This window comes from Cololabis saira, chromosome 20 (assembly GCF_033807715.1).
Source record: "Cololabis saira isolate AMF1-May2022 chromosome 20, fColSai1.1, whole genome shotgun sequence".
Lineage (NCBI taxonomy): Eukaryota > Metazoa > Chordata > Actinopteri > Beloniformes > Belonidae > Cololabis > Cololabis saira.
The window spans coordinates 19,342,020-19,394,202 of NC_084606.1; the positions used below are offsets into that span (position 1 = coordinate 19,342,020).

Genomic DNA, 52,183 nt, shown 5'->3' on the forward strand with positions numbered 1-52,183 from the left:
CACTCCTCAAATCCGTTGCCAGCTACACTACCGGGGCCAACCGTCGGAGAACTCCTGCTCCCACCTACCAGGTGGGCCAAAGGGTGTGGTTGTCATCCAAGGACCTGCCACTCAGGGTGGAGTCGCGAAAGCTGGCGCCTCGGTTCATCGGCCCGTTTCCCATCGAAAGGGTGATCAGTCCGACTGCTGTCCGGCTCCGGCTGCCTACTTCCATGAGGGTGCACCCCACTTTCCATGTGTCCAAGATTAAGCCCATTCGTGAGAGTCCACTGGTTCCTGCTGCGCCTCCCCCTCCTCCTCCACGGCTCGTCGATGGTGGCCTGGTATACACCGTCCGCCGCCTGCTTCGGTCCAGACGGAGGGGTAGGGGTCTCCAGTACCTAGTCGACTGGGAGGGCTACGGCCCTGAGGAGAGGATCTGGGTGTCGGATTGTGGATCGGACCCTCATCACCGCCTTCCACCAACAGCATCCGGACCAACCTGCAATCCGTAGGGGGCGCCCCAGTGGGGTCCCTAACCATCCTAGCCGCCCGGCTTCCCGTCCTGTGCCTGACCCTGTCCTGCACCCAGTGCTCCGTAGGGGCCGCTCCAGGGGGGTCCCTGGCCGTCCTGCCCGCTCTGCCCCCTGTCCTGTGCCTGACCCTGACCCGGCCTCGGAACCTGTCCCATCTCCCGACCTCAACCCTCCAGCTCCCTCCGAGGATGAGGACCTTCTCTCGGACCGCTCTGAGGAGTTCTAGCCCTCCGCCGGCTCCCCTCCTCCCGCCCGGTGTGGTGTTGCTCTTGGGACTTCTGGGGCCGTCCCTTGAGGGGGGGGTTCTGTCATGAGCCCTATCACTCCACCCGTTGACCCTCTATCCAATTAGCTCCACCTGCCCCCACTCTGCTCTGATTTACCTGCACAGCTGTATTGCATTCTCCACTTAACCTCTCCCAGTATTTAAAGCCCTGTCTTTCAGCTCTCCCTTGTCAGATCGTCTGCAAACCTGCACCGGAACCCTGCCTGTCTGCTTGTCTCTCTGACTCCCATCTGTGACCTGGACTTTGATTCCACCCCAACTCTGATCTCCTGCCCCGGTAATGTTGACCTGCCTTCTGCCCCCGACTACGATTTCTGCTTTGCCCTCGACTGCACTACTGCTCCGTTTTCACCTGTTCTGTTGTGTGTGTGTGTGTGTGTGTGTGTTTCCCCCAGGACTGCCCGGATCCTCCAGCTCCCGTGATCGCTGCCGGGGGAACACACACACACAGACCCCCTGGACCCCCTGAACACCCTGGACCCCCTGAAGCCCTCATTCACTCCCAACTTCCCTTTCCCCTGAAGGATTAATAAACCTTCTTGTGTGACGCAATTGTGGTCCTCTGGTCGTCTGTCTGAATCGTGACAGTTGCAGACACGAGAAACATGGGTTGTTTTTTTTTTTTTTTTTTTTTTTTTTTTTTTTTTTTTTTTTTTTTTATTAACAAACAGTGCAAACGATGACAAAAGACAGCATCAGTATGTGTGTGTGTGTGTGTGTGTGTGCATGCGTGCCGTGTTTGAGTGTAAATAAGGTGATGAAAATAGGTACATAAATTGAGAATATTGATTCGAAAGTGAACAAAGAAACATGGGTTGTTAAGAATTCTGGAGTTCAGAACTGAACTTATGAACGTTTGATCAGCAATAGGTACTTCTAAAGATAAATATAGCCTGATCCACTTTTGTCCCCCATAAACCGCCCACCAGAGTGACATAAGGTTTGCCACCGAACCCCGCCACCACCACAGCAGCTGGTGCCCAGCCCGGCCCCTCCTGCTGTGCCACAGACTGCTCCCAAATACTGTAATAATATCTCTAAAACACTTGGTTTTATTAAATGTTAGGTATTTAGCTGGGAAAACATTTTAAATGAATGATTTTATCACTGAGCACGCCCTGGTTTTTAACTGAAACCTGGTTAGAGCAAAATAACAGTGCTGCTTTACTCATTTAGTCGACCCCTCCTGGTTATACTTTCATCAGTCTGGCCAGAGTGAACAGGAGAGAACGAGGGGTCGCTGTCTTATTGAAAAATGAATTATTTTAGTGTAAGCAGTTAACTCCTGGAAGTTTTCAGTCTCTTGAACACGCGGCTGTGCATCTGAAGGCTTCATCCTGAGTCCTGTTTCTGAATGAACAGGCCCCCAAAATACTGTGCAGACTTTTTTGATGAACTGCTGTCTATGATCTGTGTTGATTTTGACCGTGTAATTATTGATGGTGATTTTAACACCTTCTTAGTAACACTCTGGACAACTTTAGGCTGTGTTTTGTGTCAAACAATCAAACACTTTAAAAAAATACGTTTTTTGCAGTAGAAAAAAAGTTTAATTATTCAAATGTACAAACTAAACATAGCACATAGTGTATATATACTACAATATATAATATATGAATTATAAACTACTAGTACTACTATAAAAAATAAACTACATATTCTGAACAGCAGAAGAATACAACAAAGGACATTTCAGTAATCTTACATGTAATGAGATATACAGTAAACTTTCTAAAACTGAAAATTGACAGAAAATCTAACTTTTGAGCCATTTCATGTCTTTGTATTAAAGCTAAGATGATACAGTACATTACAGTTAAATATTGTCATCCACTATCACTTTATAGTTCTGCAGTTAATTTAGGAGAATTCGACAAGGTAGGATCAGTCACAACAGTTTACTTCTATTTTAAACCAACTTCAAGTATTTATTCTGGTTTTACTTCAGAATATAGCATCTCATCAGCTGCAGGAACTGGCTTCACTGTAGAAGAAGACATGATTGAAAACATTTCAGGGTAACATCACAATCAAAGGTGGAAATTTGTTTCAACAGTTGTAGCTGCAGAATTTACTGACCTCTGTCTTTCTTGTGGACCCGAGCATATAGTTGACTGTCATCTGAAACAAAACACACACGTGTATGTATAGAGGCAGGGCTGTTTCTCACTCGTCATTCAGAGCAGCGGTTGTGTGTGTGTGTGTGTGTGTGTGTGTGTGCGTGTGCATGTGCCCATGTGCCCATATTTTTTGTTGCTAATACTTTGCCAAGTATGTTTACTGGAAGGAGTAAATAAACATCTCTGAGCTGCAGTGGTGGATTCATGTTTCCTCCTTGGAGTCAACGTGTCAGACAGATCTCTGTATTCCCTTCTCAGTGGCTACTTGGGTTGTGTTAGTCACACAACGGTTCACAGAACCTTTCCAAGTGGTGGTCAATGGAAACGCTTGATGGACATTTCTTGGCATAATAGATCCAACCAAATGTTGGAAAAGTCACTCTCAGTTATGGTCTTAAATAAAAGCGGTACGAACATGCTGATTTGATCACAGAAGTAAAACCTGAATATTTCAGTTCAGACCCAAACACTAACATTCACAGTTTGCACCTATGAAGTTGTGAAAGTGTCAGGTTGCACAAAATCTTTTAGTTTTGTTGTTGTTATGGATCTTACCTGTGGATGGTCTCAACTTCAAATCAGAGTAAATCGATTTCTCCTCTGATTCCTTTTTCTTCCCTGTCAGAAAGATCAGATAAAAGTACTTTGTTTAGATAAAAGCATCATAACTATTTTATAACATTAGTATGTGGTTTTTGGCTTCTCACCCTTCTTAGTCTTGATGTTTTTAAAGTCAATTGAAGAATATGTGATGTCTTTGGATTCATCTGAAACCCAGTTAGATTTTATTGTTAGACTTCAGAGACAGTCATTCATTTATATCTGGACCACTATTCTCCCAGCTCAGCCTTCTTAACATTTTTAATTTGGATATTTTTTTCAGATTTGAGGTTATTTTAATCATTTTATAAACACAGAGAATAAGCAGTCGATTATGCCTTTCAATCAGGTAAACAGAGATAAAAATATCTAGAGTGAAGAAAGTGTTAGAAAACAGCCTGGTTCCAGTCTGACCGTGGAGAGGAGAACCGTATTGATCGTGTTGACCTTCATTCACGTCTGTAGCAGAACTCTGATTTGTGCGCTGAGACCTGGTGGATCCAAAACATTTGATAAAATAATTTCCTTAAACACACAAGATGTAATTCTGTAAACTGGAAGAGGAAGCTTTGTACCGACCTGATGAAGCTCATATCTGGAAATGTTGAAATTACATGTGTTTAGTGCAAAATGTTCTAATACTCCAACTAAGTGAATATCAGGAAATGGAATAACTGCATAATTTTTGATTAATTAGAGTGAAATAGATTTAATGTCAAAACAATAAAAGTTCTCACCTTTTGACTTCTTGTAGAGACACAACAGCAGCAGAAGAAAACTCAGTAAAATGACAGGAACCAGCAACCAAACCAGAAAAAGAAATGAAGAACTCTCTGGTCTGGACACCGCTGTAAAAAAAGAAGAAAAAAGAAAAGGTTTTTTATAATCGCTCTGTACCTCCAAACCAAGAACAACTGAACGTTTACTCACATTTTACTGCCATCCAACTCTGTGGTGAAACGTTTCCTGAATGTTCACACTTGTAGAAACCTTCGTGTGACTGTGACACTGCAGAGATATTCAGCTCCCCTCTGCCATCATTCGGGATAAGTTTGTCATTGTGATAGAAAAACACACTGGAAAGTAGATTTTGTCCTCTCAGTCTGCAGCTCAAACTAACAGAAGCTCCTTCAGTCACAGGATGGACGGGGTTCACCAGGATGATACCATAAATACCTGGAAAATATGAACATTCAACTTCTGATTAGGATTTGTTTTACATCATACTTTAAATGATATTTTATATAATACAAAGTTTGTTTATATTTAGCAGTTTTTTTAAACCAGAAATAAGGAAAAATAATTGTTTTACTTTTTAAAACATTAACATTTCTACAGATCTCAAATTTAAAAAGGAAGATTACCTTTACTTTAAAAGTAAGGTACCTTACTTGAAAATGTTGTACTTTGCTATCAGTGAACCTCCAAACAGCCTTAAACATTTGATACTGATGATAAATTTGTCATAAAGTCTCAATGATGAAAAACTGTGATGAGACTCACTCTGTCCAGTGATGTTGACTGCGTTGCTGAATGCTGATCCAGACTCACACCAGAACACTGTATTTCTGTGCTGCAGTCTATTAATGATACATGTTGATCCAGTCATTGTCCCCCAGTAGGAACAGGTAGACGTGTAGTCGTTAAGAGTCAACCCTCTCACTCTCCACTCAGTCGAGTTTCCCTCACAGGTCAGTGAGACAGAGTCAGAGCTGAAGTGTTGAACTCTGTCAGGACTTACTGTGAGAGACGCTGAAGGATGAGGATCTGAAAAACAAACCATCATGAAGGATCAGACCTCATGGTGATGTATCGTTTATACATCTGTAACATTGCAGGACCTTAAACATCCAGAACCAGTAAAAGACAGTTTGTAGTCTTTCAAACAGCAGCAGAAAACATCAGTGTTGACAGAGAGGGAAAACAATAAACAGGTCTAGAAACTGACCTGCAGACCAGACCATCTTAGTCTGACTGTAATTAGTGTAGATCACTGGGTCTCCTCGTCCAGCTCTACATGCATATCCTGCTGTGTGTGTCTGTCCATCAATGATGTAGGAGTCCTGTGCAGTCCCGCTGGTGCTACCAGGTAGCAGCTCATAGATGTAGGACAGATTTGGTAGTTGAGCTTTATACCAGTAGAAGCTCCATCCTGCAGACGGATGTTTGACCTCACAGCTCAAAGTCACTGAGACTCCAGGACTCAGCCATGATGGAGACACAGAGAGGACAGGTTTGGATGCTGTTGGAGACATTTGGTTTTTGTTGAAGATAGTTTATATGAAACTTGTGTCTTCAAAGATAACATCATTCTGTCTCTGTGAAAATCTGTTCTCATTATACCACAACTGGTGGAATAAGATGTCACTCACTTTTTGATATTGTCAAACTGAAGGAATCACTCCAATCTGTTGAAAGATGTTTACTTTTCATTCTGCCTTTACACTTGTAGGTTCCAGTGTTTGATGAAGAAACTGAATGAATAGTGAATTCATTTAGATTTGGTGGTTTGTTTGAGCTGCTGGTTTTCCATTCATACTCCCACTCAGTGTCTCCTCCGTGGATTTCACATCGGAGTGTGATCTTCTCTCCTCTGTATATCTGAGGCCAGTTGGGGTGCAGAGTCACAGCTGCTCTGTTTGGAGCTGTAAACGTTCAAGACACCATCAAACAAGAAAATATAAATCAACATTACTTGAAGTATTAATTTAAAAAAAAAAATTTACAAATATGATCATTATTTTTCAGGTTAAACTATTTCAAGTAAACCTCTTTAAACTCAACACCTGTATCGATGTTGACTGGATCACTGAAGTTTGTGTAGTAAACTGGTTCTCCTCTTCCTCCTCTGCACCAGTAGATTCCTCCCTGTGAGACACTGATTTGTCCATCTGACTGGGAAACAGCATCTGGTGAAGTCAGGGGTTCAGAGGATTCCTCATCTCTGTACCAGTAGTATCTCCAACCAGATGATGACGGGTTCACTGAGCAGCTCAGAGTCACTCTGCCTCCAACTGGGATGAGTCTGACGTCGGCTCTCAGTTGGGTCTTTGGTTCATCTGTCATGGAGATGAGAATAAAGACGATCGAGTCATTTAATTTGTATCATCGATAATAGGATAAAAATACGTAATTCACTCATAAAACTCAGCGGGTAACAAATATGTTATGTTTATCCATCAATCATTTCAGAAATACAGAATTTATTTCTGTTTTCATCATGAGAGATTAAAGACTGCAGCTCCTGAAGATGTTAAAGTTTACTTAATTCAGAAGTTTAGGACCTCTTAATATTTATTTTAGGTTCTTAAAACATAAAAGATAAAATAACATTTCTAATGACAGATTAATGACCCATTGTTAAGCAATGTTTATTACAAGTAAATTTAAAGTTTTCTTGTAGTTTATGCCAAACTAAAGTAGTTTTAAATGTATGTCACAAGAGTAAAATTGATTAACACTTATTAATAAGCAGTTAGTTCTGTCAGACGTAAAATATGTTTGCAACATTTCATTATGACCCTATACAGTAGCCTAGTGATTCAGGAAACATGTCCCCTTAATTGGAGACATTGGAAACATGTCCCCTTTTCTCTTCTCTTCTCCTTCTTCCCTCTCTTTCTCTACCTCATAGATTCCTAGGGGGTTCGTCGTTGCCCGGGCGCTGCGGCGGATTCCCTACCAGCTTCCCCACAACGCATCGACTGATCCATAGATCATCATCATCGCCATTGTCATCGCCATTATCATCACCATCGTCATCATCTTCGTATCAATAAATCATTTAAACGTATCCTGTTGATGGCGTGGTCCTTGCTAGTGAATTATAGGTTTGGTTGAATCAATATATTTGTATCAAAACTCTGCGGATGCAAATTTTACTTTACAAGTTGTGTTGACATATTAGTGCAGATATTTCCCACTGACTAATCACAATGAGCTTAATTTGATGTTACTGTGTTTGGTGATTCACAACAAATTCAAGTTTTATTTACTCAGTAAAATGATTTTTCCACATTGAGTTCGAGTTTCTTTCTCCGTTGCCTCATGTGCCGCACAGTTAGAACTACATGACAGAAAACTTGGAAGTAAACAAATAACAAACCAAAGACGCTTGAAGACAAATGTTATTTCAGTCATAAATGGTATGAGACATCGGGTCACAGCTATGCTTAAATGTAAAATAAGCAAGCGCTGACTTGTGATGTTTAAGAACCAAAACTAGCTGTGTTGGTTGAGGAAAATGTTTTTAGGTTCACTGCTTTATAACATGGATACACTGTCTGTGATTGTGACACTGAGGTGGGGTTTTTTCTGATCAACTGATATGTTGAAATCTGATACAAAATAGTACTTCTAGCATTGAAAACAGAGTCCAGTGTTTCTGATTAGATGAACAAATAGGACACCAGTCCGGTGACATGTATTAAACATGACTTACCTGATAGTGACAATCTGAAGGCTTCACTCGTCTCTGTTGAAGAATACGGGTCGTCTTTGCGTCTGGTCTTACATGTGTAGTCTCCACTGCTGGACTCAGAAGCAGTGAAACTCCACGTTTTCTCATATTTCCATTGTGTATGTGAACCAGATCTTCTCCATTTATACTCCCACTCAGTGGTTTCACCTCCCTGAACCTCACATGTCAGAGTGATCGTCTCACCTCTGAATATCTGAGGCCAGTTGGGTTGTTGCATCACAACAACCTTGTTTGTAACTGTTTCCACCAGATATAAAAACACATGAAATCAGGGAACAAATTTAATATTTTTTACTTTTTGTGAAGCATTTATATATATATATAAAAAAAAACTTAAATAACTTACAGGTTATCTCACAGGTGACTTCATCACTTGTTTCAGTGTAGAAGTTTTGTTCTCCACTTGATCCTCTGCACCTGTAGATGCCTCCTTGTGAGACTCTGATAACTCCATTTACATCATTTGTTCTGACTTGAACTTCATTTGTTTTTGAGGTTCGTCTGAACCAGTCGTATTTCCATCCAGCAGAGTTCTCCACAGAGCAGCTCAGACTCACACTTCCTCCTACTGGTGTGGTTTTTGATATTTGTACCAGTCTGGCTTTGGGTTTATCTGCAGAGGAAAGTTTGAAGATAAACAATTAACTCCAAAATAAATAAATAACATTAACGTATTAAATGAAAATACACCAGATTATATAGCTGAAAACTCACAAAGTAAGATTTCATCTAACTTTGTGAGTTTTCATAATAAACTTGTTCATGCTGATAAAACTGAAAACTTACCTAAAACAGTTAGAGACAATATTAATGTCCTTTGTTACATGATGCATGATGGGGGGGGATCTCATATTAGCTTGTTTCAATTAACTTTAATGCCAATAATTATTAAATAAATCCATGCTGTGTAATATTTCCCTTGTGTATTCATCAACAATATGGAAACAGCCAGGAAGATGAATTGGTGCCATATTTGGCAGACACTTGATAACAGGGATCAGTTGTAAGAGCTTGAAGTTAGGTGGAAGGTTAAGTGTACTTAAATCAACTAAGCATAATCCTTTGAAAGTAATTTGAATGGGACTGCATCACTCTGTTTTATGAGAACATTTTCCACCTACGTTGTTTCATTCATTCATTGAACTCCGCTTGATAACAATAAAGTGTTAGACTTCTGTATTCCCTCAAACACTTTAGCGAAAGAAGCAGAAAAATGTTTTACACTACAGGTCACTGTCCAGAACCAGGTTCACATCCAGCAGAATGCAGATTTATTCACTGGAACAAAGTGAAAGCAGTTCTTTTGGAAGATTGAGGAGAGTGGCAATATCTATGGGACACAGCATTTTCTGTTGGATTTTGTTTTTTTTTGTTTTTTTTTCCTTCTTTGTATCCTCGTAGAACTCCACTGTGCTGGAATGTCAGTGGTCTGATATCCCCAAGAGCTGCAGAAGTGGGCTCATCTTTGTTCATTTTGGATGCATATCACAAGAAATCAAAGTAAAGTGTAACACTTTTCTGTATTTGTGATTAGACTGTTTTTCAGCTGAATATTTCAGTTGTAAAATTTGCATAAAGGAAGTGACGATAGGTTTCACTGCATGTGACTTTGCAAACTATTTTGTTTACAGTAACAATGCCAATGTGAGCCTTCTTTTTAAATTTAACGGAAGCTTTAAAAATGGGAATTTTCCGAGTGAGTGAGTGAGTGAGTGAGTGAGTGAGTGAGTGAGTGAGTGAGTGAGTGAGTGAGTGAGTGAGTGAGTGAGTGAGTGAGTGAGTGAGTGAGTGAGTGAGTGAGTGAGTGAGTGAGTGAGTGAGTGAGTGAGTGAGTGAGACTGTGTTGTTCTGCACTGGAAAGTGCAAACCTAATAAAAGTATTGGGATTCAGCTGCTTCTTACCTGTGATCATTTCCACATGGTACTCGTGATTCACAAGAAATTCAAATGTATTCATTAGATCCAACTTTAATTTCTGAATGGAGATAAATAAGTTGTACTTTCTGCCAAATTTGCTGTCACCTGCTATCAGCTGTAACTTTTTATCTGACTGAAAAAAAAACATGCATGGTGGGATTTAACCCCAACTATACAGGGACATTACATCTTTACACAATTTATACGTTGCACCAAACATTCACAAATATGACTTACCTGATAGCAACAATCTGAAGGCTTCACCCGTCTCTGTTGAAGAATACAGGTCGTCTCTGCGTCTGGTCTTACATGTGTAGTCTCCACTGCTGGACTCAGAAGCAGTGAAAGTCCACGTTTTCTCATATTTCCATGGTGTATCTGAACCAGATCTTCTCCATTCATACCTCCACTCAGTGGTTTCACCTCCCTGAACCTCACATGTCAGAGTGATCGTCTCACCTCTGAATATCTGAGGCCAGTTGGGTTGTTGCATCACAACAACCTTGTTTGTAACTGTTTCCACATAAAGAAACAAGAAATCAAGAAAGTAAAGTTATATTTTCACTTTTTGTGAAAATATAAATATTTAAACAAAATTAATGAACGTACATGTTATCTCACAGATAACTTCATCACTTTCTTTAGTTAAGAAGATTGGTTTTCCTCTGTATCCTCTGCACCTGTAGATGCCTCCTTGGGAGACTCTGATAATTCCATTTGCATTATTTGTTCTGTCTATAAACTCATATGTGTTTGAGGTTCGTCTGAACAAGTCGTATTTCCATCCAGCAGAGTTCTCCACAGAGCAGCTCAGACTCACATTTCCTCCTACTGGTGTGGTTTTTGAGACTTGAACCAGTCTGGCTTTGGGTTTATCTGCAGATAAAATAATTAACCCCAAAATAGATAAATCAACATTAACGTATAAAATGAAAATGAACCAGATGTATAGCTGAAAACTCACAAAGTAAGATTTCCTCTAACTTTGTGAGTTTTCATAATGAATTTATTCATGCTGATAAAACTGAGGACTTACCTGATACGGTTAAAGAGACAATATTACTGTCCTTTGTTACATTTGAGGATCTACGTCGACCACGGCACTGATATTCACCAGTATCAGAAGTATGCAGAGGATATAATGTGTAGGATTGGTGTGTATCGTAAGGAACAAAATCCCGACCATCCCTGATGAATGTGTATTCCCAGTCATCGTTTCTTCCTTCCTTCATGTCACATATGAAGGTAAAAGTCTCTCCAACAAAATAAGTCGACCAACTGGGTTCAATAGTCAGAACAGCATCTAGAACAACACAAACATATAATCTGTAACGTACAACACTTTTATAAAGTCTGATCATCTCTCTGTGTTCAGGTTCGTGCACTGAAACCATCTGGTAGATATAAAACCAAAGAAAGTGACAAAGGATGTGTCTGACAGTGATGCAGCAGGTTGAGATTAATCCAACAATAAAGAATAAACTGTAAAAAGCATCACCTTGAGCTCGTCCGGTGTAGAGGAGAGAACACAGCACTGCAGTGAAGGTGGGAATTACAGAGATGAATACACTTATATAACTCTCAAAATCAATATAAGATTGCAGCTGCTACTGTTTGATGTACAACATAAGAAAGTAAGATGTACAACTGCTGGTTAATAGCTAATATAAAACCATAAACAGTCGTCTAGAATCTGAATGAAGTTTCTACCAAATCCAGTCTAGAAGACAACTACTGCAATGTTGATTAAAACCAAGAGTTTCCTTTTTCCAGCTCTCAACACGTCTACAAATGAGTCTTACACTACTCTCTGTTTACATGTTTCCTCTGTTTGTATGATCTAAGCAGAAAACATCATCATGACATACTCACAGAATAACTCAGAGAACAAAGTGTGTCCCATCTTCTTCATCAGATCTCAGTCACCACTAATTCTTTGTGGAAAGAGAAAACAGTTAAACAGAAACAAATAAAAAGAAAAATGGTTACAAACCAATGCTGCATCATGTGTCCTGTAAATACTGAACGTGACATTTCTTGTAACTTCTATTTCTGTCTTTGCTTACCTTAGAGGATTGGGTTTTTTCTCTCTAATAACACACAATGAATCCTTGCTTTTAAATACAACAATGGGGATGAACAACTTTCATATAAGCAGTGAAAACTGCATTTTCCTATTATTGTCAAGATTTCTCCTGGTTTTGTTTTTTTATTCTTCTTTTTAAATCACAATTACATTTTTGAGTTCACCAAATACATTTATATATACAGTAAGACAAAGCTAATCTAAGTAAATACAAAATTAAGATGATAATTTAATTTATGAAGGGAAAAGAAGTTATCGGAAATAACCTGACCAAAGTCCAGACTTGAATCTGATTGAAACGCTGTAGCACGACCTTACACTGGCTGTTAGTTCACAAAAAGACTCCAATATGGCTGAATTAACCCTTACACACTGTTGATCATTGGGGTGCTAGAAATGTCTTCACACTGACACTGTTCAGTCCTCCTGATGTTAGAGGGTGCCTTGAAACAGACAAGAGATCTGCACCTTGTGACTCCTTGCACACAAAAGCGATGGCACCTTCCCCTCACCACAGGTTGAGCAGCACTGGTAGGGGGACTGCACTTCCCCTACATCACACAAGAGGCCCACAAAGGGGACAGAAGAGACAAAGGTGTGGATTCAATGAAAAAGAAGATCTTAGCGTTGAAGGAGATGGATATCGTGACTGCCAGTACCGCTGAAAATAGTCAGCAGAGGAAGAAGGCAGCTGGATTATCATTCAAACGATTGTTCAGAGGCAAATATGCAGGAAGGGTTTCCATTACACTTTTGTGATTAACCGGATTGTCGACACATCTGAAAAACCACCTTGTAAAATCATAAAAAGCTTTTTCTCACTTTTGGCATTTCTTGCGAAACAGAGGCGTTTCCGTCACAGGTTTTTCTTTGCGATATTTGACTTTTGAGAAAATTTAGAGGTAATGGAAACACGATTAAGGGTTAAAACAAATCTGCAACAAAAAGTGGGCCAAAATTCCTCAACACTCATTGATAGTGAATGGAAATGCTTGATTGCAGTCATTGCTTCCAAGGGGAGCACAGCCAGTTTAGGTGTAGGGGTCTATTGCTTTTTTTCAGAGGGCGCAGTTGGTTTGGATGCTTTTTTTCCCTTAATAAATGATGTAATCATTTAAAAAAAAAAAAAAACTACAGTACATCTTGCATTTGGTCATGTTATCGTCTGATATTAAAATCTGTTTCATGATCTGAAACATGAAAGTCGCAAAAAAAATTTAAAACACACATATAATCATTAAATTTGAATAAGTGGCATGAAGAGAGAAAAAATTTTAATCTAGAATTAATAAGCTGTTAATCGTCTTCGTCACTGTACTCACTGATATCAATGCTGCATGGTTACTGTCGTTAATCCACGACCTCCACCAACAGAAAACTTGCTCTTTATCAAGATTATATCACAAAACTGAACTTCAATACCATAAAGTATCTCATCACCTCGAGACAGGAACAATGTATGTGTCTGTAAGTTCTGGTGAAACTCTTCTTTTTACGTGTGATCATGACTTCAACCACAGGAAGTGAAGGAGGACGAGCTAAATAGAAATAGAGCGGTGAAGTGAGAGTGGGAGGAACCACTTCCGACAACTCTCCTCTTGTTTCTGATACTTTATTCAGGGGTCCTTAATGATCACTGTCCAGCATGTTGTAGAACAGGGGTCTTCAGTTACGGTCCTGGAGGTCCGGTGTCCTGCATGCTATCCATGTGTCCCAGCTCTAACACATCTAATTGTGCTTGGCTTGTGTTTGGCTTTCGGGCCATTTTGCCTGCATTGCCACTGGCAACATATGACATGTCTGTTACTTTGGAAGTTTACTTTGTATGCAAATAGACTAAACGTAGATAATGAAACACATCCCTTTTTTTTCCACCACAAAAGCATTATCAAATACATTTAGAATGTATAAATATATGTATGTATATATATATATATATATATATATATATATATATATATATATATATATATATATATATATATATATATAAACATGCAGGACCCCCTGTCCTGCATGTTTTAAATGTTTCCCTGCTTCAGCACAGTGATGTTATTGGCTGTTTCATCAACAGTGTTGTACAGACCTTAATGACAACTGGTGAAAACTGTTAATCAGAGTCACGTATGATGATGCAGGGCCATTTCTAAAACATGCAGGACAGTTGATCTTGGTGACCAGGGTCGGTGACCAATAATCTATAACATGCAGGACAGTGCCCCAAGGACCAAGATTGGGAAACCCTGCTGTACAAAATATTTAAGACAAATGACTCCATGGTCCCTCATGATGCAGCTGATCTTGGTATGGTTCGGTCTTCCTGCATCCCAGATCACTTCCAAGGTACCAGTAATCCTCAGTCAACGATTCATTGAGCGCCAGTAAAACAAGAAAATAAATGAGTAAATAAGAAAAACGATTTAACATAGTTGAAAAAAAAAAAAAGCTTTCTTCATGCCTTCCAATGTACTTGTCAATCTCAAATAAATATGCAAAGAAAAGTTGTACGAATGATTTTGTAATCATTGATTGATTTTAAAAACCTGACAACATCTTTTAGTTAGTGGATGAAGTCTAAACTGTCAATTAATGGAGACGTACCCCTCAATGTTTCAAGATCCTGACGTCACCTCTGATGAACCCAGCTGACCCGTGTACCGCTGCATGATTATACTAAAGTAAAAAATAAATGTTTGATTCTCTATGAAGAAAAACATTTGTGGATAGACATTTTTGATGCAACATTAACAAAGGTAGAAATATATCTTCTCATGCTTGCAACTTCACCACAATGTTTGTGTTTTTTCTTCTTTCTTCACTTCCTGTGGATGAACTCATGACCACAATGAAAAAACAGAATTTAATCATAATGTGCAGAAAAGTATTACTTCCACACTGAAATAAAGAAATGCTTTACATCACTCAAGATCAGCGTTTTGATCTGAACTTTAGTTTTCTCATGTTTGATAAACTGTAAATAAAATACACCCCCATCCATGCTGAAGCTGTTTGTTTTAGTGCAGTAAACCTGCAGTAACCACGGCAACCACATTCATCTCAGAGGTGAGAAAAGTAGAGGTCTAAAACTCATCAGCACCATGTCCCGAAACCTGACCACACACACAAGCACGCACGCACGCACGCACGCACGCACGCACGCACGCACGCACGCACGCACGCACGCACGCACGCACGCTATGAAGTTCCATGCGAGTCATAATGCGTGCGCACCTGTCGACTGAGCGTGTCACTCGCGCGTGCTTTGACGCCTGTGCAGCAAAGCCACGGGTAACATGTAATGTAGTTTCCCCATTGATTTATAACGGTCACGCGTGTACGCGCACGTTCATGCGTAATGACTGCTGCACACGCGTGATCACAGTACGCGTAGTGACTACGTGTAACATTTACACGTTTTTTGCGAATGCACGCATGGACGCACGCATGAAGATGATAGAACATTTTTGTTACACGTGCGTGCGTGCGTGCGTGCGTGCATTGTTACGTACGCAGACTACATCACGCGTAACAAGAAGCTGCGTACTACACTAACAGCGTGTGCATGTCTGTCTGTCACTGTTAGAAGATTTCTTTTACGCGATCACACACACGTGCGTTCGCATTCTCTGACTGTTCGCAACCGGAAGTAAATTTCCTCGGTGCGCAACAGACGCATCACTTAAACGTGTCGTGTAGTTTCTCTGTGTTCCATTTTCATCTAGTATATGGTGCTATCGAGTCAATAATAGGCACAACTGTCCTTAAATGAATAAAGAAGGAAAGTAAGACAGCTTCCTTTGTTGGACCAGAGAAGCTTAGGTAGCGTGCAGTAGCACATGGCTACTTAATATGCAGAATGACATCATTCTGCATTCTGCACTGCTGGAAGTAGGGGTGCTGGGGGTGCGGCAGCACCCCCTCCTCTTGGTACCGCACCCCCTCCCCCAGCTCCCGCCCCCCTCCAGACAGGAGGGAGGGATGATGAAAAAATAAAATAAAATTAAAGCTGCAAGCAGCGATGAACGGGCCCTCGCACTCACGGCCACCGCCCCCCCATAAGCATATCAGAAAAGACACCACCCACGACTTCCTATGTCAAACCATTCAAAGGTTATGGCAGAAAAAAGGGACAACCAATCAGAAGAAGGGGCGGGGCTAATTCAGGCCAATGAAGGTCAAGGACTCCATACAGAATCTGATGACACCACCCACGACTCTCTATGTTAAACCATTCCAAAGTTATATCAGAAAATCGGGACAACCAATCAGAAGAAGGGGCGGGGCTAATTAAGGCCAACGAAGCTTAAGAACTCATTACAGAGTCCCATGACACCACGCACGACTTCCTATGTCAAACCATTAAAAAGTTATAGCAGAAAAAAGGGACAACCAATCAGAAGAAGGGGCGGGGCTAATTAAGGCCAACGAAGCTTAAGGACTCATTACAGAGTCCCATGACACCACCCACAACTCTCTATGTCAAACCATTCAAAAGTTATGGCAGAGAAAAGTATTCTAGGGGGCGCTGTTGAGCCGTTAGGCCACGCCCATTAATGCAAACCATGAAATATCAAATGTATCGCCAAGTCTGGCTTGCATGCAAAATTTGGTGACTTTTGGAGAACTATCAAATATGGACCAATTACATGAAGGGGGGGCGCGCCTTTTAGCGTCTAGCATCGCCACGGTAACACTCTTGAAAGAGAAAAGTAATGCGTGTAGTCGCAGGATGTAGACGCACATTTTGATGTATAACACACCTGGGTGCACGTTATGGTTCGGGCTGAATTAACTGCCGAAGGAATGGCATAAATTTCGCCAAAATGACACAATTTATTCAAAATGGCCGACATCCTGTTCGGTTTCGGCCATGGCTCCAAGAGACTTTTCTTTAAGTTGTGCCATGATACAGGTGTGTAGCGATTTTCGTGCATGTACGTCAAACCGTATTGTGGGGCTTGAGGCACAAAGTTTTCCGGGGGGCGCTGTTGAGCCATTTTGCCACGGCCATTAATGCAAACCATTAAATATCAAATTTATCACCAGGTCTGGCTTGCATGCCAAATTTGGTGCCTTTTGGAGAACTATCAAATATGGACCAATCAGATGAAGGGGGGGTGCGCTTGTTGGCGTCTAGCGGCGCCACGGTAACACTTTTGAAAGAGAAAAGTAATGCGTGTGGTCGCAGGAGGGAGACGCACATTTTGATGTATAACACACCTGGGTGCACGTTACGGTTCGGGCTGAATTAACTGCCGAAGGAATGGCATAAATTGCGCCAAAGTGACACGATTAATTCAAAATGGCCGACTTCCTGTTCGGTTTCGGGCATGACGCCAAGAGACTTTTCTTTCAGTTGCGCCATGATACAGGTGTGTACCGATTTCCGTGCATGTACGTCAAACCGTATCGTGGGGCTTGAGGCACAAAGTTTTCAAGGGGGCGCTGTTGAGCCATTTTGCCACGCCCATTAATGCAAACCATGAAATATCAAATTTTTCGCCAGGCCTGACTTGGGTGCAAAATTTGGTGACTTTTTGGGCATGTTAAGGGGGGCAAAAAGGCCATCACTTTGTCAGAAGAAAAAAAAAAATAATAATAATAATAATTAAAGCTGCAAGCAGCGATGAACGGGCCCTCGCACTCACGGCCACCGCCCCCATAAGCATATCAGAAATGACACCACCCACGACTTCCTATGTCAAACCATTCAAAAGATATAGCAGAAAAAAGGGACAACCAATCAGAAGAAGGGGCGGGGCTAATTCAGGCCAATGAAGGTCAAGGACTCCATACAGAATCTGATGACACCACCCACGACTCTCTATGTCAAACCATTCAAAAGTTATAGCAGAAAATCGGGTGATTGGTCCTATCAAATATGGACCAATCAGATGAAGGGGACGATCGCTTTTTCGCATCTAGCCTCGCCACGGTAACACTTTTGAAAGAGAAAAGTAATGTGCTTCGTCGCAGGACAGAGACGCACATTTTGATTAAAAAAAACACAAAAATTGATTACAAAATTTTCAGCCAGGCTCGAACTCCCAACCTCTGGCATCAAAGACCGATATGCTCTGGCTGAGCTACGTCTCAGCCATTCCTTTTGCTTTGACTTACTGGCTTAGGAGAGACCAACATAACAAAAAAATGTCTGGAACTTTTTTTCCTAATTTTTTAAATATTTGTAAGGTATAAATATTAGTAAAACACTACTATTTTATTTATTACTCTTTCTGTAACCATTCTATCGAGGTTCTAACCGGGCTGAGCACGGGACTATTTCTGACGTCACCACATTACAACAGCTGATCGGTCGGGGGGCGGGGCCGTCATCACCCTACTCGCCACTGATTGGTCAGGGGGCGGGGCCGTCATCACCCTACTCGCCACTGATTGGTCGGGGGGCGGGGCCGGCAGACGTTTGAATCAGGAAGCGGGAGTCAAACCATTAAAAAGTTATAGCAGGAAAAAGGGACAACCAATCAGAAGAAGGGGCGGGGCTAATTAAGGCCAACGAAGCTTGGGAACTCATTACAGAGTCCCATGACACCACCCACGACTTCCTATGTCAAACCATTCCAAAGTTATAGCAGAAAATCGGGACAACCAATCAGAAGAAGGGGCGGGGCTAATTAAGGCCAACGAAGCTTAAGAACTCATTACAGAGTCCCATGACACCACCCACGACTTCCTATGTCAAACCATTCCAATGTTATAGCAGAAAATCGGGACAACCAATCAGAAGAAGGGGCGGGGCTAATTAAGGCCAACGAAGCTTAAGGACTCATTACAGAGTCCCATGACACCACCCACAACTTCCTATGTCAAACCATTCAAAAGTTATGGCAGATAAAAGTATTCTAGGGGGCGCTGTTGAGCCGTTAGGCCACGCCCATTAATGCAAACCATGAAATATCAAATTTATCGCCAAGTCTGTCTTGCATGCAAAATTTGGTGACTTTTGGAGAACTATCAAATATGGACCAATCAGATTTCAAAATGGCCGACTTCCTGTTCGGTTTCGGCCATGGCTCCAAGAGACTTTTCTTTAAGTTGTGCCACAATACAGGTGTGTAGCGATTTTCGTGCATGTACGTCAAACCGTATTGTGGGGCTTGAGGCACAAAGTTTTCCGGGGGGCGCTGTTGAGCCATTTTGCCACGCCCATTAATGCAAACCATGAAATATCAAATTTATCGCCAGGCCTGGCTTGCATGCCAAATTTGGTGCCTTTTGGGGAACTATCAAATATGGACAAATCAGATGAAGGGGGGGTGCGCTTGTTGGCGTCTAGCGTCGCCACGGTAACACTTTTGAAAGAGAAAAGTAATGCGTGTAGTCGCAGGATGGAGACGCACATTTTGATGTATAACACATCTGGGTGCACGTTACGGTTCGGGCCGTATTAATTCTCGAAGGAATGGCATATATTGCTCCAAAATTACGCGATTAATTCAGAATGTTCAAAATGGCCGACATCCTGTTCGGCTTCGGCCATGGCGCCAAGAGACTTTTCTTTAAGTTGCGACATGATACAGGTGTGTACCGATTTTCGTTCATGTACGTCAAACCGTATTATGGGGCTTGAGGCGCAAAGTTTTTTCGGTCTGAACCAATCAGATGAAGGGTGGGCGCGCTTTTTGGCGTCTAGCGTCGCCACGGTAACGCTTTTGAAAGAGAAAAGTAATGCGTGGTGTCGGAGGATGGAGACGCACAATTTGATGTATAACACACCTGGGTGCACGTTACGGTTCGGGCCGTATTAACTGCCGAAGGAAGGGCATAAATTGCGCCAAAATTACACAATTAATTCAAAATGGCCGACTTCCTGTTCGGTTTCGGGCATGACGCCAAGAGACTTTTCTTTAAGTTGCCACATGATACAGGTGTGTACCGATTTTCGTGCATGTACGTCAAACCGTATCGTGGGGCTTGAGGCACAAAGTTTTCAAGGGGGCGCTGTTGAGCCATTTTGCCACGCCCATTAATGCAAACCATTAAATATCAAATTTTTCGCCAGGCCTGACTTGCATGCAAAATTTGGTGACTTTTTGGGCACGTTTAGGGGGGCAAAAAGGCCTTCCTTTTGTCAGAAAAATAATAATAATAATTAAAGCTGCAAGCAGCGATGAACGGGCCCTCGCACTCACGGCCACCGCCCCCATAAGCATATCAGAAATGACACCACCCACGACTTCCTATGTCAAACCATTCAAAAGTTATAGCAGAAAAAAGGGACAACCAATCAGAAGAAGGGGCTGGGCTAATTCAGGCCAATGAAGGTCAAGGACTCCATATAGAATCTGATGACACCACCCACGACTCTCTATGTCAAACCATTCAAAAGTTATGGCAGAGAAAAGTTTTCTAGGGGGCGCTGTTGAGCCGTTAGGCCACGCCCATTAATGCAAACCATGAACTATCACATTTTTCACCAGGCCTGACTTGCATGTAAAATTTGGTGACTTTTGGGGAACTATCAAATATGGACCAAACAGATGAAGGGTGGGCGCGCTTTTTTGCGTCTAGCGTCGCCACGGTAACACTTTTGAAAGAGAAAAGTAATGCGCGTGGTCGCAAGATGAAGACACACATTTTGAGGTATAACACACCTGGGTGCACGTTACGGTTCGGGCCGTATTAATTGCCGAAGGAATAGCATAAATTGCGCCAAAATTACACAATTAATTCAAAATGGCCGACTTCCTGTTCGGTTTCGGTTCATGGCTCCAAGAGACTTTTCTTTAAGTTGCGACATGATACAGGTGTGTACCGCTTTTCATGCATGTACGTCAAACCGTATTGTGGGGCTTGAGGCACAAAGTTTTCCGGGGGGCGCTGTTGAGCCATTTTGCCACGCCCATTAATGCAAACCAATTAAATATCAAATTTATCACCAGGCCTGGCTTGCATGCAAAATTTGGTGACTTTTGGGGAACTATCAAATATGGACCAATCAGATGAAGGAGGGCGCGCTTTTTGCCGTCTAGCATCGCCACGGTAACACTTTTGAAAGAGAAAAGTAATGCGCGTCGTCGCAGCATGGAGACGCACATTTTAATGTATAACACACCTGGGTGCACGTTACGGTTCGGGCCGTATTCATTCTCGAAGGAATGGCTCATATTGCTCCAAAATTACGCGATTAATTCAGAATGTTCAAAATGGCCGACTTCCTGTTCGGTTTCGGCCATGGCGCCAAGAGACTTTTCTTTAAGTTGTGACATGATACAGGTGTGTACCGATTTTCGTCCATGTACGTCAAACCGTATTATGGGGCTTGAGGCGCAAAGTTTTTTCGGTCTGAACCAATCAGATGAAGGGTGGGCACGCTTTTTGGCGTCTAGTGTCGCCACGGTAACGCTTTTGAAAGAGAAAAGTAATGCGTGTTGTCGCAGGATGGAGACGCACATTTTGATGTATAACACACTTGGGTGCACGTTACGGTTCGGGCCGTATTAATTGCCGAAGGAATGGCATAAATTGCGCCAAAATTACACAATTAATTCAAAATGGCTGACTTCCTGTTCAGTTTCGGTCATGGCGCCAAGAGACTTTTCTTTAAGTTGCGACATGATACAGGTGTGTACCGATTTTCGTGCATGTACGTCAAACCGTATTGTGGGGCTTGAGCCACAAAGTTTTCCGGGGGGCGCTGTTGAGCCAGTTTGCCACGCCCATTCATACAAACCATGAAATATCAAATTTATCGCCAGGCCTGCCTTGCATGCAAAATTTGGTGACTTTTGGGGAACTATAAAAATATGGACCAATCAGATGAAGGGGGGCGCGGTTTTTGGCGTCTAGCGTCGCCACGGTAACACTTTTGAAAGAGAAAAGTAATGCGGGTAGTCGCAGGATGGAGACGCACATTTTGATGTATAACACATCTGGGTTCACGATACGGTTCGGGCCGTATTAATTCTCGAAGGAATGGCATATATTGCTCCAAAATTACGCGATTAATTCAGAATGTTCAAAATGGCCGACTTCCTGTTCGGTTTCGGCCATGGAGCCAAGAGACTTTTCTTTAAGTTGCGACATGATACAGGTGTGTACCGATTTTCGTTCATGTACGTCAAACCGTATTATGGGGCTTGAGGCGCAAAGTTTTTTCTGTCTGAACCAACCAGATGAAGGGTGGGCGCGCTTTTTGGCGTCTAGCGTCGCCACGGTAACGCTTTTGAAAGAGAAAAGTAATGCGTGTTGTCGCAGGATGGAGACGCATATTTTGATGTATAACACACTTGGGGGCACGTTACGGTTCGGGCCGTATTAACTGCCGAAGGAATGGCATAAATTGTGCCAAAGTGACACGATTAATTCAAAATGGCTGACTTCCTGTTCGGTTTCGACCATGTCGCCAAGAGACTTTTCTTTAAGTTGTGTACTGATACAGGTGTGTAGCGATTTTCGTGCATGTACGTCAAACCGTATTGTGGGGCTTGAGGCACAAAGTTTTCCGGGGGGCGCTGTTGAGCCATTTCGCCACGCCCATTAATGTAAACCATTAAATATCAAATTTTTCGCCAGGCCTGACTTGCATGCAAAATTTGGTGACTTTTTGGGCACGTTTAGGGGGGCAAAAAGGCCTTCCTTTTGTCAGAAGAAAGAAAGAAAGAAAGAAAGAAAGAAAAAAGAAAAATTCCTACAGATACAATAGGGCCTTCGCACTGAAGGTGCTCGGGCCCTAATAACGCGAAGAATTCCTACAGATACAATAGGGCCTTCGCACTGAAGGTGCTCGGGCCCTAATAAAAATTCCTGCAAATACAATAGGGCCTTCGCACTGCAAGTGCTCGGGCCCTAATAAAACCTGTCACATTATTCAAATAAATAAAAGGTTGGCGTAGGCTACTGTATTTTATAGTTATGACGGGCTGTTATGACGGGCTGCTGTGCCAGTGTGCCACTGTATAGGCCTAGCCAGGGCTTAATTTGAGGGGGAGCAAGCCGGAGCGCGCTCCGGCAAACCTGTAACAAATAAATATAGCCTATACTTTTACGCACCGCTGCGCGCTCATATCAATTCCAAAAACACAATAAACAGCACAACGGCATAATGGTAAAAGTTATACATCTATGTGGCTTAAAAAGTACAGTTGGGTTGCTTAATGTGTCTCACACAGCGCATCTGTGTGTGTGTGCTGTTGTTTTTTCGTTCCATGCGTAAAAGCCAAAAGCGCACTGGAGATGGGCAATCTCCAGCTATGTGTGTGTGTGTGTGTGTGTGTGTGTGTGTGTGTGTGTGTGTGTGTGTGTGTGTGTGTGTGTGTGTGTGTGTGTGTCTCCTCTGTGTGTGTGTGTGTGTGTGTGTGTGTGTGTGTGTCCTCTGCACTCCGGGACCTCCCACTTTACAAATTAAGCATATATTTTGATAACGGGGCAATGCAAGAGAATTGGTGGTTTTATTACTCAAAGGAAGTAAAACAAGCATATGGTTCATACATTTCCGTCAATAAGATCCATTAAATTAAGGTAAAATAACCGAAATAATACTCTCACACACACACACACAGATGCGCTGTGTGAGACACATTAAGCAACCCAACTTTACTTTTTAAGCCACATAGATGTATAACGTTTACCATTATGCCGTTGTGCTGTTTATTGTGTTTTTGGAATTGATATGAGCGCGCAGCGGTGCGTAAAAGTATATATTTACCGGTTTGCCGGAGCGCGCTCCGGCTTGCTTCCCCTCAAATTAAGCCCTGGCTAGGCCTATACAGTGGCACACTGGCACAGCAGCCCGTCATAACAGCCCGTCATAACTATAAAATACAGTAGCCTACGCCAACCTTTTATTTATTTGAATAATGTGACAGGTTTTATTTTATTTTATTTTTTCATCATCCCTCCCTCCTGTCTGGAGGGGGGGCGGGAGCTGGGGGAGGGGGTGCGGTACCAAGAGGAGGGGGTGCTGCCGCACCCCCAGCACCCCTACTTCCAGCAGTGCAGAATGCAGAATGATGTCATTCTGCATATTAAGTAGCCATGTGCTACTGCACGCTACCTAAGCTTCTCTGGTCCAACAAAGGAAGCTGTCTTACTTTCCTTCTTTATTCATTTAAAGAACAGTTGTGCCTATTATTGACTCGATAGCACCATATACTGGATGAAAATGGAACACAGAGAAACTACACGACACGTTTAAGTGATGCGTCTGTTGCGCACCGAGGAAATTTACTTCCGGTTGCGAACAGTCAGAGAATGCGAACGCACGTGTGTGTGATCGCGTAAAAGAAATCTTCTAACAGTGACAGACAGACATGCACACGCTATTAGTGTAGTACGCAGCTTCTTGTTACGCGTGATGTAGTCTGCGTACGTAACAATGCACGCACGCACGCACGTGTAACAAAAATATCTATGTTATTCACGCGTGCACACACACGCTGCTGCGCGCGGCTCCTCTATTAAAGACGCTAATAGTACTTCATACGCACGCACGCACGCACGCACGCACGTACGTACACGCACGCACGCACAGTGCTGTTTGTTGGCAACTTGACCCTGAAAGATCTTTTAAAACAGGTGGTAAAGCAGGTCGTCCAATGATCGAAGGATTGGCGGTTCGACAAAACCGCGACAGATACACAGCTACACAGTTTAAACAATACCCAGGTTAATGATCAAGAAAAGGAAGACCTACAGTTCAACTCAAAGGAGTGAAATGGCCCAATGTTTTAAAAACACACAAGACAGAATTCCCAATTAATAATTTCACAATTTTCACAGTGCACCAAATTATATACATGCATATATAGAGCGATTTCATTTGCATAAACTAAGCTTGTCTGTAATGACTGCGGTTCAGTCCTTAGTTCATCATGGGTAGTGGTTCAGTCCCTGTAAGAACATCCATTCCTAAGAAAAGTGAGATTTCAATGTACAGTATGGGGCAGGCTACAGTACCTCCTACCGCACATACAGAGTTCAACACTTGACAGTCTTGCAACGGGTCTCAGTTCTAGGCTTTTGGGCAGCTCACCATCCAGGGGCTACAAGTGTAGTTTAGCATCACCGAGTATGAATGAGGAGTGAATAAATAATGGAACCATTTTGAGGGCTTTGAGTGTCGAGAAAAGTGAAATATAAATATAATTCATTATTAGGGCCCGAGCACTGACAGTGCGAAGGCCCTATTGTGTCTGTAGGAATTTTTTTTTTTTTTTTTTCCAACGAAATGAGGGCCTTAGTTTTTGCCCCTCTAAACGTGTCCCAAAAGTCACAAAATTTTGCACGCAAGCCAGGCCTGGCAAAAAATTTGATATTTAATGGTTTGCATTAATGAGCGTTGCCTAATGGCTCAACAGCGCCCCCTAGAAAACTTTGTGCCTCAAGCCCCACAATACGGTTTGACGTACATGCACGGAAATCGGTACACACCTGTATCATGTCGAAACTTAAAGAAAAGTCTCTTGGCGCCATGGCCGAAACCCAACAGGAAGTCGGCCATTTTGAATTCATCGTGTAATTTTGGCGCAATTTATGCCATTTCTTCGGCTGTTAATGCGGCCCAAACCGTAACGTGCACCCAGGTGTGTTATACATCAAAATGTGCGTCTCGATCCTGCGACGATGGACATTACTTTTCTCAGTCAAAAGTGTTACCGTGGCGACTATAGACGCCAAAAAGCGCGCCCCCCCCTTCATCTGATTGGTCCATATGTGATAGTTCCTATTTTCTGCAATAACTTTTGATTGGTTTGATATAGAGAGTCATGGGTAGTGTCATCGGACATGGTTTTGAGTCCTTGACCATAATTGGTGCAAATTATCCCCGCCCCTTCATCTGATTGGTCGATATTTGATAGTTCCTATTTTCTGCCATAACCTTTGAATGTCATGGGTGGTGTCATGGGACTTAGTTTTGAGTCCTTGACTTTTATTGGTGAAAATTGCACTCGCAAGGGCCCGTTCATCGCTGCTTGCAGCTTTGATTAATATTATTATTATGTGCATGCCAGTGTTAATGCAGGCAAAATGGCCCTAAAGCCAAACACAAGCCAAGCACAATTAGATGTGTTAGAGCTGGGACACATGGATAGCATGCAGGACACCGGACCTCCAGGACCGTAACTGAAGACCCCTGTTCTACAACATGCTGGACAGTGATCATTAAGGACCCCTGAATAAAGTATCAGAAACAAGAGGAGAGATGTCGGAAGTGCTTCCTCCCTCTCTCACTTCACCGCTCTATTTCTGTTTAGCTCGTCCTCCTTCACTTCCTGTGGTTGAAGTCATGATCACACGTAAAAAGAAGAATTTCACCAGAATGATCAGAGAAGTACATCATTCCTGCATCGAGCTGATGAGATACTTTACGGTATTGAAGCTCAGTTTTGTGATATAAACTTGATAAAGAGCAGATTTTCTGTAGGTGGAGACGATGGATTAACGACAATCACCGTGCAGCGTTGATATCAGTGAGTACGATACAGTGACGAAGACAATGAAGCATCTTTATTGGTACTTTTTTCAGGGATTTTCAATTCCAGTCCTTTGTGTTTTGTGTCTGGTGTCCTGCATGTTTTGGATGCGTCCCAGCTCTAACACACCTGATTCAAACTGACAATCATCATGATGTCATCAAGGTCTGTAAGTTTGTTAATGACACAGTGATTTGTATCAGGATGGGTTGTAGCAGGGGACGATCTAAAACATGCAGGATACCGGACCTTGAGAACCGGAATTGAAGACCCCTGATCTTAAAGAGAAAGTGTTTTCTTTGTTTATTGTACATATTTGACTTTAATGATGATATTCAGCAGCCTTGATAAATGTATTTCTTTAATTCAAATTCTTTGTAAAACTTCCATCTACCGCAAACATTGTAAACAAGTACAGGGTTAGGGTTAGGGTTAGGGATTTTTAAGTAAAAAAAAAAATACAGTGTGTGTGTTTACACTTCACCAGCCCTCTTTTTTTTTTTTAAATAAAGGTTTTTGTGGCACTAGTGGCCCTGCGGGTAAGGAGGGTGGGGCATTGCAGTACAGAGCGACAGGCCGGGACTCTACAAATGGCACCTGCTCAACCCACTGAGCTATCCAGGGCCCCAACTTCACCAGCCCTGTTGACAGTCTACCATTTTTTATTGGTCCTTTGACAGACTAAGTACAAAAAAGAATTAAAGAAATTCTGCCAAATAGATTAACATGATTTTTAAATGTCTTTTGACATATCGGGGTCATTTTATGATTCGTTTTATTATTGCTCTTACATACAGCTCCTTTAACTAAAACAGTTTGAATTTCCCTCACCGACCTCAGATTAGAACAAATTCAAATATTTTTACAGCAATTTAAGAGAATAAAACAATGAGACTTGTTTTCAAAATTCATCTACTGTACATGTTAAAATGTAAATGAAGTCACATTTTATCTTCTCAGACACAGAAACAGCTGTCATCTGACTGAGACGATGGATAAACTGTGAGAGAAAAATGAAAAATATAAACAAAGTATTTTTGAGGAGTGATTAAATATTGTATATTATAAGACAAAAAAACAAAGTGAGGTGTGGTCAAAGTGTGTTTAGTGGTCTTGGTTGTGTCTTAAAGGAAGGAAGCAAAGACAGAAATAGAAGTTAGAAAAATGTCATATTCAGTATTAGCACATGATGCAGAATTGGTTTCTAACAGTTTTTATGTTCTTTGTTTCTTTTTAACTGTTTTCTCTTTCCACCAAGAATTAGTGGTGACTGAGATCTGATGAAGAAGATGGGAAACACTTTGTTCTCTGAGTTTTTCTGTGAGTATGTCATGATGACGTTCTCTGCTTAGATCATACAAACAGAGGAAACATGTAAACAGAGAGCAGTGTAAGACTCATTTGTAGACGTGTTGAGAGCTGTAAAAAGGAAACTCTTGGTTTTTATCAACATGCAGTAGTTGTCTTGTAGACAGGATTTGGTAAAAACTTACTTTTAGGATTTTATGTCATACTTTTAAACTCTTTTAGTGTGTATTTTAACTTCAAAGCCTATCTTATCCTGCTTTCTTGTAGCTTTCAGCTCCAGTGTTTCCTCATGGGGAGCCTCCATGCTGGGAGTGACTCTGGCCTGCAGGGGGTCGTCCTGGGGGTGGTTCTGGTCCGGATGGTTGTGGAGCTCTGCACCACAGCTTCACCGCTGTGGTGTGGACTCCTCTATCCGTCTGGGCCAGGAATGTCTCTGCGGAGGCCCCCCATGTAGCTGCGGGTTTTGAGATCTCCTGGCGTGGACGGCTCCCTGATACCGTTTCCTCACCTGGATCCTCAGAGCTCAGCCATGTCTACACCCATATTTATATAGATGTGTGTTTCTGCGTGTGTGTCTGTGTGTGTAATTTGGGTGAATTGTGGTGTGCTTGTGTCTGTCTGTGTCCGTGCGGGGAGGGGGGGCAGGGCATTAATACGTTTTATGTTTGTGTATTGTTTTAATGTAAAGCACTTTGTGCTGCATTCTATACATGAAAGGTGCTCTATAAATAAAGTTTGATTTGATTTGATTTGACTGTTGATGGTTTTATATTAGCTATTCACCAGAAGTTGTACATCTTACTTTCTTATGTTGTACATCAAACAGTAGCAGCTGCAATCTTATATTGATTTTGAGAGATATATAAGTGTATTCATCTCTGTAATTCCCACCTTCACTGCAGTGCTGTGTTCTCTCCTCTACAACGGACGAGCTCAAGGTGACGCTTTTTACACTTTATTCTTTATTGTTGGATTAATCTCAACCTGCTACATCACTGTCAGACACATCCTTTGTCACTTTGTTTGGTTTTATATCTACCAGATGGTTTCAGTGCACGTACCTGAACAGAGTGATGATCAAAGTTTATAAAAGTGTTGTACGTTACAGATTATATGTTTGTGTTGTTCTAGATGCTGTTCTCACTATTGAACCCAGTTGGTCGACTTTTTTTGTTGGAGAGTCTTTTATCTTCATATGTGACATGAAGGAAGGAAGAAACGATGACTGGGAATACACAATCATAAAGGATGGTCGGGATCTTGTTCCTTACAATACACACCAATTCTACACATTATATCCTCTGCAAACCTCTCACAGTGGTGAATATCAGTGTGGTGGTCGACATAGATCCTCATATGTAACAAAGGACAGTAATATTGTCTCTGTAACTGTATCAGGTAAGTCCTCAGTTTCATCAGCATGAATAAGTTTATTATGAAAACTCACAAAGTTAGATGAAATCTTACTTTGTGAGTTGTTTAAGATGTTAATGTTAATGTTAATGTTGATATATTTATTTTGGTGTTAATTATTTTATCTTCAAACTTTCATCTGCAGATAAACCCAAACCCAGACTGGTTCAAGTCTCAAAAACAACACCAGTAGGAGGAAATGTGAGTCTGAGCTGTTCTGTGGAGAACTCTGCTGGATGGAAATATGACTGGTTCAGACGAACCTCAAACACGAAAGTCAGAACAAATTATGTAAATGGAGTTATTAGAGTCTCACAAGGAGGCATCTACAGGTGCAGAGGATCAAGAGGAGAACCAACCTTCTACACTGAAACAAGTGATGAAGTCACCTGTGAGATAACCTGTAAGTTATTTCATTGTTTTTAAATATTAATATTTTCACAAAGAGTGAAAACAACCATTTCTTTCTTGATTTCATGTGTTTTTATATCTGGTGGAAACAGTTACAAACAAGGTTGTTGTGATGCGACAACCCAAATGGCCTCAGATATTCAGAGGTGAGACGATCACTCTGACATGTGAGGTTCAGGGAGGTGAAACCACTGAGTGGAGGTATGAATGGAGAAGATCTGGTTCAGATACACAATGGAAATATGAGAAAACGTGGACTTTCACTGCTTCTGAGTCCAGCAGTGGAGACTACACATGTAAGACCAGATGCATAGACGACCCGTATTCTTCAACAGAGACGAGTGAAGCCTTCAGATTGTTGCTATCAGGTAAGTCATGTTTGTTGATGTTTGGTCCAACGTCTAAATTGTATAAAGATGTAATTTCCCCACACAGCGTGGACTAATTCCCACAGTGTTACATATTCAGTTTTCAGGTATCATCTCTGTCAGATGATGTTTAAGTTCAGTAAAAAACTCTTTACTACAACTTTGTGTCATTTTTTCTGGATGAAAATGAACAGTTTTAATTAGCAAAATTATTCAGTCAGGGGAGTCAGGTTTTTCTAATTCACCTAGAAAAACTTTGATTATCACTTAATACTTTGTTTTATAAAAAACAATGTCAATTTTAATAACAAAGATGTTACTTGTCTTTTTGTCAGTTTGGAAATTATATGATAACAAGTTTTAATAAAAAGTATGAGTTTGGATTATTTAAAAATTATTTTAGACAAATATTTATAACTTCCCTAGCAGGTTTTCTGAATCAGTAGATTACTTTATAAGTTGTTATCAACATATCTGATTCACTACTTGTTCTTCAGTCAAGTGTAATAATTACGTTGGTTCCTAAAAGAAATGTACATGTTACAATTTTTCTAAAGTTGATGCAGTTGTCTGGAATATTCATGAACTGTTGGACATGTTTGGGTAAAGGTGGAAAAAGGAAACGACTCTGAGCAGCTGGTTTTAGGGGCGGAGTCAGACAACCTGTTCAACTTTTTAAAAAAAAGTTTTCTCTTGTTTGAAATTTGTGTTAGAACTTTGTTCTGTCCACTTCTGAGGCCCAGCAGTTGCCTTTGTTTTAAATGCAACTTCTGATCCGTCTTTATTCTCATCTCCATGACAGATGAACCAAAGACCCAACTGAGAGCCGACGTCAGACTCATCCCAGTTGGAGGCAGAGTGACTCTGAGCTGCTCAGTGAACCCGTCATCATCTGGTTGGAGATACTACTGGTACAGAGACGAGGAATCCTCTGAACCCCTGACCTCACCAGATGCTGTTTTCCAGTCAGATGGACAAATCAGTGTCTCACAGGGAGGAATCTACTGGTGCAGAGGAGGAAGAGGAGAACCAGTTTACTACACAAACTTCAGTGATCCAGTCAACATTTATGGAGCTGGTGAGTTAAAAGAGGTTTACTTGAAATTAGTAAATGCTGAAAGTAAAGTGTCTGTTCCTCCATGTTCATTTAAATTAAAATTACAGGTAAAGGTGTTTGTTTATTGTCCGTTCTTGTTTGATGGTTTCTTGAATGTTTACAGCTCCAAACAGAGCAGCTGTGACTCTGCACCCCAACTGGCCTCAGATATACAGAGGAGAGAAGATCACACTCCGATGTGAAATCCACGGAGGAGACACTGAGTGGGAGTATGAATGGACGACCAGCAGCTCAAACAAACCACCTAATCTAAATGAATTCACTATTCCAGTTTCTTCATCAAACACTGGAACCTACAAGTGTAAAGGCAGAATGAAAAGTAAACATCTTTCAACAGATTGGAGTGATTCCTTCAGTTTGACAATTTTAGAAAGTGAGTCACATCTTATTCCACCAGTTGTGGTATAATGAGTACAGCTTTTCACAGAGATAGAATTATATTATCTTTGAAGGATACAAGTTTCATATAAACTATCTTCAATAACAGCAAATGTCTCCAACAGCATCCAAACCTGTCCTCTCTGTGTCTCCATCATGGCTGAGTCCTGGAGTCTCAGTGACTCTGAGCTGTGAGGTCAAACATCCGTCTGCAGGATGGAGCTTCTACTGGTATAAAGCTCTTCCTCAAATACCAAATCTGTCCTACATCTATGAGCTGCTACCTGGTAGCACCAGCGGGACTGCACAGGACTCCTACATCATTGATGGACAGACACACACAGCAGGATATGCATGTAGAGCTGGACGAGGAGACCCAGTGATCTACACTCATTACAGTCAGACTAAGATGGTCTGGTCTGCAGGTCAGTTTCTACACTGGTTTATTGTTTTCTCTCTCTGTCAACACTGATGTTTTCTGCTGCTGTTTGAAAGACTACAAACTGTCTTTTACTGGTTCTGGATGTTTAAAGAGCATATTGCAGGTTGGAGACCCCTGTGAATCAATGTGTAGGAAAATAATGTAGGAACTGAATTTTCATTGAAATACGCATAAATATATACTACAGTGACCTCTGGAGTTGTTTTTGTGAGAGTATTTTACTTCCGCATCTGAAAAAGCTGAACCGGGAGTGATGTCACACTGGGGAGCGCGGTGAATTCAACAATAGGAAAAATAATGGATCTTAATGTTAGTTGTGACACTGAAGAGGTTGTGAATGTGTATTCACACCAATATGACTAAGAACCCGTTAGTCCCCCCACGTTCTTTTGATTGACAGCTGAAACTCGCTTTTTAAAAGGCTGATTTATGGGTCCGCGTTACACCAACGCAGACCCTACGGCGTAGGTTACGCGGCGACGCACAGAACGCTGCGTGCGCCGCGTACCCTACACCGTAGGCTACGCCGTCGATTTTACGCGGAACCATAGATCCGCCTTTATTCACTGCAGCACCCGCCCGTGCTCCTGAAAGAAACTCCGAAAATAACTCCTTAAAAACGGGTGAGTACTTGTAATCTGTCTACGTTTGTACTTTCTAAACAGAAAACAGGCTTATTATCTTCTCTTTTTTTTTAAAAGCATCCGAAATAGCCGGGTATTTTTAAAACCAAATACTCCCCTCCCTTCGTTTATAAAATAATTTGTATCCACATTACATCGTTGTTAAAAAAAAAAAAAACCTTCCACACAGAACCGAAGATCTGCGTTTTCGACCACTTTCATAAGCACAGACCTGTAGATCATCTGGTCTTCCGGACTCCGGGCCGCCTCCGCGGCGCAGTTACCCCGGGATCAGCGCCTCCTCCTCGGGCAACGAGCTGGAGTTCCCCCCGGTGTCCGCCACGGAGCTGCCGCGTTAATCGACGCTGGGCTGCAGCAGGGCTGCGCAGCTTTCCCGGGACCCGCGTCTCATTCTCGGGAAACGAGCTCGACTCCCCCGTGTCAGATCCATGGTCCCACCGCGGAGCTGCCGCGTTAACCGACGCAGCCCTGCTGCAGCCCTGCTGCAGCCCTGCTGCAGCCCTGCTGCAGCCCTGCTGCAGCCCTGCTGCAGCCCTGCTGCGCGTCGCCGCGTACCCTACGGCGTAGGCTCCGCGTCGGTGTAATGGTGTCAAGAGCAGAGACCATTTATTTAATAAATAGCTTGGAGAACAGATGGTGGATCATCTGTAGAACTGTAGTAAACAAAGGTCGCACGTTAGACGTCAGAATCAGAGCAGATTCGTTGTTGTTTTGGAGCATAATGTGACGTTCGAAAACGCAAAACTCCGGTTGTCTCTGTTTACACCAGGTCTACACGCATCTACATAAACAGAGTTTTCAAAAATCTTCCCTTTGCCCGGAGTTTTTTTAAACATTCGTTTATTTGTGTTTTCATGTGGATGACAGGTCCAAACGTAGGAAAATATCTTGGGTTTAGCAGATAACCAGCTACGTGTGTACGGGGTCTGGGCAGACAGATGGGGCAGAGCTGTGGAGACTGCTCCCTGGCGTGACGTCATATGACACTGTGTTCGAAAAAAAGAGCGTTTGTACGAGCTTGGCTAAAATCAGCCACTTTTTCCTCTGAATAAGTGCCCTTATGTCTTGTAAAACATATTAAATCCTACATTAACTTCTCACATAGTCATTTTCACATAAGGTCAGGTATCATTTTTGAAAAAATTCTAACCTGCAATATGCTCTTTAAGGTCCTGTAATGTTACAGATGTATAAATGATACATCACCATGAGGTCTGATCCTTCATGATGGTTTGTTTTTCAGATCCTCATCCTTCAGCGTCTCTCACAGTAAGTCCTGACAGAGTTCAACACTTCAGCTCTGACTCTGTCTCACTGACCTGTGAGGGAAACTCTCCTGAGTGGAGAGTGAGAGATTCCACTCTTAACAACAACGTATCTACCTGTTCCTACTGGGGGACAATGACCGGATCAACATGTGTCATTAATAGACTGCTGCACAGTAATAGAGTGTTCTGGTGTGAGTCTGGATCAGCATTCAGCAACGCAGTCAACATCACTGGACAGAGTGAGTCTCATCACAGTTTTTCAAGATTACAGTTTGGGACTCTGACAGATTTATCATAAGAATCAAACTTTTAAGGCTGTTTGAATGTTCACTGTCAGCAAAGCACAACATTTTCAATCAGTTTAATGTGAATGAATTAAAAAAAACATTATTCTTTTCACATGCAAATGTACATTTTGTAGATAATTTGCTAAACATTTGCAGTGAATTTTAAATCTTTAGTCAAATCTGAGATCTATAGAAACATTAATGTCTCAAAAGGAAGAACAATCATTTTCCATCATTACTGGTTTCAGAATATATATATCTGGTATATGTACATGTATGGTACATATACAGGTATATGGTATATATGGTACACAAGATGCACATTTCAGAGGTCCATGGCATATAAAATAGTATTTAAAGCAAATCTTGATCAGAAGTTGAATGTTCATGTTTTCCAGATAATGATGGTATGATCCTGGTGAACCCCGTCCATCCTGTGACTGAAGGAGCTTCTGTTAGTCTGAGCTGCAGACTGAGAGGACAAAAACTAGTTTCCAGTGTGTTTTTCTACCACAATGACAAACTTATCCAGAATGATGGCAGAGGGGAGCTGAATATCTCTGCAGTGTCACAGTCACACGAAGGTTTCTACAAGTGTGAACATTCAGGAAACGTTTCACCACAGAGTTGGATGGCAGTTAGGGGTGAGTAAGATGTAAATATTTGATGTGTTTTATTTAATGAACCACTTTGTTGTTTAAGAGCAGCAAGGCAAATGTTCAGTCTTTGTAATCTGCAATATAAATAACATGAATAACTCTTTGATGTAACTGTTTCCTGTAGTTGTGTCCAGGACTGAAAACTCTTCATTTCCTGTTCTGTTCATCGTTGGAGCCGTTAGTGTCTTTATTATTCTTCTGCTCTTGTTGTTTTGCTACATACTGTCTACGGGTGAGACCTTTTTATTATCATACTGGATGAAATTTTAGTTTTCAAATGCTGTCAGTCATCATTTATACAGATATATATATGGATTTTATGCAAACCTTTACTCTGTCAAAACACACTACTTAACTATCTGAAACATTTGTCTCATTTTCTAGATTCGTGCTGCATTAGGTTGGTTCATATCTATTTCATTTTATCCATAAATCATCGGTTCTTCTCTTTTCTGTGTTCGATTAACTGTGTTTATTGTGTTTTAGGTGGATCCAGTCAGACAGCAGTCAGAACTTCACCACAAATCAACCAGTCAACCAGCCTGAAACTGTTGAATACGACTCTCTTCTCCACGGTCTGAAAATAAACTCTTCAACTGCCATCTGATTAAGAGAAATCGATATTTTTTTTTTAAAGCTAAAGATAAACACAGTCTTAAGTTGTAAAACTTCACAACCAACATAGAAAAATGATTGATCATTTTTACTCTATTTGAACTTGGACTAAAATTAAAACCTCAATAAAAGGTCTGATGATATATTAGTGTCTATGGAGACATCCAGAAATAAACATGTTTTTATTGCAGGTTCTGTTGATGTCTATGAGACCATCAGACCCTCTGGAGATACTGCAACTGGTACAGAACATCTTCCAAACATTTACTAAATTAAACATCTTCTGATTTCAGTTTTTTTGTGTCTTAATCAGATTGTTTGAAAATGACTGATAGAAATATTAATATAGGAACTTCAGGTTTATAGAGTAAAAATATTTTTAGAAGATTAATAATCAAAGGACTTTCTCTCAATGTCTTTATTTGATATTTTTTGTGGATTCAAGTGATGATCTTCACAGGCAATCATCGCGGACCAGAGGTGGACCCTGATTACGTTAATATGAGGACAAGAACTGCAGGTAGAGTCACTTACAGTCTGTGTTTATGCTTCTTTTCTGTTTAACACGAGTTAAAGGTCATCAGTTCGGTTGTCAACCGCATCGGTGTGTCCACATTCCACCACTAGATGGCACCAGAGTGGAAGCTGTCAAATCAAGACCCTGAACGATCTGTCTGCTTTATTTACACGCCATTGATGTTGTCTATACATTATTTTATTTCAAGTGTTGCAGATATAATTACGTTAATGTATTATATTGCTCAATATAACATTCAGAGTCTCTGCCTTCACTGTCTCCACAGATTTTAACTTCGATTGCACAGGCGGACAATACGGGACACGAAATTAGATAAAAAGTTAATCAGCTCAGGTGTCAGTGTGATGACAACTGAATTTTATTTAGTGTAATTTGCTCGTGTGCAGTTGAACAAAAAAAGAAAAAAAAACAACATGAAAACACTGCATGTAGCTTGATTCTCTCTTTTTCTTAATACAGTCTCCTTATTATTACTGTTTATTTCTGGTGTACAAATGAATCCTAACACCTGCTTTCTGTTTTAGACCCCCCTTCCAGACCATGACAATATCATCCAACCAGAATAAAGGAGAACAAAAAAATACAGAAAAAAAGTATGTAAGTTTATATTCACCTGAGGGTCCAAATATGTTTATTTGGAAAAAAATATATACCAAAAAAGCACAGTTTGTTGACCAAATGTGGTTTCAGAAATGTTTCACTCAGACAACACAGTAACATATTTCTGGTTAAGTTGTGAGTTGTGACATTATAGCTAAATATTTCCCATGAATCATTCAAGATTATTTTATAGTCATTGAGCATTCAGCGTCCCAGCACAACAAAATTTCATTCCAGTCAAAAAACAACAAAAACATCCAAACAAACAATACAAGACAAGGGTAGACAGGTGCCTGGGGCTTCAGACATGGGGAGGCGCCGAATCATCTCTTCATTGACAGAAAAAAATAATCCTGCAGCAACTGATGCAGCAGTTTATTCTGCAGCTGGATCAGCAACATCTCTGGATCATCACGCTGCCGTGTAGGCTGCATCCCTGCTGCTTTAATCTGTGATATATAAGACTGATTTATACATATATTATTATTATTATTATTATTAATAATGATAGTTCACTTTAATTTATTGTATGTACAGTCCCATTTAAACTTAATTCTCAGTCTTATCACAAAACACCAGCTTCACATTTACTACTATTGAGCTAATTTTTAATAACTTTTTAGTTTTAGTTACATTTGAATGTGTTTTTTTGTTTTAAAATGCAGAAACAGACAAAAGTGTGAAATATGTGATCTCTTGTGTCCGATAGTTTAGTTTTAAAGTCAGCATCTTTTGTTTCTTTTGTGTGAACTTTGTTTTTACTTGTATGATGAATTATAAAAGTCATTTTGTATTTTTCATGTTTATTCTCTTAAGTGTTTTATGTATTCTTTAACTTTGTTTTAGCAGTCAGTTTTTGTATTATTCATTTTTTACATGTTGTGTTTGCATTTCAGTTTCACATTTGTCAAATTTTAATAAAAGATCAAGAAGTCTACAAATGTTTCAACTGTCATTAATAAAATATTTACATCTGTCATCATCATACATACATGCATGATGATGACAGTATGAACATCTAAACAAGCGATGCGCTCATATTTAGATAACAATTTTGAAACGACATGGACGCTGTAGTGACTTGAATGGATTTGACCCAAACCAAACCTACAAGTCACTGAGGCGCTGATTAACCTTAACAGATGATGCGTGTCCTTGCGCATGCATGTCAGTTGTTTAAATGAATGTCCATAAACATCCTTTATGATGCTCAAAAAATGGGTATTTATTAGTATACAAAGCTCCTTTGTCACCAACGAACTACATGCACTTATCGTATATAACTTGCATGAGATCTGTAGAACAATACCAAACTGCAACATGCGAAGCCAAAGGGGAAACGGTCAAAAAACTGTGTGCTCACCGGCAAACCAGCATATCTGCCCGTGATCAGCCTCACCTTTATAAAACATATTCCTTGGCTTCCTTGGTGTTTATATTTTTAAAAAGATTATATTCCGGATCTATACCCTGTTCATATTCTATTAAATTTTGTCCCAGGTTGAGATGTTCAATATACCGAAAATCATTTATGTTATCAGACATGTTTGTGGTAAAGATGAGAACAACAACAAAACAAACAAAAAAAAAAAGTAAAATCTAAACTAAACATTACTACCTATTCACTAGGTTGTTCGGAATCACGAACATATTTGAACTAATGGTTACATAACTTATCCAGCTGCTCAGTGCTCCTAATACATATCACTTTGGCCTGTTCAGGACTACCATTCAATTTAACAAACACCTTGCAATTTGCAGTCCATGTGGACTGAATTTTTCCCTTCTTTTTCAGGAACCGTGCTTGTTTTGCTATATAAGCATTTTCTTTAGTGAGATGCTCGTTAATATAAACATTTGTGCCCTTCAATTTCCTGCCCTGCTTTAGCAGGTCAGTTTTGTTCTTTCTGTTAGCAAAACGGACAACGACAACTTGTTTGCCTTTTTGGTCCTTTGAGATATATATATATATTTGGTATAATGTGACATGCTTCAATGTCCACCCTGTTTACAGAGATGACATTGTCATGAAGGAAAGTTGTTACCTGTGCCTCTGTTGATTCATCATGTTCATCAGTGTCCTCTTGTTGCACTCCTTTCAGGGCCTTGGCATAAGATCGTGGCTTGATCGACAGACCAGTTATAATGACATTGTTCATTCTCGAGTACAGTTCTAAGTCCGATACTCGGTTCTCCAGGAAATTAATTTTGCTCTTTTGCTCCTCATTCTGTTTCTTGAGCTCTTTAATTTCATTCATCAGATTTAGTATTGAACGTTGCTGGTTGGCTATATTTGTCAGTTCTTCAGACATCATGCTCACAGCATTCTTCAATTCCTCAATGTCTTTTTTAATTTCCTTAGTGGCCATCTTGCCACCAAAAGCCGCAATTTCAAATAAGAAGCAACTGCAGGGCGTGGCCTGGTGGCTAAACTGCTGCAAGGCCTGGTCCTGGCCTGGTGGATGGGCCGCTGCGGGGCCTGAGCCTCAACAGCAGGGGTCCTCAACCCTGGTCCACGAGGGCCGGTGTCCCTGCAGGTTTTAGATGTTTCCCTGATTCATTGCACCTTGATACAAGTGACTGTGTCATCAACAGAATTGTGCAGCCCTGGATGAAAAGCTGATGACGATGATTAATTAGAATCAGGTGTGTTAAAGCAGGGAAACATCTAAAACATGCAGGACACCGGCCCTCGAGGACCAGGGTTGAGGACCCCTGCTCAACAGTATGTATTCGTCACTGTACAAAATAAATACAGAATGTGTACCAGGAGCATTTCTTTTGACTTGTAACACTCACATTTGTCCTCTTGGTGGTGCTGTGACATCAGATTTTAAAAGGGACCTATTATGAAAAACACATTTTTTCTTGTTTTAACATATATAAAGTTGTCTCCCCTCACCCTGCCAACACTGGGAAGATGAAATCCCATGAAAATCTGCAAGGTCTGTACCCCCCGCCCTGCTGAATCTTCCAGTGTCATGTGACTTTTTACGAGCCGTTCAGATTCTGCGCCTATGGTGACGTCACCATAGGCGCAGAGGTTTGTGTCACTACCTGATGTGAGTCCGCTACCCGATTTGAGTCACGCATGCGCAGTCGCGTCCAACATGTGCATTTCAGTGGAGAAGTAGTGTTGTCATTACCCGATTATTGATTAAAATGAGCGACTTTAATGTTTTCCATTATCTCCATGCCTACATGGAATCCGGAAGTTTCATCCTAGTTTGGGAAAAGCTGACAAATGGAAGATTACTCGTTCTATGAGTAATTACATCTTGAAAGGTAATTTGGCTATCATGCTTAGCTATGCTTGCTAAAAATATTTTTTGCCAAAAATAATATAAAGATTTTTTGCATCAATACCCTTATATAGCATAACATTCCCTGTTGTTGGACGCAACTGCGCATGCGTGACTCAAATCGGGTAGCGACTCACATCAGGTAGTGACAGTTTGGCCTCCGCTGCTGAAACCACGCCCACAACTAACGCCGCCGGCTGGAGCTTCAGCCATTGTTTGGAAGCGCTGGCTGTTTCCACAGCGAGGGACAGTAAAAATGAGGTTTTGCATCGACATTTACCCTCATAAAAGGATCAGTTCCAAAAGCACGGACCCGGCAACTGCACACGAGTCAGCGGTAAGTAACGTTATTTTTTTATGTTATTTATATTTGTCTATGAGTATGATCTTTGCATGGGATAAGTATTTAGCTCAGCTCCGGAGCACCGGAGGCCACACACCGGACCGGTGAGCAGCTCCGGAGCTGCCGGAGCTGCTCACGGACCGGACCGGTGAGGAGCCCCGACGGGTACCGTAATACATTTATTTCTATTTATGGTTTCAGATCTTCCAAGCACCTGAAGTTGTTCAACGACACCTTCAGAAGAAATGCACGGTCCTTCCTTGAGCCAGCAATAGTGCATAAATGTTATTTATATACAACTTATGTTTTATTTTTTAACAATAAAGTTACCATTTGTGAAAATTCAGTTTTGGGATTTCTTTACAGTTAACATGATTCATTTGTCTTGAGGAATCGGAGTAAAGAACTGTGGTGTAACTGTTTAGAATTCAATTAAATATTCCTGTGTGAAGACGAGGTGACTAAAGGCTGATTTATGGTTCCGCGTTACACCAACGCAGAGCCTACGGCGTAGGGTACGCGTCGATTTAACGCAGAACCGTAATTCAGGCTTTAATTGTGTACAGAGCCGCTGCTCTTCAGCCCGGAGCGAGGGTTTGTCTCCTCCCCTGCTACACGTCATTCAAGCAGCCAATCAGCGCAGAGCCTCATTATCATAGCCTCCCCCCCTCTCGGGATCACTCACAGAAAAAGGGGATAGAACAGCCCCCCAGTCTCGCACTCAGAAGGCACGCCGATTTTTTCCAGTGGCCAGCCGCGGTACTGCAACAAAAAATCCCATGGGGCCCAGAAAGCTTTTTTCCCATAGACCGCAATAGTAAAAGAGAAGCCTCTAAAACTGTTCACAGGACACCTCCAGCTGTAATCACCGGCAATTACTAATCTTTGTATTCTATATTTTTAAGTCATGGACTTTATATCCGTCAAAAATGTTTTATAACGGCCAGAAAAGTCAAAGAAAAGTCTCTTTCTGGGCGTGACGTCACGGCTGACGTCACAGCCGTGTCCGTGCACTCCACGGATGTATTATATTAATATATATTATGTAATTATATTAATACATTAATAATATATGTAATACTATACATGTAATAATATACATTAATTAATATATTATATTTATACATATTATATTAATATTCGTGTCATTGCCCCGGGGCATGATGGGAGACCCCAGAGCATCATGGGAGGTGACTCAACTGCGCATGCTCTATGGCAGTGGTTCTCAATCCTGGTCCTCGAGTACCACTGTCCTGCATGTTTTAGATGCTACCCTGCTTCAGCACACCGTGATAGAAGTACCTGTGTCATCAACAGAACTGTGCAGACCTTGGTGACAAGCTAATTAGGACCTTTAATTAGAATCAGGTGTGTTGGTGCAGGGAAACATCTAAAACAGGCAGGACAGTGGTACTCGAGGACCAGGATTGAGAAGCACTGCTCTATGGGCCCCTAACGCGGAAGTAAACCCGGAAGTCAGGAAATTTTTCGGCGTATGCGCTGGCTGAGCAACTTACATTGAAATGAATGGGCAGCCATTTTCTATCTCCTATCCAGTTGTTTAATACATCCATGGGTTAGAAGCGTTAAAACTAGAGACATGGCCCACAGGCTGAATTTCTGTTTTATGTAGAAAAAACAAGCTTTATGTGACCAAATGAGTGTTGCTCATACCCTTTAAACAATCATGATGTGGTAAAAGCTACACCACTCTCATTTTTACAGGTAGGGAGACCTGGGTTCAATATTAACTTTAATAATCAAACTCCCCATGCAGATAATGGTAACTAGGGAGAGACAGAGGCTTCTGTGTGTACAATTATATCACCTTTATTGATCACCACAGTTAAAAGAAACAAGACATTCAACAGATAAAATGGGTACTTTCGGTACGGGACCGAGGGACACAATCACACTTCATACCACAGCACTGCAAACGTAGATAAATAAAAACACTGCCCAAAGGCACAAATGAGCACACCACTAGTATAAAAAAAATCCTATAAAAACGTCACACTGTAGAAGTGGGGGGGGGGGGGGCACCGGTCACCATGTATAAGGTACACCAAAATTAAATGACTTTTCCTAACTGGTTGAGGCACGAGAGTAGCAACGCTTAAAATAAAACTGTATAAAAATAAAACTGAGGAAAGGAGCAATGGCTGTCACCAGTCCAGCCTGCAATATATGCAACAGAACAATTATACACTGAATCAGGGCCGGTTCTAGGCATGCATATATGAGGGGGCAGTCAGAAATGTGAAGGGGGCATCATGTGTACACATCATGCTCTACCACTTTTTTATTTTTGTGCTTATAGTAACGATGCTTTCTTCATTGAAATGGGTCTTTTGCTATGTGTCCAACCCCAACCTGGAGAAGCGGATTGCACTTTGTCAGGCCTCTACCTTCAGACCTGTCCAACTTGGGTGTCCCACCTGAAGACTAAGCTCCTAGTGGTATAGCTCTTAAGGTCACTGAGGCACGCAAACCCCCTGACCACAATAAGGTGGCAATCCCTCAGGGGGGGAACTGAAAAATAAAAATAAAATAAATGAATAAAATAAAATAAAATAAAACATCCTTCATCCAGATTTTATCAACCAACAACATTTATCTTAACTGGATGGCCTAAAGTAGGACTTCACAGACTATAGTCAATATTTACAAAACTGAAAGGTAATCTTGTGAATAATAAAAAATCTTCTCAAACAAATTTATAAAACACAACAGATATACCATACAACATTTTTTTGTTTTTGTTTTTTTTTGTTTTTTTTGTTTTTTTGTTGGCAGCTTAACAGCTCAAAAAACTCCTTTCTCTCCACTCCTCTCTCATTTTTCTCACTCCTCTCCACTCTTCTTTTTTCTCTCCACTCCACTCTACAACAGCACTACCAGGTTACTTGTCTTCAGTTTGTCACATGCAGTGGACGTGGGAACTCATCTCTGTGCTTGTAACGCTGCTGTTTCTTCGAAGTCTAAAGGCCGAAATATGGTTCTGCGTCAAAACAGCGCTGTGCCTACAGGCCGATATTTGGTTCTGTGTCAAAACAGCGCCGTGCCTACGGCGTGTGGTTTTCGTCCACGCAGACCACACGCCGTCACCTGCGCCGTCACTGACGTGCACCTCCCGAAAATTGTAACTACGCGTCGAGCGACGCAGACCACACGCAGACGGAGTGGGCTGTGATTGGTTTGCTTGGGAGCAACGCATTTCCGGTTTCCAGTTTGAAGCAGTCGTGAACTTTCAGGGCTCTTTTCTTCGTTTATGTGTGATTTTTTCTATTTTGTTTTTTTGCACAATACTGTAGTTGTCCTTATCTCTTTGATTCACAGTTTAATCTAGACCAGCCTTTCTCAACAGGGGTGTTGCGGCACCCTGGGGTGTCCTCTGACTGCTTTAGGGGTGTCATCAAAAAATTACCTATTCTGACATTTCATATATAAATATATGAATGCATACATAAATACATTATTTTTGCCTATGAATGAATAAATAAATAAATAAATGAATAAATAAATAAATAATAAATAAATAAATAAATAAATAAATAAGATACCGTATTTTGACGACTATTAGGCGCATATAAACGTCTTATTTTTTTATTTTTTTTTTTCAAATGTGCTGTGCGCCCAATGACGCAATGTGCCCATTGTATTATTGTAAAGCGGACGTAATGGAGGCCACCATAAGAACATTAAAGGGGGAAGGGGGCGCGTGAATCACCCGTGATTTGCGGACATGTTAGAGACATCATCATTAGAGACCAGCTGACTTTCGACATCCCGGTGAATCACACGGTGGAGAGGACGGGGACCAGCACGGTGGCGATGAGAAGTCATCGTTCACTGTTGTGCTTGGCTGCCACGCTGATGGACAGAAACTTTGGTGATTTTTAATAAGAAAGACTTTGCCTAAAGAGACTTTTCCAGCCGGAGTTATTATAGAGGCAAATGAAAAGGGCTGGATGGATGAAGGGATGATGATCGAGTGGCTGAGGCAGGTCCATGTGCGGCGACCTGGTGGTTTTTTCCACACATCCCCATCGCTGCTGATCTGTTACTCTATGTGTTGCACTGGAAAATAAAGGAAAAATGATCACGCAGTGATACGGTGTTTCCTCAAAACCAGAGCTTTAGTTAATAAGAAAACCCGCTCTCGCTCTGCCCGTTGGTGGGCGCAGACCCAACTAAACGATCCCTGATCCGCCAGGATCTAAGCTTACTCTAAGCGCAGACCAAATAATCGAACCCTGATCCTGGCGGATCTAAACCTACAATTATGCAAAATACAGGATTTTCTCTGTAATTACACAATTTTCTCTTACTATTACACACTCCCCCACAAGATTAGATGTCGTCCCGACATCACTACATCATGAGAGTGCTTAGAACCCAGTCACAAAGGTATTTTACTCTGTAAGCATGAATGTACTGCACATCTCTGACCTCTATAGGTATTGTTATCTACCAACCAACAGTCTCTATCACAATTAATACCCTTGCATATATACAGGTTGATAAAACTGGAACGGATTGGTCCACATTGTCAATGGCTGAACCTGTGTATACAGTCCGGGCTGGTAGTAGTGAAACACCCCATTTGACTGTGCCGTTCCATAGCAGGATGGGTCTCCAAGTTGATCGTAGGTGAATCTCTTTGGGGCCCTCCTTTCTCTGCTTGGTCGCTGGTTCCGTGGTTCCCCTTCATCAGCCTCTTCACTGCATGTTGAGTGTGGGGAAGGTGGCAGCTCCTCCTCCTCAGACACCTCAACGGGATGTTCATCATTGTTGTCATAATCATTATCCCGCGTCTCATTTTGTTGCTCATTCATCTCATGTGTTTCAGACTCACACTGTCTTGGTAAGTCAACCTGCAAAGTGTCTCTCTCACTACCCGGAGCATCTGTTGATACTGGTTGAGGCTGTATGTCAGGGTGTGTTTGGCGCTCAATGAAAAATCCATATTCCTCCTGTTCATCCTCTTCCTCCGTGTCTGGATCTGGAGGTGTAATGACTGGTGTGCTCTTTTTAGTTTTAGGTTTCGGCTGAAGATCCACATCTAAAGGTAGGTTCTCACATGGTAATAACAGGTTACGATGCAAAACCCTTGATCGTCCCCTTCCCTGCTCAGGCTTGACCTCATATACTGGGATTCCTGCACCCATCTGACGAACTACTACATGCACACCATCCTCCCAGTGATTACGGAGTTTCCCAGGACCCCCCCTGGATGTCAGATTCCTGACTAGGACACGATCACCTGGGAGCAAGATAGAACTGCGCACTTTCCCATCATAGTTCCGCTTGCTTCTCTCTGTTGCTTTCCTGTTGTTTTCGAGTACAATGTCATAGGCTTGTTGCATCTCCTCCTTCCATTTTTCCACATATGTCTTGTAATCTGTGGTGTCACTTCCAGAGGTGTGGCCAAACATGAGGTCAATTGGTAGCCGTGGTGACCTTCCAAACAATAAGTGAAAAGGTGAGAAACCAGTCACCTCGGATCTGGTGCAGTTATATGAATGAATGAGTTTATTTAGCGAAGCTTTCCAATTTGATTTATCTTTCTCTGTGAGTGTCTTGAGCATCTGCAGGAGCGTTCGGTTAAAACGTTCCACCTGACCATTCCCTTGGGGGTGGTACGGTGTGGTTCTTGAGCCTGACACACCACAGTTCCTCTTTAACTGGGAAAAAAGTTGGTTTTCGAACTCACCACCTTGATCATGATGAATCCGAGCTGGGAGACCAAATCTTAGTACATAGTCATTGAAAAGGCGATCTGCCACTGTTTTTGCTGATTTTGAAGTGGTCGGGTATGCCTGGGCGAAACGGGTGAAATGATCCACTATGACCAATATATATTCATACCCGCCCGAGCACTTGTCCAAATGTAGAAAATCAATTGACACAAGCTCAAACGGCTGTGTAGTGACGATACTGACAAGTGGGGCCCTTGTTACTCTTGCAGGAGTCTTTTGTTTGAGACAGGTGCATGCTGTGGTGACATAATGTTCAATGTCCTTTTGCATATAGGGCCAAAAGAATCTCTCTCTCACCAGTGACGCTGTTCGATCGAGGCCCTGGTGGCCCATCTCGTCGTGCAGATGTTTTAGGACTGTGGCCTTGTATTTTTCAGGCAGCACTAGCTGGATGTTGTTCACTGTCTTACGGCGGAGGATACCGTCCTCATCAAGGTAAAGTCTCTCCCAGCCACATAGAAGGCGTTTACTTTGCTTTGACAGAGACCTGATTTCTTGTGCTGCTGGTTTTGTCTGTGCAACCTTGAATCTCAATACAGGGCCAATATGCGGGTCGGTTTGCTGGGCTTGATGAATATCTGCTGTAGGGAGTGGCTCTAAGCAGTTTGTGCAGTCCACAGCGCATGACACAGGTGATGTCATCATTGTGCAGGCCCAGGGTGTGGAGTCTTGGATCTTAATGGCCTGGATTGTTGCCGCCACGCAGTCAGATGAGAGCTCCTCTGTGCAACGACTCATAATTGTTTCTATGTCCACAGGCATCCTGGACAAGCTGTCTGCATCAACATTCTCTCTGCCTGGACGGTACCTAATAGTAAAGTGAAAATCTGCGAGTTCAGCCACCCACCTGAACCCAGTGGCATTGAGCTTGGCACTTGACAGGATATAGGTCAGAGGGTTATTATCACTGAACACTGTGAATGTAGGGGCATAATACAGATAATCCCTAAATTTTTCAGTAACTGCCCACTTTAACGCCAAAAATTCTAATTTACCTGAATGGAGGTGGTAATTTTGTTCTGAGGCCGTCAGTGTTCTGGAGCCGTAAGCTATTACCCGGAGTTTCCCATCTTGGTGCTGGTATAAAATGGCTCCGAGTCCCTGATTTGAGGCATCAGTATGTAGGATGAAAGGTTGAGAGAAGTCCGGGAACCCTAATACTGGTGGCTCGATCAAACAGTCAATCAATCGCTCAAGCACTGCTTGATGCTCATCTGTCCATGCAATCTGTGTGTGTGAGGGCACCCCTTTGTTTTTCCCTTTCACCTGTCTTGTTTTTGCATTTGTCCTGTTCTGCTTTTCTTTGTCACTGTCCGGTGTTTGTTTCAATAGTCTGTATAGTGGTACTGCAATCCTAGAGAAATCTTTAATGTATTGTCTATAATAGCTTAATAGACCCATTATAGATCTCAGTTGCCCCACTGTACCTGGTCTCTTGTCCTTTAATGCCCTCACAGATTGTGTATCAGCTGGGTCAATTTTACTCCCTTCAGCTGACACAATTCTCCCGAGGTAACGAACCTCACGCCTGAATATTTCACATTTGCTTGGCTTCAATTTTATCCCATATTTTGTCAGCTGTTGCAGTACCTGCCTCACATGAGCCACATGGCTCTCAAAAGACTGACTGTATACCAGTGTATCGTCCAGATATGGCACACAGATATTGTCTCTCAAGTCCCTCAGACACTCTTCCATGCAGCGTTGAAACGCTGCTGGTGCGTTCATCAATCCGAATGGAATTCGTATCCACTCGTAGAGGCCCCATGGGGTCACAAATGCAGTCAAGGGCCTACTCGCCTCCTCCATAAAACCTTGGTGATAGGCCTTACCCTGGTCAAGTACTGAGAACCAGCTGTTACCCCCTAGGCTGTCAAGAATGTCCTGCACCCTTGGGATGGGCTGTCGGTCAGGGTGAGTTTTTCGGTTTAACTCCCTGTAGTCAATACAAAGACGCAGGCTTCCGTCTTTTTTTCTGACGCAGACGACAGGTGAAGCATAGGGAGAGTCTGACTTTTGTACCCATCCCTGGGCGATGAGGTTGTGCAGGTAGTCTTTTATCTCCTTGTATAGCGGCTTTGGCACTGAGAGGTAGGTGCGCGCTACTGGATCCATATCTTTCAGGGAGATACTTAGTTGCAGTGTTGGGATTTCTCCGATGTCATCGTCAGTTTTAGAGAAGGAGGCAGACTCTTCACGCAGCATCTTCTGCACCTTTAGCTTCTCCACTGGACCGAGGTGGTTGAGGTCAACAGGTGGGTCCCACACATTGTCACTTAATTCCTCACTGTTCGCCTGGGTCTCATTCACTGTCACTGTAGGGGAGGGAGTAAATTTTTCAAAGACACTAGTTGAATACACAGCTTGCACTTGATTTAAGGTGCCTATCACAGTTTTTCCAGCCAAGCTGATATCATGGTCAGTGGGATTCTGAACATCCAGCACAATGTAAGGCGGTGCCCCACTTCTCAACGTGACAAGTGTCTCACAAAATTCAAGCCCTTCACCCCACTGAGGGTTCACCTCTGGTTCAAAGAGCAGCGCAATGTTCTTGTCTAGGAGCTGTGTCTTCACCTTGCATTCAACTTGAACTGAGGAGTGCTTTGGGATGTTTACTCTCTCTTTTGCTGTCTTCACGAGGTATTCACACGTCTGCTCTGCACTCATTACATCAATGAAGACCGGGACACTAGCCTTCCCTAAGCTTGGAAAAGTAGCTTTAAGGATTGCATGTAACTGTTCTCTACTTGTCTCTTCTGGATGGTTGAGAGCTGTTGTCACAATTCGTTCAATTACGTTGTAGCCTATAATTGGCTGACAACCCTGGCGATCCTTCATAACTAGCATAGGAACTACAACTTCCTCTAAAACATCGCCCTCTGCAGCCAGTTTAAAGGTGACCTCAACCCAGCCCTTGTACGGCATATTTTGTCCATTAGCCGCTGCTACTTTCAGGTCTTCAGGCCCATCTATCAGTTCTGAAATATGTCTCATTTTTTCAGATGGCAAGTGTGTTTCTTTCCATCTTTCATTTACAATTGAGACCTGTGACCCAGTATCCCACAATGCCTGTGTCTTGCAGCCCTGGATGTAACAGTTAATGACACAGCGTTGTCCGACCAGATCAATTAGCTGAGGTTTTCCATCAATGTGATTGGAACGTGCTACAGGCTGAGTCTCAGACTTGCATTGTTTCTTGTGCTTAGACCAATTTTTTTCTTGACAGACCTTTGAACAGTACATAACTTGTTTACAGAATGAACAAACTCTTAATCGTTGGCACGATGAAGTTATACCACAATACAAACACTGTTGTTGGGACTCTTGACTATACCTGGTTACACCCGGTCCCGTGGGGGCAACCCGCTTTCGTTTAAATGGACTTCTGGCTTGATCTCCTTGGCCCGGCAACCAGCAAGGTAATGCTCGCCACTGCCACATCTGTAACAATGGGTACAGTATTCAACATTGTTCTGGTGACAGCCAACACATTTTCTCTGCTGCGTACGCTGGGAGGCATAATATTGGCGCTGTGGAGCGAACCGTTGTTGGTACTGTGCTGTATCACCCCTCACACCTGGCCCTGGAAAAGGCCAGACATTTGCCTGTGACTGTTGAAACTGAGGGGCAGAAGCTAGCTCTCGCACCGCTGATGGGAATGAAGGTGGCACGGGTGCTGGTAAATGTCTGTTGACTGGTAGAGGTTGTCGAATTGATTCTTTGATCTGTGCCACTTCAGCGCTGAGAGTTTTTAATAATGCCATGTCTGACCGTAATTCTTTAAGTTCATTCAGTACATCTGGTCGTGTAGTGCTTGGGTTGTCTCGATTCGGCACTTTGTTTTTGTTTGGGAATTGATCAGCTAACTGAGTTGAATGCACAGAAACTGGCCGCTGCTGCGTTACCTGTTTTCTTTTATTCTGTCTTTCAGTCTCATTCGCACATGCAATATTAAGTTTCTCAAGGAGCAGTTCGTCGCTACAGGTTTGTTTCTGCAGGTAAGGCAGGAGGTCATTTCTAATACTGTCATTCTGTAGGCCGGTGAGGACAGTGTGCAGGAACATGCTTTGCACGAGGACTGGGTCATATTGTAAGCCTGATTCAACTTCTTGGGAGGCAAACAGGATCTTTTGCCTCAAGTCGAGAGCCCGAATGACAAAATTTTGCGGGCTTTCTTTGCTACTCTGCACCTCTGAGGTTAACTGTTTGTACAAATCTGTTGCCCCTTTTTCCTGATAGTGGCAGCGGAGGATTCGTCTCAGTGTGGGCAAAGTTAAATCTGATTTCCCTTCTAGGTAACTGCGAAGCTGCAAGCCTGGTGAAATAGCCCGGACTACTGCATCAATAATCTCTGCCTCAGGAAGTCCCTTTTTGATGCCTTGCTCGATTTGATGAGCCAGACTTGAAAAGCTAAGCTTATCCCTTTGTCCTGGCTCCCCAACCTGCCCAGAGATCTTGAACTCCCTGCTCCACTGCACTGGAAAGTATCCCTGTGACAGTTGTTGCTGGATTAAAGCCTGGCCTTTATTAATGCTGTCCCCCCTGTTTTGTCTTAATACATGACTTTCACTTGCTTCTTTTTCTGTTGATAGTTTCAAAGCTGCAGTAACTGCTGCTAGTTCTTTTTGCAATCTCTCCTGTTCGGCGAGTTGAGCTGCTCTCTCCTGAGTCTTATCTAATTGGGCTACATTTGACATTATACCTTTTTGAGTGTGAGTGTGAGCTTTAACAGACTCCTTCAGTTCACTTATTTCATCCCTAACCATCAATAACTCTGCCATGCCCTCATCCTCTAGATTTCTCAACTCCTCCCTATCTAGGTGACGCCCAATCACTGCAATGAGGTACGAGCGGCTTTTATGACTGATGTCGACAAGGCTCAGCTCCCCTATGTCAAGAATGTTACAGAGTTCCATAAGAACATCTTTTGTCAAAGTGTACAATGTCCCCATCACTTCCAATTTCAGGTCCTCCAACTCTGACGACATCATTTCTTTTTAGAAATGTGTGCTCTGTATAGTGTTTTCCTGTGTTATCTGTCACCCTTGTGAGCTTCACACACCTTCAGTCACTTTTGTCCTCACCGTTGTTGGCCGTGTGCAGGTAAATGTTAGACCTCCACACCCAGTTGTCACCGTTCCTCCCACCTCAACACACAGACTGATGCTGGACCACCGCTAGCTGCCGATGAACTGCTGCACGCTGCCGTCACACCACCGCTGCTGCTGGACCACCTCCAGCTGCCGATGAACTGCTGCACGCTGCCGTCACACCACCGCTGCTGCTGGACCACCTCCAGCTGCCGATGATCTGCTGCACGCTGCCGTCACACCACCGCTGCTGCTGCTGGACCACCGTTGGCTGCCGATGAACCGCTGCACGCTGCCGTCACACCACCGCTGCTGCTCCTGGACCACCGCTGGCTGCCGATGAACCGCTGCACGCTGCCACACCACCGCTGCTGCTAGACCACCGCTGCTGCTGGACCACTGCTGCTGCTGGACCACCGCTGCTGCTGGACCACCGCTGGCTGCCGATGAACTGCTGCACGCTGTCACACCACCGCTGCTGCTGGACCACCGCTGGCTGCCGATGAACTGCTGCACACTGCAAAACCACCGCTGCTGCGGGACCACCTCTAGCTGCCGATGAACTGCTGCACACTGCAAAACCACCGCTGCTGCTGGACCACCGCTGGTTGCCGATGAACTGCTGCACGCTGCCACACCACCGCAGCTGCTAAAACGCTGTCAAACCTCTGCAAACTGCTGATGTATTAGGAGGGATGAATAGTGAGAGAGTCAGCTCCAGATGGTAAATGCCTCTCTCATAATTCTATCCCAGCGGTGCCTCCAAAATGTTGCACTGGAAAATAAAGGAAAAATGATCACGCAGTGATACGGTGTTTCCTCAAAACCAGAGCTTTAGTTAATAAGAAAACCCGCTCTCGCTCTGCCCGTTGGTGGGCGCAGACCCAACTAAACGATCCCTGATCCGCCAGGATCTAAGCTTACTCTAAGCGCAGACCAAATAATCGAACCCTGATCCTGGCGGATCTAAACCTACAATTATGCAAAATACAGGATTTTCTCTGTAATTACACAATTTTCTCTTACTATTACATATGCGCGCCCATCTCACAGACAATGTAAAGAAAGAAGTGAAAAATATGAACGCTGTGCTTGCTGTTATTCCGCGAGGTCTGATGAAGGAATTCCAGCCGCTGGACGTCGGTGTGAACCGGCCGTTCAAAGTGAAGCCTGAATTATGGTTCCGCGTTAAATCGACG

General features: G+C 42.3%; 2 protein-coding genes and 2 long non-coding RNA genes across 4 annotated transcripts; 2 read left to right on the top strand and 2 right to left on the bottom strand.

Moving 5' to 3' along the window:
• Positions 1–2,441: 2,441 nt before the first annotated feature.
• On the bottom strand, positions 2,442–4,061 carry LOC133420788 (uncharacterized). Its single transcript, XR_009770631.1, has 4 exons — positions 3,936–4,061; positions 3,629–3,688; positions 3,477–3,539; positions 2,442–2,922 (listed from the first exon to the last, which is right to left on the bottom strand). It is a non-coding gene; the product is annotated as an uncharacterized LOC133420788 (long non-coding RNA).
• A 2,214-nt stretch (positions 4,062–6,275) lies between these two features.
• LOC133420476 (B-cell receptor CD22-like) lies at positions 6,276–13,003 on the bottom strand. Its single transcript, XM_061710169.1, has 8 exons — positions 12,473–13,003; positions 11,791–11,852; positions 11,417–11,452; positions 11,033–11,221; positions 10,156–10,431; positions 8,348–8,614; positions 7,963–8,238; positions 6,276–6,580 (listed from the first exon to the last, which is right to left on the bottom strand). The coding sequence occupies exons 2-8, from the start codon at positions 11,828–11,830 to the stop codon at positions 6,276–6,278; spliced, it is 1,389 nt and encodes a 462-aa protein (XP_061566153.1). The 5' UTR covers positions 11,831–11,852; positions 12,473–13,003.
• A 15,946-nt stretch (positions 13,004–28,949) lies between these two features.
• Positions 28,950–34,086, top strand: LOC133420477 (leukocyte immunoglobulin-like receptor subfamily A member 4). The gene is made up of 7 exons (XM_061710170.1): positions 28,950–28,998; positions 29,306–29,563; positions 29,664–29,939; positions 30,742–31,017; positions 31,160–31,429; positions 31,560–31,859; positions 33,764–34,086. Exons 1-7 carry the CDS (start codon positions 28,950–28,952, stop codon positions 34,084–34,086), a joined length of 1,752 nt encoding a protein of 583 aa, XP_061566154.1.
• Positions 34,087–35,183: 1,097 nt separating this feature from the next.
• On the top strand, positions 35,184–37,428 carry LOC133420789 (uncharacterized). Its single transcript, XR_009770632.1, has 4 exons — positions 35,184–35,309; positions 35,541–35,591; positions 35,810–35,869; positions 36,412–37,428. It is a non-coding gene; the product is annotated as an uncharacterized LOC133420789 (long non-coding RNA).
• Positions 37,429–52,183: the final 14,755 nt, after the last annotated feature.

Excerpts from the sequence above, each read along its gene's own strand:
- LOC133420476 (XM_061710169.1), bottom strand. The coding sequence starts at position 11,830 with ATGAAGAAGATGGGACACACTTTGTTCTCTGAGTTATTCT. Across the intron at positions 8,615-10,155 it reads CTTCAGATTGTTGCTATCAG|ATAAACCCAAAGCCAGACTG; the intron begins GTAAGTCATATT and ends TTTCCTCTGCAG. Across the intron at positions 6,581-7,962 it reads CTTCAGATTGTCACTATCAG|ATGAACCAAAGACCCAACTG; the intron begins GTAAGTCATGTT and ends TCTCCATGACAG.
- LOC133420477 (XM_061710170.1), top strand. The coding sequence starts at position 28,950 with ATGAAGGAAGGAAGAAACGATGACTGGGAATACACAATCATAAAGGAT. Across the intron at positions 29,940-30,741 it reads CTTCAGATTGTTGCTATCAG|ATGAACCAAAGACCCAACTG; the intron begins GTAAGTCATGTT and ends TCTCCATGACAG. Across the intron at positions 31,430-31,559 it reads CAGTTTGACAATTTTAGAAA|CATCCAAACCTGTCCTCTCT; the intron begins GTGAGTCACATC and ends TGTCTCCAACAG.